General features: G+C 70.7%; 16 protein-coding genes across 16 annotated transcripts in view; 8 read left to right on the top strand and 8 right to left on the bottom strand.

The window, feature by feature from the left end:
- Nucleotides 1–3,777: 3,777 nt before the first annotated feature.
- On the top strand, nt 3,778–4,477 carry AURANDRAFT_22479 (hypothetical protein; the record flags this gene model as incomplete). Its single annotated transcript, XM_009036443.1, has 2 exons — nt 3,778–3,911; nt 3,979–4,477. Coding segments are annotated over 2 exons (633 nt in total), but the record flags the coding sequence as incomplete, so codon positions are not given.
- Nucleotides 4,478–7,333: 2,856 nt separating this feature from the next.
- AURANDRAFT_5421 (hypothetical protein) lies at nt 7,334–8,202 on the top strand (the record flags this gene model as incomplete). Its single annotated transcript, XM_009035898.1, has 2 exons — nt 7,334–7,759; nt 7,942–8,202. Coding segments are annotated over 2 exons (687 nt in total), but the record flags the coding sequence as incomplete, so codon positions are not given.
- Nucleotides 8,203–8,482: 280 nt separating this feature from the next.
- Nucleotides 8,483–9,166, bottom strand: AURANDRAFT_59901 (hypothetical protein; the record flags this gene model as incomplete). Its single annotated transcript, XM_009035982.1, has 1 exon — nt 8,483–9,166. A coding segment is annotated over one exon (660 nt), but the record flags the coding sequence as incomplete, so codon positions are not given.
- Nucleotides 9,167–12,226: 3,060 nt separating this feature from the next.
- AURANDRAFT_62015 (hypothetical protein) lies at nt 12,227–13,900 on the top strand (the record flags this gene model as incomplete). The annotated part of the gene is made up of 1 exon (XM_009036444.1): nt 12,227–13,900. One exon carries the CDS (start codon nt 12,227–12,229, stop codon nt 13,898–13,900), a length of 1,674 nt encoding a protein of 557 aa, XP_009034692.1.
- Nucleotides 13,901–15,174: 1,274 nt separating this feature from the next.
- AURANDRAFT_62014 (hypothetical protein) lies at nt 15,175–18,000 on the bottom strand (the record flags this gene model as incomplete). Its single annotated transcript, XM_009035981.1, has 4 exons — nt 15,175–15,300; nt 15,339–15,956; nt 15,998–17,032; nt 17,161–18,000. The coding sequence occupies 4 exons, from the start codon at nt 17,998–18,000 to the stop codon at nt 15,175–15,177; spliced, it is 2,619 nt and encodes an 872-aa protein (XP_009034229.1).
- Nucleotides 18,001–18,153: 153 nt separating this feature from the next.
- Nucleotides 18,154–19,311, top strand: AURANDRAFT_22633 (hypothetical protein; the record flags this gene model as incomplete). The annotated part of the gene is made up of 2 exons (XM_009036445.1): nt 18,154–18,201; nt 18,289–19,311. 2 exons carry the CDS (start codon nt 18,154–18,156, stop codon nt 19,309–19,311), a joined length of 1,071 nt encoding a protein of 356 aa, XP_009034693.1.
- A 1,769-nt stretch (nt 19,312–21,080) lies between these two features.
- AURANDRAFT_21872 (hypothetical protein) lies at nt 21,081–21,875 on the top strand (the record flags this gene model as incomplete). The annotated part of the gene is made up of 1 exon (XM_009036446.1): nt 21,081–21,875. The coding sequence occupies one exon, from the start codon at nt 21,081–21,083 to the stop codon at nt 21,873–21,875; it is 795 nt and encodes a 264-aa protein (XP_009034694.1).
- A 1,332-nt stretch (nt 21,876–23,207) lies between these two features.
- AURANDRAFT_22354 (hypothetical protein) lies at nt 23,208–24,714 on the bottom strand (the record flags this gene model as incomplete). The annotated part of the gene is made up of 2 exons (XM_009035980.1): nt 23,208–24,291; nt 24,491–24,714. Coding segments are annotated over 2 exons (1,308 nt in total), but the record flags the coding sequence as incomplete, so codon positions are not given.
- A 4,109-nt stretch (nt 24,715–28,823) lies between these two features.
- Nucleotides 28,824–31,821, top strand: SDH1 (hypothetical protein; the record flags this gene model as incomplete). The annotated part of the gene is made up of 2 exons (XM_009036447.1): nt 28,824–29,936; nt 30,136–31,821. The coding sequence occupies 2 exons, from the start codon at nt 28,824–28,826 to the stop codon at nt 31,819–31,821; spliced, it is 2,799 nt and encodes a 932-aa protein (XP_009034695.1).
- A 90-nt stretch (nt 31,822–31,911) lies between these two features.
- On the bottom strand, nt 31,912–32,265 carry MsrB1 (selenoprotein; the record flags this gene model as incomplete). Its single annotated transcript, XM_009035979.1, has 1 exon — nt 31,912–32,265. A coding segment is annotated over one exon (354 nt), but the record flags the coding sequence as incomplete, so codon positions are not given.
- Nucleotides 32,266–39,578: 7,313 nt separating this feature from the next.
- On the bottom strand, nt 39,579–40,824 carry AURANDRAFT_69683 (hypothetical protein; the record flags this gene model as incomplete). Its single annotated transcript, XM_009035978.1, has 1 exon — nt 39,579–40,824. One exon carries the CDS (start codon nt 40,743–40,745, stop codon nt 39,657–39,659), a length of 1,089 nt encoding a protein of 362 aa, XP_009034226.1.
- Nucleotides 40,825–44,890: 4,066 nt separating this feature from the next.
- Nucleotides 44,891–47,122, bottom strand: AURANDRAFT_22166 (hypothetical protein; the record flags this gene model as incomplete). Its single annotated transcript, XM_009035977.1, has 2 exons — nt 44,891–45,814; nt 45,941–47,122. 2 exons carry the CDS (start codon nt 47,120–47,122, stop codon nt 44,891–44,893), a joined length of 2,106 nt encoding a protein of 701 aa, XP_009034225.1.
- Nucleotides 47,123–47,644: 522 nt separating this feature from the next.
- Nucleotides 47,645–49,964, top strand: AURANDRAFT_70989 (hypothetical protein; the record flags this gene model as incomplete). The annotated part of the gene is made up of 4 exons (XM_009036448.1): nt 47,645–48,387; nt 48,448–48,619; nt 48,777–48,869; nt 49,005–49,964. 4 exons carry the CDS (start codon nt 47,681–47,683, stop codon nt 49,911–49,913), a joined length of 1,881 nt encoding a protein of 626 aa, XP_009034696.1.
- A 1,213-nt stretch (nt 49,965–51,177) lies between these two features.
- AURANDRAFT_62006 (hypothetical protein) lies at nt 51,178–53,981 on the bottom strand (the record flags this gene model as incomplete). Its single annotated transcript, XM_009035976.1, has 4 exons — nt 51,178–51,188; nt 51,367–53,206; nt 53,263–53,477; nt 53,576–53,981. The coding sequence occupies 4 exons, from the start codon at nt 53,979–53,981 to the stop codon at nt 51,178–51,180; spliced, it is 2,472 nt and encodes an 823-aa protein (XP_009034224.1).
- Nucleotides 53,982–54,201: 220 nt separating this feature from the next.
- AURANDRAFT_62005 (hypothetical protein) lies at nt 54,202–57,932 on the bottom strand (the record flags this gene model as incomplete). The annotated part of the gene is made up of 2 exons (XM_009035975.1): nt 54,202–55,173; nt 55,320–57,932. The coding sequence occupies 2 exons, from the start codon at nt 57,930–57,932 to the stop codon at nt 54,202–54,204; spliced, it is 3,585 nt and encodes a 1,194-aa protein (XP_009034223.1).
- A 178-nt stretch (nt 57,933–58,110) lies between these two features.
- Nucleotides 58,111–61,342, top strand: part of AURANDRAFT_62004 (hypothetical protein) — a gene marked incomplete at both ends in the record, with an annotated part of 4,823 nt that continues 1,591 nt past the window's right edge. Inside the window, one exon of the mRNA XM_009036449.1 lies at nt 58,111–61,342. This exon is cut by the window's right edge and continues 1,066 nt beyond it. Coding sequence (XP_009034697.1) covers nt 58,111–61,342 — 3,232 coding nt within the window.

The following is a 61,342-nucleotide window of genomic DNA, read 5'->3' as shown; positions in this document are numbered from 1 at the left end:
TCAAAGTGGCCTCAAATAGCCCGAAAACGAATGATTTCGGCGCCAAACGCAGCGTTTCACGTCGACCGATCACCGTCGCTGTGTTCCGTCGGGCGGTTCGACATCATAGAGCTCCTGCACGGCGATCTACACCGTCTCCGACGCCCACAAGGTGCCCGACACTCGCCGAAAGCGTCTCGGCCGAGAAGCGGCGAGTGGTCTCCGCGGCCATCTACGGCCGCGTCCGGGCCTCGGTCGAGGTTTGTGCGGCCTGCCCGTCCATCGACGGTCCCGACCGCCGCCGCGGGCGGCTGGACCGCGGCAGAGAGCGCCCCGGAGCGCCCCCAGGGGCTCAAATCAGCTCATTTTCACCTAAATTTACTCTTATATTGCTCTCGAGAGCCGCTTCGCGGCGCGCCTTGCTTTACAGTTCATGGCCTCGACGCGGGTGGGTCTCAGGCGAGTTCGGATGGTCCGCAGCGGCTGGATACACAGCGTGCAAGAGTAAATTTAGGTGAGAATGAGCTATTTTGAGCCCCTGGAGGCGCTCCAGGGCGCTCTCTGCCGCGGTCCAGCCGCCCGCGGCGGCGGTCGGGACCGTCGATGGACGGACAGGTCGCACAAACCTCGACCGAGGCCCGGACGCGGCCGTAGATGGCCGCGGAGACCACTCGCCGCTTCTCGGCCGAGACGCTTTCGGCGAGTGTCGGGCACCTTGTGGGCGTCGGAGACGGTGTAGATCGCCGTGCAGGAGCTCTATGATGTCGAACCGCCCGACGGAACACAGCGACGGTGATCGGTCGACGTGAAACGCTGCGTTTGGCGCCGAAATCATTCGTTTTCGGGCTATTTGAGGCCACTTTTGACCAGAACAACCTCTCGCACGCCGATTTCGCAACCCGGGGCGACTCCGACGCCTTCGCCCGCTCGTCACATATAGTCTACGCCTTCGACGACAGCCAGCCCGCCGCCAGCGCCCACAGGCGCACCGCGGCTCGCGTTTTCGGTCGAAGCGTTTCGGCGCCCGGCGGACATTCGCGAGCGGCCGGAATTTCGACGAAACATCAAAAACTGCGCAGCACCATCGTATAGCATCATGATAGGAAGCTCTGAGTGGTGGTTTCTTCCCATAGGTCCTCGATGCGCCGGAGCACGGCTGGATCGCCCAATTCCGGCACTTTTTCGACCGCCGTGCGCGCGCGCGCAGTCGGCTCTACGAGCGCCGGAAGGTCGCGCGCGGCCCTCCCATACGACCTAGACCGCGGGAACAATCGCTGCGCGGCCCGTGGGCACGCGCGCGTGGGCGCACTGGTCGCTGCCGAGGCCAAGTGGCCAGGCGATTCAGCGGTGCACATCGGGGTCCCGCCTCCACGGGCTTTTATTGCCACTAGCTCCTCGACTCGCGAGGTGGACGCAGGAGCAGCGCGCCAGCCGCCCGGAACCTCCCGCTCCGCGTCCAGGTCCGCCCTCCGCGCGTCGTCGCCGCCATGGGCCAGAAGAAGGGCGGCCGGGGCCGGGGCTCCGGGCGGCGCCACTTCGTCACGTCCGAGGAGGACCTCAAGAAGCGCAACGAGAACCAGGAGCGCTACAAGGCGACGCGCGCCGCGCGGCGCCAGGACGGCGAGGAGGTGAGCGACGACGACGACGAGAACGCGCGGAGCGACGACGACCTCGCGGAGCAGATGGACGCCATGCGCGCGGGGCTCAAGAGCGCGGAGGAGGACGACGCGTCGAAGAAGAAGAAGAAGCCCGTCATCGAGACGGCGAACCCGAACGCCGCCAAGGCGCACCAGAAGCACCAGAAGGCGTCGGCCGTCTCCGGCGACGGCCCGGCGCCCGAGCTCACGCGCCGCGAGCGCGAGGAGATCGAGAAGCAGCGCGCCGCCGCGGCCTACGCGAAGCGCCACGCCGAGGGCAAGACGGAAGAGGCGCAGCGCGACATGGAGCGGCTCCGCGAGGCCAAGAAGCGGCGCGAGGAGGCCGCGGCCAAGGTGAAGAAGGACTCCGCCGACGCCGAGAAGCAGAAGGCCCTCGCGGCCATGGAGGCGGAGGCGTCGAAGGCGTCGTCGTTCTTCGAGGTCGCGGACGGAGGCGCGCCCGAGGACGCGCCCAAGCTCGAGTCGCGCAAGGTCAAGGCCATGAAGCCCACGCAGCTCAAGGAGGAGCTCAAGCTCCGGGGGCTCTCGACCCAGGGCAACGCCAAGGAGCTCCAGAAGCGCCTCATCGACGCCGCGTGCTAGGGCGCGCGCCGTCGCCCTCTCTAACCACCACACGTTCGTCTTAGCGCCCCCGGTCGACGACGGGCGGCGGCCCCTCGCCGCTGCAGGTCGCGAGGCTCGCGTTGAAGCCGGGGACGCCGTGCGCGTCGTAGCCGAGGAGGCACAGGTCCGCGGCGTACGCGCACCGGACGTCGCGCGCGAGCCAGGGGTCCACGTCGCCGACGGCGACGCCCGTCTTCTCCGCCGCCCGGAGGCGCCGGTCCGCCCGCGCGAGGCGCCGCGGCAGGGCCGTCGTCCGGTTGTAGGCCCGCATGAGCGCCGCGAAGTCGTCCTTGAGGTTCTCGTGGCGGAGCGCGTGGTCGCACGTGCGCCGGCCGCGCGCGTCCCAGACGAACTCGTGCTGGGGCAGCAGGTGGCAGTCGAGGTCGCAGGAGTCGAGCTTCGGGAGCGTATCGCGGAGCCAGGCGTTCGCTTTCGCGGCGTCGAAGCGGTCGTCGAAGCGGCGGAACCTGGGCAGCAAAAGAGAGATTCAACGTCGCTTCAACGTGAGTGTTCCGCGCGCGCGCGTTCCGGAAAAAGCATCCGCGCTTCGAGACCGTTCCGAGAGATGATCGCTCGTCCAAAAATCAGCCGAAACGAGTGGAAAACGACCGAGATCGGAGCCTTTGAAGTTGGGAATTTCGCCCTCTTTTCCTGCCCTGGGCGGAACCGGAATTCCGAGAGGAGCCGCGCGAGGGGGTCGCGGACGACGCAGAAGGAGCGCTCGCCGCCGCCGAAGACGGTCGCCGCCCAGGGCCGGTGCCGCGGCGGCACGTGCCACGACGAGCACCGGCAGGACGCGCCGTCGCGCGAGAACGACACCTTCTTCTTCCTCTCGCGGTCCTCGAAGTGGGCGTCCGCGACGCCGATGCCCGTGCCCCCCGTCTTGGGCACGTGGATGAACCGGAGACCGAGGGCCGGGTCGGGCGCCGCGTCGCGGGCCGGGTTCGCCAGCTTGAGCACCGCGCAGCGCCAATCCGCGTCGACGCAGACCGTCGGATCCGCGGCGCTCCGCGCGGCGCACGGCACGCCGGGGTCGACAAGCGGCGCCATGAGCTGCATCTTCTGCACGCCGACGGCCAAGATGAAGAGCGGCACGAGCAGCGACGCCGCGAAGACGCGCGCGTGCTCGTTCGTCCAGCCCGTGGGCACCGGGTGGGGGTCCAGCGGGTCCCGCGCGAACTCGCGCGGCGGCAGCGGGCGGCTCATCGGTGTGCGGTTTGCGGCGCGGCGGCTCGTGGAGGGTTTGCGGGATGGCTAGAAGGTTTGCAGAAGCGCGCGCGCGTCTCTACTAGGGGCACGCAAAAGCGACGCCCATGCCTGGTGTGGCAAACTCGGCTTCACCGTCGCATCAACCAGCAAGCCGGCGACTTTTGAGCTAGATCGATCCCCTGGTCCGCCCCTGCGCCTTCTCGCCGGCGCCGCGAGACCCCGGTGCGCCGCGCCACGCGCGCCTAAGCGCTCTCGACTGCGCCTCCGTCGCCGGCGCGCACCCGCGAGACCCCGGCGCGCCGAAGCGAAAAGACACGAAACTCAAAGCATGGCCTGCATCGAGAAGCTCGCCATCCGCGGCATCCGGGCCTTCAGCCCCGAGCGCGAGGAGGCCATCGAGTTCCAGACGCCGCTGACGATGATCGTCGGCGCCAACGGCTGCGGCAAGACCACGGTCATCGAGTGCCTGAAGCGCGCGCCCGCGCCCCCGGAACCGCGCGACCGCGGAGACCCCGAAAACGCCCCGCAGGTACGGCACGACGGGCTGCGCGCCGCCCGGGTCGAACAGCGGCCGCGCCTTCGTCCACGACCCCAAGGTCTCCGGCGTCACGGAAGTCAAGGCGCAGCTGAAGCTGCGGTTCAAGAACTACGCGGGCCAGCGCATGGTCGTCGTGCGGTCCATGCAGCTCACGCAGCGCAAGACGACGGCGACCTTCAAGCAGATGGACGGCGTCATCCGCGCCAACGACGCCTCCGGCGAGCGCACGTCCTACACGCACAAGTGCGGCGAGCTCGACAAGACGGTGCCGATGCTCATCGGCGTGAGCAAGGCCGTGCTCGAGAGCGTCATCTTCTGCCACCAGGAGGAGAGCTCCTGGCCGTTGCAGGAGGGCGCCGTGCTCAAGAAGAAGTTCGATGACATCTTCGAGTCCGCGCGCTACTCGAAGGCGCTCGACGAGCTCCGGAAGCAGCGTTTGGCGAAGAACGCGCAGGTCAAGGAGCTCGTCGGCGACCTCAAGGGCCTCCAGGCCGACAAGGTCGCGGCGTCGGACCACCGCAAGCGCCTCGAGGCCGCCGAGGCTGCCGTCGCGGAGTGCGACGGGTTGATCGCGGAGTGCGACGAGAAGAGCGCCGCCGCGCACGCTGAGCTCGCGCAGATCAAAACTGAGAGACAGGCCATGGAGGCGCGCGAGGCCAAGATCGCCGCGGCCCAGAAGCTCGTCGACGACGCCGAGGCGAAGATCGCGTTCATGGTCGAGGGTCTAGGCGCCATGGGCGAGATGGACGAGACCGACGACGAGCTGGCCGCGGCGCAGCGGGAGCACGCGGCCGAGGAGGAGCGCTCCGACGCGGCGCTGGACGCGTTGAAGGAGTCGCTCGAGACCTGCGAGGCCGCGGCGGCGTCCCTGCGCGACGACGCGTCGAAGCTGGATGTGGCGGTAGGAGAGCAGGAGACGGAGAAGCGGCACGCGCTCGCGGCCGTCGGCGAGCTGCGCGACGCGCTCGAGGGCGCCCGGGCCGACCTCTCGGACCGCGACGCCATCCGGTCCCTCGACGCCGCGCTGAAGAGCGATGAGGCAATCCCGCTCGACGTCGCGGCGAAGGTCCGCGACGACTTAAAAGCGGCGGGCGACGCCGCGGCCGACGCGGAGCGCGCGTGCGAGGCCGACGCCGACGCCGCCGTCAAGGCCGCCCACGCCGCGGTCAACGAGAAGCAGGCGGCGCTCGACGCCGCGCGCCACGAGGTCGAGGCCCTCGGCCCGAAGAAGAAGGGCCTGGAGAAGCGCGTCGCCGCGAGCGACGACGCGCTGAAGGGCCTGCGGTCCGCGACGGAGGACGCCGTGGCCGCGGCGCGGGCGAAGCACGACGCCGCCAAGGAGAAGATCGCGAGCCACAAGGCGGCCATGGACGCCAAGGACTTCAAGGCCCAGATCCGCGCGTTGGACGAAAAAGAAACGAGCCTCGGGCGCGACATCGAGGAGGAGAACGAGGCCATGCGCGTCAACGAGGCGTCCGAGGACGAGGAGAAGGAGCTGCGCGTCCAGGAGCAGCTCGTCAAGTCGTCCGAGGAGCGCCTCGCGGAAAAGTGGGCCGCCGTCGAGGAGCTGCGGGCCGCGGCGGAGACGGCGCTCGAGCGGAGCGGCGACGACGACGTCGTGCCCGCGGCGCCGGACCGCTCTTCCGCGTCCCCCGCGGACGTCCACGCCTTCTCGAAGAAGGTGCGGCGCCTCCTCGAGGGCGCCCGGGACCGCGCGGAGAAGGCCGCGAAGGAGCAGGCGTCCGAGGCCGCGTCGACGGCGGCGGACGCGCGCGCGGCCGCGGACGCCAAGGCCAAGGCCGAGACGGCCCTGGAGGCCTGCGGCGCGGCCCTCGACACGCTCGTCGCCGACGCCGGCAGCTCCGCGCGCGACCGCCTCGCGAAGCTCCGCGACAAGGCCGAGGCGTTCCGCCTGTCGACGGTCCGCGACTACCCGGACGCGGACGAGTTCGAGGCCTACGGCGCCGCCGCGGCCCGCGCGGCCGTCGACGGCGCCGCCGTGCTCGCGGGCGACGACGACGCGGCGGCCCAGGCATTGGCCGTAGGCCCGCGCGACGCCGGCGACGACGACGCGCTGGCCGCGACGCAGAAATGGGTCGCGGCGCACGTCGCCAAGCTCACGGCCAAGAAGTACGAGGAGACGAGCCTCAACAGTTTCAGCGGCAAGCTACTGGAGAAGATGCGCAAGGTCAAGGCGGGCAAGTGCCCCAAGTGCGTCATCTGCCGGCGCGAGTTCGACGGCCCCGACGACGCGACGTACAAGGAGACGATCGCGCGCCTCGAGGACCAGGCCAGCGACCTGAAAGAGAAGGAGTTCGACCTGAAGATCGACGCGGCCAAGGATTTGGGGTCCCAGCTCGCGGACCTCGACACGCCCTGGCGCCGCTGGGTGTCCGCGGTGGGCGACCGCGTCGCCGCCAAGGCCGCGGACGACGACGCCAAGGCCGCGGCCGCGGACGCCCAGACCGCCGCGGACGCCGCCAAGTCCGCGTCCGACGACGCGGCCGAGGCCTTCGCCGCCGTCAAGAGCGCCTTCCTCGACGCCGACGATTTAGCGGAAGCCGCGGGCGACCTCAAGGCGCAAACCGAAACGCTCGACGCGAAGCGGTCCAACTACGAGGCGATGAGCGGCGGTCAAAGCGGCCGGTCGACGCGCGACATCCTCGAGCAGCTCCAGCGGCTCAACGACGAGAAGAACGCCGCGGTGACCGCCAAGGCGAAGCTCGAGAAGGAGAACGCGACGAGTTTGAAGGAGGAGACCGCGCTCGTGACGCGGCTGGGCAACGTCCGCGAGGAGCTCGCGAACTTGGAGCGCGACGTCGAGGCGCGCACGCGCCACGAGGGCGACCGCGCCGACGCCGCCAAGGAGCTCAAGGACCTCGAGGCGGCCTGCAAGGAGCTGCAGAAGGGCGACGCGAAGCGGAAAGAAGCTTTGGACGACGCCGCCGAGGCCGCGGCGGACGCGGAGGCCGACGCGGCCCGGAAGAAGAAGGCCGCGCGGTCCCTCACCAACGGCAAGAAGGCGAGCTTCCAGGAGGTCCAGGCCGCCGTCGACGCCGGGGCCCGGGGCGCCGAGCGCGCCGCGGGCGCGGACGAGACGCTCGCCGCGCTCGCGGCCGACCGCGAAACCCTCGAGACGCGCGTCGCCGACGCCGACGCGGAGGCGAAGCGCGCCGCGGCGGCCATCGGCGACCACGCGTCGGGCAACGCGAGCCGCCAGGCCATGAAGAAGGCCATCGACGACAACGTGAATTTGCGGTCCGCGCGGTCCGCGCGCGCGGCCGCGGCGTCCGACGTCGCGGACCTCGAGGACGACCGGTCCGGCGACGCCGCGCGGCGCAAGGAGCTCGCGGCGCGCCACGACAAGCTCGCGCGCGACCTCAACCGCCTCGTGAGCCGCCGCGGCGAGTACGTCGGCCGCCGGTCGTCGGAGGCGTCCGTCGCCAAGGAGCACGCGGGCGACCTCAAGGGCGCGCGCTACAAGGGCGTCGAGGAGAAGCACCGCAAGGCCCTCATCAACAAGGAGACGACGGAGATGGCCGCCAAGGACCTCGAGCACTACTGGGGCGCGCTCGACAAGGCGCTCAGCAACTACCACTCGCTCAAGATCGAGGAGATCAACCGCATCGTCCGCGAGCTCTGGCAGATCACCTACATGGGCGAGGACATCGACTCCATCGAGATCGTCTCCGGCGAGGACGCGGGCAGCAACCGCGCCGCGCGGTCCTACAACTACCACGTGCAGATGCGCAAGGCCCAGGGCAGGAAAAGGGTGATTCAACTTCGCTTCAACGTGAGTGTTCCGCGCGCGCGCGTTTCGGAAACAGCACCCACGCTTCGAGAGCGCTCCGAGAGATGATCGCTCGTCCAAAAATCAGCCGAAAGGAGTGGAAAACGGCCGAGATAGGAGCCTTTGAAGTTGGGAATTTCGCACCCTTTTCCTGCCCAGGCAAGGCCGGCGCCGCGCTCGACATGAAGGGCCGCTGCTCCGCGGGCCAGCGCGTCCTGGCGTCCATCGTCATCCGCCTGGCCCTGGCCCAGACCTTCTGCATCAAGTGCGGCATCCTCGCGCTCGACGAGCCGACGACGAACCTGGACGAGGCGAACCGGCGGAGCCTCGCGCACGGGCTGAGCCGCATCATCGCGGAGCGCGCGGCGCAGCACAACTTCCAGCTCGTCGTCATCACCCACGACGAGGAGTTCATCGGCACGCTCCGCAACGAGCTCGCGGCCCAGGCGGGCGTCAACATGCCCGAGCACTACTGGCGCATCTCGCGCGAGGACGTCCACGGCCGCCACTTCTCCCACATCTCCAAGGTCGACATGGCGAGCCTCAACTAGTGTGTCGGCTCCTCCCCTGTGCTGTTGTGCCCCTCCCCCTCGACTTAAGCGCCCTAGTCGCTCCGGGGGTACGCGGCCGCCTCGAGGAGCCCGTCGACGTCCGTCGTCGGCGGCCCGACGAGCTTCGCGCAGAGGTCGAAGCGCAGCTTCGCGTCGCCGCGGACGACGGCGCGCAGCATGACGCGCGCGACGTCGGCCCGGGGCATGACGGGCACCTTGAGCTCCGTCAGCAGCGCGTCGTCGCGGCCCGCGACGAGCGCCTTCTCGCCGCCCGCGCCCATGGACAGGCCGCAGGGCTTGACGACGACGCCCTTGAGATCGGCGGCGAGCACGTGCGCCTCGGCGTTGAGCTTCCAGAAGAGGATGCTGCCGCCCTCCTGCGGCGACGGGTCGGGCTGCGTAGTGCCCATGGACGAGCAGAGCACGACCTGGCGCGCGACGGGGGGCGTCGGGCCCGGCGCGGCGTAGAGCGCCGCGACCGTGTTCTCGACGCCGGCGAACTCCACGGCCTTCTGCTGGTCCGCGGAGTCGCCGGGAGACGCGCCGACGGCGACGAGGACGGCGTCGACGCCGGCCATGGCCGCGTCGAGCGACGCGCGGTCGGTGACGTTGCCGACAAAAATGCCCTCGGAGGCGTCGCACTTCGTGCAGTTCAGGTACTGTTTCGCCTTGGTGACGTTGGTCACGAAGGCCTTGACGGCGCCGATGGCCGGGTCGGCCTTGGCCTGGGCGTACAAGAGCTCTCCCAGGCGGCCCGTCGCACCCGTGATCAACACGTTCATGGCAGTGGTTGACGTCGCGAGCAGCGCGAGCATTGTTACGAGGCGGAACATGGCTGTTCCAACAGGTTGGCGGCGGCCGAGGCGCTGACGCTGATGGCTGTGCTCCTCCACCGCACCACACCCAAACCTCTCGGACGATTAGCCTCAATATGGCCTTCGCGCCGCGCCACAGGCCGTATGAGGCCGCCTGTGACCCCCGCGCCGCTTCCGTCCGCGTCTACTAGTCCCTGCGCGGTCGCGTGCCACTTTTGAGCGCTGGAAACGGCGTGCGCGCGACGGCGCACACGGCCTCGGAAACCGCCTGCGGGAGCGGCCGAGCAGCGGGCGGCGCTGGACGCGTCCGGAGGTCGCCGCGGGTCCGTAAACCGTCGCGGCGGTCCGTCCATGTTGCGCATAGATGCGGCGCGCGCTCAACTGCGTCGGCCGAGGCCGTGGTCGTGGTGCGGCGCGCGGCCGAAGACGGGTCCCGACGACACGTTCGAGGCGCGGACCGCGGCTAGATCTGCGCGAGTTCCCGTCGGCGAAGTGGCTCGTGCAGCTCGTCTATCACTACGGGTGAGCCGTGGCCCGACAGATCACGTCAAATCCGCCACATCGCCGTTCATGACCCCAGAACCCGTTTCGGCGGCGGTTTCGGGCGCCGCTCTGCGGCGGCCGGCGCGCGGGGGCCGCGGTCCGTGCCCCCGGACTTGATCGATTTCGCGGCCAAATATCTCCACGAAGCGATCGGGAATGACTCCTAGCGGGCGCGGACGACCTGCAACGCTCGGCGGACGCGAACGTCGTGCTCGGCGCAAACTCGCGCAACCGCTCGGCGACGGCTACGCGGCGCCCATGGGGGCGGCGGTGCGAAGATATGGGCTCCGAGCTCATCCTATCGATGGGCGAGGGCCGTGGAGCACTCATTAGCGCTGGACCCGACGTGCTTCTATGCGGCGTCGAAGTCGTACGTCGACGGAGACGGTCCTAAACCGACACGTTCGCGCACGGTGCGCGGTCGCCGTTCGCGTCTGTACCCCCGGACTTTTTCGTTATCGACGCTCCAAGTACATGGCTTTGCGACGCCGCGGGCTTTCCGGCGGTGGCCCGGTCACCTGCGACGCAGGCGTGGCGTANATAATTTTTTCAAAACACCGTCTGGCACTCTACGGTGTCTTCGCGACCCGAATCCCGAGCCCGCACCGCGTCTCTTCGTCCCTAGAGGCGCCAGAGTACCGGCGTCGAAGCTCGACCGAGAGGCGCCCACTAGAAGCTCGGATTAAGAGGTAGGTGCTCCGCCCGAGATGAGGCTGTATGCGCTCGAGCACCAGATTCGCGAACGGGTCAAAAATGTCGTTGTCGCTGGAAATTTCTAGCCGGAGGCCACGTAGATCTCATACGACGACGATGGTGTGCTCGGGCTCGTCGCCGTGGACGTTGGTGACGAGAATCGCAGCGGCAGAGATCATTCGGTAGGGCTGCAGTGTATGGGGTCCGCGATCCACGACTTCAACACGTTTTCCGAGGTCACACGACGCTTCCGGACCGAGTATATGACCCACCGGAGGGATGTGGCCAGCGCCTCGCACGTGTGGCGCTCCGGATGCCCGCGGTCAACGCGTCGGGAATGTCGTCGGCGCCGAGCTTCGGCCGCGCGCGCAGTCACGTTTTGGGCCCGCACGCATCGAACCAAGCACGCGGAATCTCTTATACCATCACTAAGGACCCGCACACGCCCCAAACGAGCCAGAAGCAGCGTTTCCGACGAGTCCGCACTCGGGCCTCTGAGAGCGTGGGCCGCCTACCGCTGTCACGCGACCGTTTTGAGCCGCGAAGTCGCCATCACGAACGGTTGGAACGGCTCCGCGCCCTCGTGGGGTACATGCGCCGCGGCCGGGGCCGTTTTTCCTTCGGCTACCGCGGCCTACGCGCCGCTTTGAGGCCCATCGAGGGCTAATCGGGTGTTCACCACCCAAAGGTTTGGGTGCGCGCACGAACCCGAAAGCCGCGCGCGCGCCGCCGGGCATCCCGCCACCTCGAGCGCTAGCGCGCGTTCGACGCGATGGCGTAGGGGAAGTGCCCCGCCTTCCTCGCGAGGCGCGCGAGGATTTCCGCCTCGAGGGGGCAGTTGCGGAGGCCGTGGCGCTCGTGGGCGTTGTTGCGGACGTGCTGGACGAGGCTCGCGGAGAAGAGGGAGATGGGGATGACCTTGACGAGGTCGAACTTCCAGTAGACGTCGACGACGGCGTGCTCCCGGGGCAGGCTCTCGGGCGGCGCCGCGGGGATCTCCCAGAAGTCGGGCGGCGCCTTCGCCGCGAGCGCGGCGAGGTGGGCCGGCGCGAGGGCGTAGGACGCCGCGTAGTGGCGCGGGAGCACGAGGCACGGCTCGCCGCCGAGGTCCCGGACGTCGTGGTCCCAGAGCCGCGCGGAGTCGCAGACGACGCGCGGCGCGTCCGACACGACGCGGCGCGGGCCCTGGGACGACGCGTGCGTCGCGAGGCCCTCGTCGTGGTCGCCGCCGTGGGGCAGGTGCTCGTAGCGCGCGAAGCCCGGCACGTATTTCTCGGGCAGCCGCGCGGCGGCGGCCAGAAACGCGACGACGTTCGCCGCGCGGACGATCACGTCGTCCTCCGCGACGAGGTACACGTCCGCGGCGCCGCGCGCCGCGAGCAGCGCGGGCCGGTGCGCGTAGGCGAGGCCGGCGCCGACGGACCGGGGGAAGCGGACGACGTCGACGGCGAGCGCGCCGCGCGCGCCGCCGTAGGAGCAGTCGACGGACCGGTCGCAGTCGCCCGCGGCGAAGACCGTCGCGTTGACCGTCCAGCCCATGTCCCGCCGCATCTCGCAGAGCGCCCCGAGGCTCGCGCGCAGGCTCGGGTTCGTGCCCTCGAAGGCGTGGAGGAACGCGCGCACGCGCAGCGGCGGCTCCTCGGCGGCCGCCGCCAGCGCCAGCAGCAGCGCGCGTCTCATATGATGAGCTCTCTCAAAGGCTGCCCCATTGCGAAGCGGCTCTATCAGGCTTGGCCAAATCAGCGCACACGACGAGCGCTCTCAAAGGCTGCCCCATTGCAAAAGCGCGCTCAAGCATCAAGCACGCAACACCGCATGCACGTTCGACCCGCATCGCGAGAAGCCGAATGGCCGCCATGAGATTGCTCGTGCTCGCGGCCCTCGGCGCCGTCGGCGCCGTGGAGCTGGGCAAGACGACCTACAATTTGAACCTCATCGTCGAGCGCGGCGAGTTCGAGAAAACACTCGCGGACGCGCAGGCGCTCCTCGAGGAGACGAAGCGCAAGAAGATGGGCGTCGCCGTGCAGCTCCTGCTGCGCTCCGCCGCCGACAAGATCACCAAGTCCTTCGAGGAGCTCGAGAAGCGGCGCGCCGACGAGGCCAAGGCGGAGGCCAAGGCCAGCGCGGCGGAGGCCGCGCGGCCCTACGAGGCGCCGACGACGCTCACGAACGCGTCCGTGGGCGTGAAGCCCCTCAAGGCCTTCAAGGCCACGGCGAAGAAATCGAACACGATCCGCCGCGTGACCCTCGCCGAGTGGGGCGACCTCGAGGCGTCGGGCAAGCTCACGGACGCGCTGAAGAAGCCCATGATCCTCGAGGGCGCGCTCGGCAACCGCGACGCGCTCCGGGAGTCGTTCCACGCGGCGCGGCTCATGGAGGACCCGGCCTTTTCCGACGTGCGCATCGAGTACGTGACGCCGGCCGTCGCGCGGTCGAAGCGCACCTTCGAGGAGCAGGACGCGAGCGCGCCGCAGGAGTACGAGCACACGGCGATCAGCCTCGAGCGCTACTTCGTCAACTGCTTCAACCTGCGGGCGAAGCCCGACTTCCGCAAGCGCGGCGGCGGCCAGACGGAGCACTGCGAGCAGGATTTGGCCTTCGGGAGCGTCGCGGGCGCGAACGCGAGCGGCATCCTCGACGGGTCGCCGCTCGCGGAGCTCGCGGGCGCGGGCCTGGACTACGACCGGGGCCGCGCGGCGTTCCTCGTCGACGCCGCGACCCGGGGCGTCGCGGGCGCGGCGCGCGCGCTCGGCGGCGGCACGACGCGCCTCGTGCTCGGCCCCGCGGGCTCGGGCGAGCACCTGAGGAACCAGCGAACGCCGTTCCTCGACGGCCTCGTCCACGGCAAGCGGCGCTGGTTCGCCATGTCGCCGGCGGCCTTCGGCAAGCTGCGCGCCGTCGCCGAGGCCGCGGAGACGCTCGAGCCGTCGAGCGCGTTCGTCTTCTTCGAGTCGCAGCTCGAGGAGCTCGTCGAGGACCTGGGGCTCGGCGGGTCGAAGATGCGCTACGCCGAGGGCACGCAGGAGCCGGGCGACGTGCTCTTCATGCCGCCGGACACGGTCTTCACGAGCCTGACCTACGCGGACGCGGTGTCGGTCCGGGGCCTCGCCGCGGGCGCGCACGAGGCGGCCTACACGACGGACGCGAAGCTCTGGATGCCCGCGGGCGGCCACATCCCGGAGAACGTCGCCGCGGCGGCGTGCTACGGCAATTCGGAGTTTCTCTTCGACGCGGCCGCGGCCGCCGCGGCGACGCCGGGCGACGCGCACCCCGCGGCCGCGCAGATCGTGGGCATCGCGGACCAGATCCTGCCCCAGATCTACGGCACGGCCGAGGCGCGCGACGGCCTCGCCCTCGGCGCTCTCGCGGACTGCGCGGGCTACGCGGCCGTCGCGGGCTCCATCAAGGGCTCCCAGTGCGAGGTCCACGCGGCCGCGTGCGCGCGCGTCCTCGGCCTCGACGGCGCGCCCTGGCTCGCGGACCTCCTCTCGGGCATGTTCGTCAAGAAGCGCGACTGGTAGGTCTCGTCGGGGTGTATAACAGCGATCCGAGTCTCTTCTTGCCGCAGGGCTTTCTTGGCGAGCGAGCAAGTGGCGAGACTCTCGCCGAGAGGCGCGGCATACTGACGTTTCCGCTGAAGCGGTGGTAATCACAAAATGCGACGCCCCTCTCGCAGGCGGCTCGATGCCCCGATCTCACCATAACATCGGCTCGCACGTCCTCCGGGGGACCATGAAGTCACCAGCCCCTCGCATGCCGCGCGCGGCTCGCGGAGCCGACGCGGTGTCCTGGAGCTCTCAAACCAGCAAACCAACAACAGAACTAGCTACCAAAACCCCAACGCAAACAAAGAATTTAACACAGCATCGTCCGCCCGCGCAGGAACCGCCGCGCGGCCGCGGCGTCGTCCTCGTCGAGCTCGCCCAGCGCCTCCGCCATTGCCGCGGCGACGGGCCGCACGGCGCAGGGCCCCGACGCGCGCTCGCACCGGTGGCCGCAGGCGCGCTCCGGCCCCGTCCAGAACTCGACGACCAACACGCTCCGCTCCCCGCGCGTCACCGGCCGCACGTTGTGCCGCTTGTGCGACGGAAAGACGACGACGTCGCCCAGATCGTCGAACGCGCGTCCCTCCAATCCCTCCGCCACGAAGTCGCCGCCGGAAAAGTCCGCGTCGGGCCGCGCGAGCATGCAGTCGACGGTGTAGCAGGAGCCGGAGTCGACGTGGTGCTCGTGCCGCAATTCGCCGCCGCGCCGCACGCGGTGGTACTCGACGACGCGCGGCCGTAGCACCGCCCCGCGCCCAAAGTCGCCGAACGTCGCCGCGTCCGCGGCGCGCGCGGCGCCGAGGAGCTTCGCCAACAGCTCCGGGAAGCGGCGGTTGAAGCGCAGGTCCGTCGACAGGTACAGCGTGTCCCACGCGGGCGCGCCGGTCGCCGCGTCGGCGCACTTGCGCTGCGCGCCGCAGAGGTCGCCGACCTCGTCGGCGAAGGCGTGGATCGCCGCGACCTCCGCAACGCTGAGGAACCGCGGCAGCTTGACGACGGGGCAGCGGTTCGCCGCGTCGTCGCTCAGGAGCGGCGCCGGCAGCAGCGACAGGGAGGCGTCGTCGTCGGCGATCGATGCGTCGTCGATCGATGCGTCGTCGGCGATCGATGGCGATGCGATCGATGCGTCGTCGACGAGTGATGGCGTCGACGCAGGCGCGTGTGGCGCGCACGGCGCGGCGAGGACGGATCGCCCGAGCATGGCAGCCATGAGGCTCTCCGACTGCAAGATGAACTACAACGAAGGAAATTTACGCCCGCGCGAGGGCCTCGTTGACGATGCCGAGGAGCTTCCCCCGCGCTTTGAGGTGGATCGAGAGGACGTGGTCGTCGAAGTCGTGGGCGACGGCCGACACGCTGGCCGGCAGGCGCGCGACCTGGGCGACGTCTCCGCGCAGGCCGACCCGTAGTGCACCTCCACGGGCCCCTTCGCCCGCCCGAGAGCCGCCGCGATCGCCGCGGGCAGCGCCGCGCGCCGCGCCGGCGTGAGGTCGTGGCGCGCAACGGCCGGGTAGGCCGCGACGTCGACCTGGGGCGTGAACGCGAGCGTCGCCGTGGCCAGGTCGCAGTGGGCCAGCGCGCCCGAGCCGCCCATGGAGTCGCCGAGGAACAGCACCGCGCCGTAGCCCGCCACGAAACCCTCTAACTTTTCGCGGTAGAAGGCCGGCCCGCGCCAGGAGCCGTCGTCCGCCGAGAGGTACCAGGAGAAGGCCGGGTCGAGCACGTGGAGCACGTCGAGGCGGTTCGCGCCGCCGGGCAGCTCCAGCTTCCTCGCGGTGCCCATCCACTCGGGCCGCGCGAGCCCGCTGCCGAGCGACGAGAACGCGACGAGGAGCGCGGGGTCGCCGGCGGTCTCGGGCCGCTCGAGGACGCCTCGCGCGAGCCGGAAGCGACCTTCGCCGCCGTGCCACCACGCGGAGACCGCGGCCTCGAGGGCTGGGGCTTGTTTCGACGCCGCGCGCTTCGCGAGGGCGAGGAAGAGCACGACGCCGTCCATGGTCTTCGGGAGGCCAAAGTCCGCGACCTTCGCGAGCTCCGCGGCGGCCGCGTACAAGCGGTCGCAGTCTCGCCGACGTCGTCCTCCATCGACGTGAAGAGCGCGCCGTCCGCCGCTTTCGCGACGAGCGCGGCGCCCTTGAAGGAGCGCTCGCCGCCGGCGTAGGCCTTCGCGTCGTCGAGGAACGCCGCCGTCAGGCGCTCCGCGACGCGCGCCTTCCCGTCGGACGCGAGGAACCGGAGCGCCGCGTCGAGCGAGCCCGGGCTCTCGGCGACGAGCGCCTCGAAGTTGCGCGTGTAGTGCGGGTGGCCCGCGCCGTCGTCGCCGTCGTCGATGGGGAAGCATCTCCCGAGGGCCGCGAGGGCCGAAACGCCCGCGGGCGCCGCGTGGAACATGCGCTCGTCGCGCCACCACGGCGCGGCCACGGTCACGTAGGCGATCACGCGGTCCTCGCTCGAGTCGTTGACGCCGCCGCGGTGCAGGAGCCGGCAGTCGAAGAGCGCCGCGTCGCCGGGGCCCAGGAGCGGCGCCACGGCGCGCGGCGGCTCGCGGCCCGCGACGACGTCTTCGAGCGCGGCCGCGCACGCCGCGTCGAGGTGCGTCGCGGGCGCGAACGCCGTCGGTCCGTTGGAAGGGCGGAGCTGGGTGAGAGGAAAGAAGACGTTGACGACGTGCGCGCCGCAGGGCGCGGAGTCGCAGGCCTCGAGCGTCGACGCGTAGAGCGACGGCGCGTCGCGGTGCCAGGGCTGGGGCGACCGGGGGGCGTCGTCCTTTCGTCCGAACGCGCGCACGAAGCCGAAGTAGAGCACGCGCGGCGCGTCGCAGCGGAGCGCTCTCTGCAGGAGCGGCCGGACCTTGTCCAGGAGCACCGACGCCACGGGGAGGAGCTCCGCGTCGGCGCCGTCGGCCGCGACGTACGCGGCGTCCGGGGGAAGGGGCGCGCGCGCCGCGACGGCCGCGGCGGCCTTGTAGCGCACGTCGACGCGGTCGCCGGGCCGGTGCGTCGCGCAGGGCAGGTCGTAGGCGTCGCCGACGCGTAGGTTTTGCGGCGCGAGCTCCTCGGCCTCGAGGCGCGCGAGGCTCTCGTCCGCGGCCCCGCGCAGCGCCGCGACCTGGGCAGCAAAAGAGATATTCAACGTCGCTTCAACGTGAGTGTTCCGCGCGCGCGCGTTCCGGAAAAAGCATCCACGCTTCGAGACCGTTTCGAGAGATGATCGCTCGTCCAAAAATCAGCCGAAACGAGTGGAAAACGGCCGAGATAGGAGCCTTTGAAGTTGGGAATTTCGCTCTCTTTTGCTGCCCTGGCCGCGACCAGCGACTCCGGCAGCACGTGCTCCGCCGTCACGACGCCCTGCTTCTCGAAGATGGCAAAGGCGCCGTCGACGTCGCTCAGGTCCACGGCGAGGGAGCCCCGGGCCCGGGCGAGCGCCCGCTTCCACGCGTCGACGACGCCGCCCGCGCGCGCCGCGAGGGGCCCGCCGCCCCTGGCGACCTTCGCGAGCGCGCGGCCGGCCGACGTCTTCTTCAGCGCCCGCGCCGTCGGCGCCGGCGCCGCCTCGAGCACCCGCACCGCTTCGAGCGCGCGATCGTCGTCGCCGGCCTCGACCGCGGCGCGCAGGTCGCCCGCGGCGCCCGAGAGGTGCGCGGCCTCCGCCCCGTCGACGAAGTCCAGAGCGTCGTAGCAGCCCTCGCGGCACCGCGCGACCTCGATCATGATGAACTGGGCCCGCGGCACGACGAGCAGATCCGCGCGCTGCGCCTCGTAGCTCTCGTCGCACCGCGGACGCAGCAGTGTCATGAAGCTGAAGTCGTCGACGCGGCCGTTCATGCACGTGAGCAGGTCGCGCCAGAGGGGGCTGTTGAGCTTGCCCGCGACGTCGCGGACCTCGTGGGAGATGGACGCGCGGAACGTGCGGTAGAGGAGGTCGTCGCCGGCGCGGTCCCTCGTGAGCACGACGTCCTTCGGGGCGCCGGCCTCGACGGCGCGGCGCAGCGCCTTCCAGTGCCATTCCGCGTACTCGGCGGCGGCCGACGCGCCGTTCCGCTCGATCTCGGGGTCGTTCGTGATGCCGTCGGCCATACTGCGCTTTCGGATAAAGAGGGTATATGGCGAGAAGGCAGCCCGGGCTGGGTAAACAAGGTCAATGTCGCACTCTGTTGAACCAGTCCAAGGAGAGCTGCCAACAACTCGCTCTCTGAGGCGCCGGTCCTGCCGGCAGCCGCGCCGCCAATCATGGGCGTGCCGGCGTTCTTCCGCTGGCTCGCGGCGCGCTACCCGCCCGTGATGATGGACCTGCTCGAGGGCGAGGAGCGCGGGCCCTACGACGCCGGCACGGAGGCGTCCCTGGTCCGCGACACGACGGGCCAGCTCGAGGCGCGCTGGGTGCAGGTCGAGAATTTGTACGTGGACTGCAACGGCGTCGTGCACCCCTGCTGCCACCCCGAGGGCCCCGGCGCCGTGCAGCCGGCGACGGAGGAGGAGATGCTCGACAACGTCGGCGCGTACCTCGACCGCCTCGTCGCGGCCGCGCGCCCTACGAAGCTCGTCTACCTCGCGCTCGACGGCGTCGCGCCGCGCGCGAAGATGAACCAGCAGCGCACGCGGCGCTTCTGCAGCGCCCGCGAGGCCGACGAGGCCGCGGCCGCGACGCGCGAGCTCCTCGCGCGGCGGGGGCACCGGCCCGCGGCGAAGGCGCGCTGGGACCACAACGCGATCACGCCCGGCACGGAGTTCATGGCGAAGCTCGCCGCCTTCTGCCGGCGCTGGGCCGAGAGCCTCGTGGCCCGCTGCCCGCAGCTCAGCGTCATCGTGTCCGACGCGGCCACTCCCGGCGAGGGCGAGCACAAGATCATGGATTGGATCCGCCGGTCGCAGGCGGACCCGGACCGCCGCGGCGAGCGCCACGCGGTCTGCGGCCAGGACGCGGACCTGATGTTCTTGTCGCTGGCGCTCCACGCGCCGCGCGTCTACGTATTGCGGGAGCGCGTCGAGACGCGGCGGAAGCCGCGCGGCGGAGGCAAGGGCGGCCCGCCGCCGGAGCCCCGGAAGGCCTTCGGCCCGCCGCGCCTGCAGTATCTCTCGTGCCAGCGCCTGCGCCGCTGCTTAATCGGGGACGCGTCGCTCAACGCCGCCGCGGACGGCGCTCTGCCGTTCCCGCGCGACGACGAGCGCTTCCTGGACGACTTCGTGTTGCTCTGCTTCTTCGTGGGCAACGACTTCCTGCCGCAGCTGCCGTCGCTGTCCATCCCCGACGGCGGGTTGGACCTGCTCCTCCTCCTCTACCGCCGCGCGCTGCCGCGGCACCTGGGCGGCTATTTGACGGACGAGGCGACCCGGTCGCCGTCGCCCGCGGGCAAGGTCGACGTGAAGCGCGGAGCAGGAAAAGAGTGATTCAAGTTCTCTTCAACACGAGTGTTTCGCGCGCGCGCGTTCCGGAAAAAGCATCCACGCGTCGAGAGCGCTCCGAGAGATGATCGCTCGTCCAAAAATTAGCCGAAACGAGTGGAAAACGACCGAGATATGAGCCTCCAAAGTTGGAAATTTCGCACTCTTTTCCTGCCCAGGTGAAGCGCGTCGCCGTGCTCCTGAGCGTGCTCGGCGAGCTCGAGCCGGAGATCCTGCGGCGGCGCGCGAAGCGCGACACGGGCAAGCCGGACACGGGGAAGCCCGACGCGAAGACGGACGCGCTCGTCGGGCTCGCCGCGTCCGCGGCGGCGGACTACGCGAACTCGTTCGCGGCGCTCTCGCTGGACGACGAGGCCTCCCGCCGGGACCCGACGGCCGCGGAGGCGGCGGAGACGAAGGCGCTCGTGGAGCGCGCGCTCGCGGCGCACGCGGCGACCATCGAGAAGGCCTTCGCGGCGGGCGGGAAGCCGCTCGACCTCGGCGCCAAGGGCTACCGCGAGCGCTACTACAAGAAGGTCCTGGCCCACGGCCCGCCGGCGTCGGGCAACCTGGAAACGGACGTGACGGCCATGGTCGCCGAGTACTGGCGCGGCGTCCGCTTCGTCGCGGAGTACTACCACCGGGGCTGCGCGAGCTGGTCCTGGTACTACCCCTGGCACTACGCGCCGCTCGCCGCGGACATGGCCAAGTGCGTGCTCAAGAGCCCCGAGGGCCTGAAGCTGGCCTACTCGAAGCTCGTGCGCGACCGGCCCATCCAGCCCCTCCAGCAGCTCATGGCCGTGCTGCCGCCGCAGTCCGCGCACTGCTGCCCGAAGGCGGCCGCGGAGCTCATGACGTCCGAGAAGTCGGAGCTCGCGAGCCAGTACCCCAAGAGCTTTCCGTTGGACCCCAACGGCAAGCCCGCGGGCCTGCGGTGGCTCTGGGTCGCGCTGCTGCCCTTCTGCGACATCGACCGGCTCGTCCGCGTCTTCGGGAAGCGCGTCGCGCCGGCGCTCACGGAGGGCGAGCGGAAGCGGAACCGCAACGGCCCCGCGGAGCTCGTCACGGCGCGGCGCCTGGAAGATCTCGCTGAGGACGCCTGGCACGACCTGCCGCGGGACTCGCCGATCCCCGGCTCCGTCAAGACGTCCGCGGGCGGCGGCGCGTCGCTCGCCTGCAGCCGCGTCGCCTACTCGCCGCCGGAGCTCCCGCCGAACGCGCCGCCGCGCCGCGCGGGCCACGACGCCCCCGAGGACGCCCTCGCCGACGTCCGCGACTACGCGAACGCGTCGGCGCGCGCGCCGCGGCTGCCCGCGGGGCCCGAGTCCATCGACCGCGCGCTCAGGGCCATGGCCGGCCTCGACAAGCCCCGGGGGCCGCCCCGCGTGCCCTGCCGCTACTTCGCCAAGGGCACCTGCGACAAGGGCGAGAACTGCACCTTCGTCCACGCGCTCCCGAAGCCGCCGCCGCCGGCCAAGTGCCACAAGGCGCCGAAGATCCTCACGAAGCCCAAGAAGCCCCTCGAGGCGGGCGCCAAGGTCTTCGTCCCCGTCAAGCTCAAGACCAAGCCCCCCAAGGCCGCGTCGTGATCCGTTCGTTTAAACATAGAGTCCGCCTCTGCTCTGGTCTTACTCTGGTCTGTCCTCTGTGGACGGCAACTTCGGCTCACTCGACTTTTTAAGTGGTGCTGCCACGACATGAGAGCACTGCTCGACATGATGAGCTCCAAAAGCGCGAGAGAACTCGAGTTGTTTGAGCTGCGTTGAGCGTGCGCTATGCGCTCCAAGCTCGTCTTCGAGCTCCAGTACCTGGGTGACGCATTCGCTGGCTGGCAGCCGCAGCCGAACGAGCGCAGCGTCCACGACGTGTTCGCCGCCGCGCTGTCGAACGCAGGCATCACCGACTGCGGCGCCGTCGCCGCCGGGCGCACGGATCGCGGCGTCAACGCCGCGCACCAGGTCGTGTCCGTGCGCTCGGACGCGGACCGCGGCGACGAGGACCTCTCGGCGGTGCTGCGCGACGTGTCCGCGGCGCTGCCCGGCGACGTGCGCGTCCTAAGCTGCCGCCAGGCGCCGGCGAGCTTCCACGCGATCACCTCGGCGCGGTCGAAGCGCTACGCCTACTATCTGGGCTTCTCCGAGGACGCGGCGCGGTACTCCTGGCAGGCGCCGCCGGGCCTCGACGTCGGCCGTGTCCGCCGCGGCGCCGCGCTCCTCGTGGGCGAGCGCGACTTCCGCGCGTTCTGCGCGCCGGGCGGTCGGAAGTGCGGGAGCACGGTTCGTTCCTTGAGGTCGGTGGAAATCGACGACCTCGAGACCGCCGAGCTGCCCTTCGTCGGCCGCGTCCGCGGCCTCCTGCGGATCGCGTTCGACGGCGACGGCTTCCTGAAGCATCAGTGCCGGAAAATTGTGGGCGCCCTCGTGCGCCTCGGCACGGGCGCGCTCTCCGAGGCGCAGGTCGAGGCCGCGCTCGCGGACCCGCGCGGCGCGCACCCGGCCGTGTCCTCGCGGCGCTTCGCGGCGCCAGCGCGCGGACTCTGGCTGGAGCGCGTGGACTACGCGTGGGAGTAAGGTGGATTAGCGGAGTGGGGACTCGCCTGCGTGCCATTCAGCGGCGATGCCAAGAGGCCAGCGATGCCAGCGGAAGGCATTTTCGCCACAAAATACGCCTTGAGCCGAGTCGCCCAAGAAACTTGGTTTTGACGAGCAGGTGACGACAATCGTCGATTCGCTCACCCTCGCCACGACGTTAGCGTCGCAAAACATGTCCGGCGCGCCCGTAAACCTACATGTATCCGACCGCCTACAGCAGCTGCTCCAGGACGTCGTGAATCAACTCGGGGAAGACGGCCGCAAGGAGTTACGCGAGTTCGTCCAGGACCTCAAGGCGAAGCGAGAAACGGGCGAAATCCCGTCGCTGAGCGAGGCGCTGCTGCGAGGTGGCGAGGCCGTCGTCGGCGCGGAGGTCTGGCGGCGCGCCTGCGAGCGACAGGGCGGCGCCGAGGTCTGGCACCGCGCCCGCTCGCAGGCGGGGCGCACCGCGCGCGACGCCGCGTTCGTCCGACGCACGGACCTCTCGACCGTCGCGTCGTCCGACGTCTGGCGCGCCGTGTTCTCCTTCACGGATGTCAAGGGCTACTGCGGGGTGGCGTCCACTTCGAAAATATGGTCCGCGCTCGCGCGCGACGGGTCGACGACATTCTTCACGAACGCGCTCGCGAAGGCTTCGCCAGCCGCGATGATGCAGCTTTCGGCGTATCCGGTGCCCGCGACTGCAAAGACCTACATCGATCTCTACCAGCGCTTCGAGCGGCTCAACGTCGGTAATCTACCAGCCGTGCCAGCATACAATACTACTCGCCAGGCTTCAGACTATTTGTTCACGGTCGAAGTCATCGATTCCCGGAGACGCGAGGTGCTTCACGCGTGCACCGCGACCCTCTGCCTTCGACCCCGGTGGCACGATATTCCAGATGATGAGGGTCGAGCTACCCTTGAGACAGAACGAGTCGACGACACTATATTCGAACTCTTCGATACGACGTGGAGAAACGAAGACCGCCATTTTGCTGTCCGATTGCTCTGTCTCGATAAGATCACTCGGCGCACGTGCGCACTGGTCCCCGACGCGGACCCGGTCGAAGTGGACGCGCAGAACGAAATTTTCTTCAGTGATTCATATTTGACACTCAGAGATCACAACCGCCGTGAAGAGCACAGTGATTACGTGTTACCCTGGGTGCATACACACACCAGCTTGCATCGCACTGAGCAACGTTTCCAGTTCTATTGTGAAAATTGTGGCGACTCATTGCAGCTCGATGACTTCCTCAAGCTCCTCGAACACCACGCGCTCTTCTTCTAGACGCGATCGATAGTCTCTTATGTACACACACTCTATGTTCAGGCGGCGGGGCGCGCGAGGTCGTCGGCGGCGACGAAGTCCGGGTCCGCGGGCGGGACGACGGCGTTGTTGCCCGTGAGCGAGTCGGCGACCATGTTCTGGTAGCGGTGGATCGTCTCCTCGAAGCGGAAGGAGAAGCGGCCGCCCTCGTAGGACGGCACGGAGACGCCCTCCTGGACGGCCTGGCAGATGTCCATGTCCTCGTTGTTCACGCGGACGTGCCACGCGAAGAAGTCGTCGATGGTCTCGTCCGCGCGGTCGCCGAGGTCGTCGTAGATCTTCGGGTGGACGAGGACGTGGAAGTGCTCGTGCGACACGCCCGCGGACACGGGCTCGATGACGCAGAGCATGACGTGGTTCGGGTACCAGGACATGAAGACGTTGGGGTAGACGAGCACGTGGCGCGCCGCCGTCGCGTCCGGCGTGTCCTCCAGGCCCGGCATGGGCGGCGCCACCGACGGGTCGACGCACGTGCCGCCGTCCGTCAAAGGCGCCGTCGCGAAGGCGACGCACTTGCCCCGGCCCTGCGTGCGCAGGTGCTCGTCGACGCCGGACACCGTGCACAGGAGCGGGTGCACCGCCGGCAAATGGTAGTACTCCATGAAGTTCTCCGCGAGGATCTTCCAGTTGCAGGGGATGTCGCGCACCGTCGCGCGCCGGCCCACGACGAGCTCGTCGACCGGATAGTGGCGCAGCTGCTCCCGGAGGTCGCCGAGGTGGTCGTCGAACGACGGGCCCGCGTCCGCGTCGCGCTTCGTGAAGAGCAGCGGGCCGAAGGTCTCGACGCCGGCGACGGGGAACAAACCGTACTGCGACTTGTCGAAGCCCTCGACGTGGTCCGTCGTGAACTTGTCCCGCAGGGCCTTGGGGACCTGCTTGTCGTCGGACCCGCAGGACGTCGCGCCGTCGTCCCAGCACGGCGTGCCCACGAGGCGCCCGTCCAACGCGTAGCCCCACTTGTGGTAGGGGCACGTCACGACGTTCTTCTTCGAGGCGGGCTCGCGGACGAGCTTCGCGCCCCGGTGGCGGCAGACGTTGTAGTACGCGCGGACGCGGCCCTTGTGGTTCGCCGCGAAGACGGGCCTGTGTGGATTCCAAACCTTCAACCCGACTTCAATGTGCGCGTAATCGAACGGTTTGGACCAGACTCTTTCGCTGTGCTTCGAGATCTCGACGAGAGCAATCGATTCGTCCAAAAATCAGCCGAATCGACTTCGATGTGACCGAGATAGAGAGTTCTGAAGTTTGGTGGGGACCCCCCAAACCAGTGGGTGGAATCCACACTGAGACGGGCGCGCCCGGCGCCCAGAGCGGCGCGACCATGCCGTGCTTCGCGACGTCGGGCGCCACGCCGGAGCAGACCCACTCCCGGTCGAAGAGGAGCTTGGCCTCCGAGGCGAAGATGGCCTCGGAGACGTACATGTCGCGGCCGAACGTGTGCGCGGCCTCGACGGGGAGACGCGTGAGCGCGAAATACTCGTCCGTCTCCCAGGGTTTCCCGCTCTTGGCCACGATCTCGAGCGCCGGCGCGGACTCGTCGTCGAGGGGGCGGAGGTGGTTGCCCGCCCGGCTCGACTGCGCGCGGACGCCGCCGAGCGCGTACTCGGGCGTTTTTTGGACGCTCGGCGCCGCGAAGGCCACGGGCGGCGCGTCGCGGCCGCGCACGGGCGCCGGCGGCGCCGCGAGCACCGCCGCGGGGAACGTCTCGCCGTAGCACTCGACGAAGAGCGGGGCGCCGCGCGCCGCCTCGTCGAAGAGGAAGCCGCTCGCGAGCGTCGCGCGCGCCTCGGTGCCGTAGGCCGACGTCGTCGTGACGCCCACGACGTTCCCCGCGCCGTCGACGACGGGCGCGTCGCCGGGCACGCTCCACTCGTAGCCCGGCGCCGTTTCCACGGCGAAGAGCGCCGCGGACCGCGTCCGGAGCGGCGACCCGGGCGCGTCGAACGCGAACGCCGCGGCGCCGCGGCCGACGTACGCGCCCTTGGCCGACGTCCGGCAGAACGCGTCGATGCCCGCCTCGCCGCCCAGGGCGTAATCTAAATCGCCCTTGACCTTGAAGCCCTTCTCCAAGCGCAGCGAGTTCGTCGCGTGGGATCCGAAGGGCGCGAGGCCGAGCCGTTTCGACGCGTCCGCGTCCAGCAACGCGTCGTACAACGCCGCGGCGTCGTCCGCGGCGCAGTGGAGCTCGTAGCCCGCCTCGCCCGTAAAAGAAACGCGCGCGACGGTGCAGGGGACGCTGGCCACCCGGATCGGCGCCGTGGAAAACTTCAAAAAGCCCAGGTCCTCGACGGCTTTCGCGTCGTCGACGGCGGCGAGCAGGACGTCCTTGGACCGCGGGCCCGCGAGCAGCAGGATCTCCAGCGCGTCGCTCGCGTCCGCGACGGTGACGGCCGTCTGGTCCTCGCCGAGCAGCGCGCGGGCCCGGCCCCGGAGCCACTCCGCGTCGTGCTTCGCGGCGTCGCGGCTTCCGACGACGTAAAAGTCGCCCGAGTCGCCGCCGCCGCCGCCGAGCCCCGTGCCAAACGCGTTGACGACCGTGAACTCGGCGACGACGCGGCCGGACTTGGGGGCCAGGGCGTAGGTCAGGCGGCACTGGCCCGGCGTCTTGGGCGCGACGTTCGTGAGCGCGGACCGCAACACCTCGATCGCGGAGTCGTCGGCCGACGTCACGCGGAGCTTGGAGAAGCCGACGGCGCAGGAGATGCCCGCGCTCTGGCGGACGTGGGTCGCCTCCGCGGCGGCGTGGGGCGCCCAGGAGAAGTCGGCGAAGCGGCGCTCTTTTCGCTCCGAGGCCTCGCCGACGAACGCGAGCGCGAGTTTGACGCCCGTCTTGTCCGACGACGTCATGAGCGCGCCGCGCCGCGCCTGGGCCGCCGCCAACGCCTCCGCGGCGCCCGACCGCGCCACGTCGCCCCGGCCCGCGTCGCGGTTCTCGAAGGGCCAGCCGACGGCGTTGTTCGCGCTGTAGGTCTCGACGACCTTCGCTTTGGCGTAGCCGTCCGTCGCCCAGGGCCCGTAGCGCAGGGGGTCGCACTCGTTGCTCAAATCGTAGGGCTGCTCGCCGTCGAGCATGACGGCCTTGAGGTACTCGGCCAGGGGCATGGAGTGCGCGATGCCGTACGTGAGCGTGTTGAAGTCGAAGTAGCCCGGGACCTCCGTGCGGCCGCAGCGCGGCAGCGCGTCCGGCGCCCAGATCGTCGGGCCGTTGACGACGCTCGAGAAGCCGACGTCGCCCAGCGCCGGCACCGTGTCGATGGCCGAGATCAGCACGTCCTCGAGGCGGTCGACGTCGTCCGGGAAGAGGTCCCAGGCCCACGACTTCGGCGGGCCGCCGCGGCCCCACTCGTCGTGGACGGCGCCCGCGGGCAGGTGCTCGTAGGGCCCGACGAGGATGCCGTCCTGCTCCTGGCGCAGGTAGCAGGAGCTCTTGAGGTCCCGGAGCACCGGCGCGCGGCTCCCGGCCGCGCGGAGCTCCCTCAGCGCGGCGATGGGCTCCGTGACCTGCGAGACATCGGGTGACGGGTGGCGTTCATAGAAAGGGGCGCGGCCCGCGCGCGGCGTAGTGGTGCTCGATCACAAAGGCCGGGTGCGTCTGCTCCAGGCCGAGCTCCGCGCTCAACGTCTGCGCCCAGAGCCCGCAGCAGTTGACGACGGCGTCGGCCTCGTAGCGCGCGCCGTCTTTGGTCGCGACGTCGAAGGCGCGGGGCGCCACCCGCGTGAGCGACGCCACCTCGGCCTCGAAGACGATTCGAGCGCCCGCGGCCTTCGCTTCCTTCGCCAAGGCGTACGTGAGGAGGTTCGGGCAGATGTCGCCGTCGTGGGGCGTGTAGAGCCCGAGCTCGAGCGTCGACGCGTCGAGCAGGGGGTGCAGGGCGCCGCACTCGTCGGGGGCCAGGAGCCGCGTCGGGTGCTCCTCGACGTCGTAGAGTTTCGCGAGCTCCAAGTGGCGCCGCGCCTCGAGCGCGCGCGCGTCGTCGCCCTTGGCCACGAGGCGGATGGACCCCGTGAGGTGGAGGCCGACGTCGTGCGTCTCGTGCATGTCCTCGAGCAGCTCCATGGACCGCACGTGGAGCTTCTTGAGCTTCGACGACCCCCCGAACCGCGTCACGAGGCCCGCGGCGTGCCACGTCGCGCCGGAGCAGAGCTGGCTCGACCGCTCGAGGAGCGTCACCTCGCAGCCGGCCTTGGCGAGCTCGCGCGTGATCGACGCGCCGGCGACGCCGCCGCCGACGACGACGACGCGCCGCGCGGCCATCGTCGGGAGAAGGTTTTCTTCGCGGAAAACTTGGGAGTCACGCGCTCGCTCGGCGCGCGGAGTCGACGGAGCTGGCGACGCGCGTCGACGGGCTCGAGAGCTGGTCCTCCGAGACCCGCAGGCGGCGCCTCAGATCGAATCCCGTGACGGGCGCACTGGCTGGCCTCGACCCGCTAGCACTGCTGTGATTGTTCGCGAAATTTATGTTTGCTGTGTCTCACAACATGCACTTTTTACCCTGCCCACCCGGTCGACCTTGCCCTTTGGGAGCTGAGGCGCTCGGCTCGGAGAGCGGCCGCCGCGACAGCGCGTGCGCGGCGCCCCCGGGGAGTGGGGCCGCGCGCTCCCGCATGTGCCTCGGGACCGTCCGTGGCCAGACCACTGCGAAGACGCCGCGCGCGAGACGGTCCGGGCGTCGTCGAAAACGCAACGGCCTCGTCGGAGCGTTCTCTCGCGACGGCTGGCGCGTGTTGGACGTGTTCCGGACCTCGCATGCCGGGTTTCTCCGGAGGAAGTGCGGAGAGGGTTGCTACGAAGAACATGTCTCGCGAAACCCGGCATTCGCCACCGTCGGACCACCCTACGGCCTCGGTTCCTCGATTCTCATCGATTGGCGGCGGTCAAAACGAGCCAGTGTGCGGCGCCGCGACGCCCCTGGACGTCCAGAGCGGTTCCGATGCCCTCTCACGACCGATCACTGGGGCTCCGCTGGCCCGCGCGTCAGGTGAACGCGGCACTCGACAGCTACAGCTTGGGCGCCTCCTGCCAGCGCCTCGAAAACGACACCAACACGGTCTACAGCGACGACGCGCCCACGAACGCGGACTGGCGCTGGCGTTGCGTCGAGACATCTTGTCTCGACTCCAGAAGACGCTCGGCCATCGAAACGGTGCTCTGCGCGCCTGTTTTCCTGCCGTTGGTGCCTCGCCAGTACACCCTAGCCGTACTAAACCAGTACAAACGCGTCGTATACGGCCGTATATACTCGCTTCGGCGCCCCGCGCGACCGCCTGGGGACCGGGCGGACTCCCTGGGCTAGCGTGGACGTGCGTGGCACCCGCCGCCGTCGGGTGGACACGCGTACGTGGCGCTCGCGCACGCCGGAAATCTCCAAAAACCGACATTTTCGGCCATAACTTGTGCCAATCGATGACCTAGCATGATCGGCTGCGGTTCCGGAGCCCCAGATAAACGTCCATCACGATGAGACAAGCAGGGGGTCCGCGGTCGAGGTGCCCAAAATCGTCGATTTTCCAGTGGCGTGGGCAGGCTAAACTTTCTTGTGGCAATTCCTTCGAAGGTGGCTGGACCGCGGCGGCGGCGTCGAGCCCGCGGTTGGCCACCGAGAAAGCAAACCACCATGCTCGCCGCCCGCATCGCTCCGCTCATAAGAGGCCAACACCGCTGCTTTGCGTCGAAACCGCTCCCGGACCGCGCCGACGCCGTCATCATCGGCGGCGGGTCCGTCGGCGCGTCCTGCGCCTACCACCTCGCGGCGCAGGGCTTCCGGACCGTGCTCCTGGAGCAGAACGCGCTGACGGCGGGCACGACGTGGCACACGGCGGGCATGCTCTGGCGGCTGCGGCCGAACTACGTCGACGTCGAGCTGCAGGACGTCACGCGGACGCGGTGCAAGGCGCTCGAGGTCGCCGTCGCGGAGCTCGAGGGCGAGCCCGCGGGGGCGCGCGCCGGCAGCATCTGGACGGAGAACGGCGGCCTCTTCATCGCGACGAACGCGGAGCGCGTCGCCGAGTACGAGCGGCTCGTCGAGCTCGGGACCTTTTACGGGATCGACGCGCGCATGCTCGACGGGGGCGAGGCGCGGCGCGCGCACCCGCTGCTGAGGGTCGACGACGTCGCCGGCGCGCTCTACTCGCCGGGCGACGGCACCATCGACGCCTTCAACGTCGTCGACGGCTACCGGCGCGTCGCGACGGCGAGGCACGGCGCGGTCTTCTCCGAAGGCGCGCGCGTCGCGCGCGTCGCGTGCGACGGCGACGCGGTCGCCGGCGTCGTGCTCGACGACGGCCGGCGCGTCGACGCGCCCGTCGTCGTGAACTGCGGCGGCGCCTGGGCGCCCGCGGTGCAGAACCTCGTCGACCGGCCGTCGGACCCGCTGCCGTTATTGGCCATGAAGCACGCGTACGTCGTCACGGAGGCGGTGCCGGGCATGCACGGCGGCCTGCCGAACGTGCGGGACCACGACCTGTCCATCTATTTCAAGGCGCAGGGCGACGCCCTCGCGTTGGGCGGCTACGAGACGAACCCGGAGTTCTGGCGCATGTCGGCGGACGACGAGAAGCACTTCTCGTTCGGTCTGTTCGACCTCGACTGGGAGACGTTCGACGAGAACATCCAGAACCACATGCGCCGCTGCCCGAGCGTCGAGGACGCGGGGATCAAGTCGACGGTCTGCGGGCCCGAGTCGTTCACGCCGGACCACAAGCCGCTCGTCGGCCCCGCGCCGGGCTGTGTGGAAATCAAATCTTCAAACCGACTTCAATGAGCGCGTAATCGAACGATTTGGACCAGACTCTTTCGCTGTGCTTCGAGAACTGGACCAGAGCAATCGATCCGTCCAAAAATCAGCCGAATCGACTTCGATTTGATTGAGATAGAGAGTTCTGAAGTTTGGTGGGGACCCCCCAAACCAGTGGTTGATTTCCACACAGGCGCCGGGCGGGCCCCGGGGCCTCTGGCTCTGCTGCGGCTTCAACTCCATGGGCATCATGCTCGCCGGCGGCATGGGCGAGGAGCTGGCCCACTGGGTCGCGACGGGCGCGGCGACGCGCGACCTCTTCGGGGCCGACGCGCGCCGGTTCCACGGCGACTGCTCCTCGGACGGCGCCTGGGTGAAGCGGAGCACGCACGAGTCCTACGCGAAGACCTATGCGGTCGTCTTCCCCCACGACGAGCACCTCGCGGGCCGGGGCCTCCGGCCGTCGCCCTTCGAGCAGGGCCTGTTGGCCGCGGGCTGCGTCTTCCAGTCGCGCCACGGCATGGAGCGGCCCGGGTGGTTCGAGCCCGACGCCAAGCCCGGCGCGCCGCGGGCCTACGACTACTACGGCGCCTACGACGACGAAGGCTCGGCCTGGCGTCTGGACTGGGTCGGCGGCGGGCCCGAGGCGGACGGCCGGGTACCGAGCCGCGCGGACGACGCGTACCGCGACGCCGTCGACGGCGAGCTCACGTTCGGCTGGGGCGCGTCGTTCCCGCGCGTCGCCGCGGAGTGCCGCGCGGCGCGCGAGGGCGCGGCGCTCTTCGACCAGTCCTACTTTGGCAAGTTCCTGCTCGAGGGGCCCGGCGCGGCGGCCGCGGCCAAGTTTATGAGCGCGGGCGACCCGGACAAGGCCGCCGGCGACGTCACCTACACGGTGCTCTGCGACGCCAACGGCGGCGTCGAGGCGGACCTGACCATGACCAAGCTGTCGGACACCGCCTTCTACGTCGTCTCGGGCGGCGCGACGCAGACGAAGGATTTGGCGTGGATCGAGGCGCGCGCGGCGGCCTTCGACGTCCGCGTCGACGACGTCTCCGACGACTTTGGCGTCCTCTCGGTCCAGGGCCCGCGGTCCCGCCAAGTGCTGGCGCCTTTGGTCGGCGGGCTTTTGGACGACCTGGCGACGTTCCCCTTTTCGACGGCGAAAACGGACGCGACGATCGCCGGCGTCGCGGGCTGCAAGCTCCTGCGCCTCACGTTCGTCGGCGAGCTCGGCTTCGAGCTCCACGTGCCCCGGGCGGGCTGCGACGCCGTGTACGCCGCCGTGAAGCGCCGCGGGTCGGAGGTCGCGGCGGCGTCGGGCGCGCCCGTTTTAGACGCCGGGTACCGCGCGATGGACAGCCTCTCGGCGGACAAGGGCTACCGCCACTGGCACGCGGACCTGAGCAACGCGGAGACGCCCTTCGAGGCGGGCATCGGCTTCACGGTCGCGCGGCGCCTCAAGTCGGACGGCGACTTTCTGGGGCGTCCCGCGCTCGAGGCCGCGAAGCGGCGCGGCGCCTTCGCCCGCAAGCGCATCGTCTGCCTGAGCGTCGACGCCGACGACGCGGCGCCGCCCTACGACGCCGCGCCGCCGGCGGACGCGCCGCTCCACGGGTCCGAGACCATCTGGCGCGGCGACGAGTGCGTCGGTTTAGTGAGGTCCGTCGCCTACAGCCACGCGCTCCGCCGCACGCTCGCCTACGGCTACGTCCACGCGGCCGCGTCCCGGGAGCTCGGCGGCGGCGCCGTGAGCCTGGACTTCCTCAAGGCGGGCGCCTGGTCCGTCGGCGACCGCGGGCGCCGACGGCCGGCGACGTTCCACGCGAAGGCGCCCTACGACCCGACGAACGCGGCGATCAAAACCGCGGCGTATTAAGAAGGCGGCCGTCTTCTCGGGGCCCCGGGTGTTCTCGAGAGAGAAACCCACGGGGCCCGTCATCATGGTGAAACGGCGCGTCGCGGCTCAGCGCCCCTCGGGGACGAACTCGAGGGACAGCGAGAGGAGTCAGTGCCTCCAGCGCGCGTCCGGGTGCGCGTCGCCCTTGTCCCGCGCGTCCGCGAAGGCGTGGCCCAGGAACAGGTCGCAGCCGCCGCAGTAGAGCTCGTGGACGTCGACGACGTACCCGTTGTAGCCCTCGACCGGCGCGTGGCGCGCCGCGCCGGGCAAATCCCGCCGCCACGACGGCCAGAGGCAGGGCCCGCTCCACTTGTCGTCCGACGCGTAGAGCGGCCGCTCGCAGCGCGCGCAGGCGTACACGCCTCGATCCCAGAAGTCGAGGAACCGCTCGCCCCACGTGCTCAGGTCGCTGAGCAGCTCCATGTCGTCCTCGGCTTTGACGGTGATGGGACGGCACGACACGTCGAAGTAGGCCTCGCGCCGGCCGAGGCTCACGGTCTCGTAGCGCGCGAGGCGCACGAGGTCGCACTTCTCCGCGAGCGAGTTCTTCTGCGCCGGCGTCGTCGCGACCAGCGCGCGCTTCTTCGGCGGCGGCGGTCGCGCGCGCGCCTTCCAGGACCGGCTCAGCGGGCCGAGGAGACCGCGCCACCGCTTGCAGACGGCCATCAAGGCGGCGGCCTGCCGCCGGTGCGTCGCCGCCGCGAAGAAGCCCGCGTCGTCGCAGGCGGCGAGGTCCGCGGAGACGAGGTCCCAGAGCACGGCGCGCTCGAGGCCCAGGTCGCCGAGGCGCTCGAGGCCCAAACAGCTGCCCATCGATCGCAGCTCCCGCACCGCGTCGAGCCGCGACGGGCTCTCGCAGCCGACCATCGCGACGCGAGGCGTCGACGTGCACTGCGACGGCTCTCCCGGAGTCGACTGCTCTGTGCCGGCAACTTGAACTTCAAGTTGCCACTCTTTTTACGCCCCCACCATCAAGGCGCCGTTCTCGGCGACGATGCGCCGCTTCGTCGGCGCGGAGCCCGTCCGCGGCGGGCGCGCGAGCATGCGGTGGGACGTGCCCGGCGGCCCCGCGTGCGCCAGGTTCGGCGGCTTGGGCCCGCCGTAGCGCGCCGTCACCTCGAGGCGGTCCCGCACGGCGGCCCGGTCGTGCTCGGACTTTGGGTCGAAGACGAGCTCGCTGTTGAAGAGGACGTGGGCCTGGACGCGCGGCGGCGCGGAGCTCGGCTGCCACTTCTGGTGCCACTGGCCCGGCTGCCACGAGCCCTTGCGCTCGCGCGCGGACCGCTTCGACGCCTCGGCGACGGCGGCGATCTGCTTGGCTCGCGGGTCCATGTAGCGCGGTTTCGGCGCCGCGAAGGCGCCGAGGTGCGCCGGGAAGTGGAGGCCGACCTTGCGGAGCGCGCGCGACGGCGACGCCGGCGCGGCGAGCGTGCGCACGGGCCCCGGCGGCCGCGGCCGCGCGGGCGCCGCGGCGCGGCTCTCGGCGTCCTTGCGCGCGATGGCGACGCCCGTGACGGGCTTCGTCGCGAAGCCCGGCGGCGCGACGACGGGCGGCCGCGTCTCCCGGTAGGACGCGGCCGTGTGCACGGGCTCGCCGCACTCGTCCGTCGACGGCTGGAGGGACACGCACACCGACGGCTGCGCGCGCTCGAGGCTCGGCTCGTGGAGCGTCTCGGGCGCCTCGGGCGCTTCCACCTGCCACTTGCGGACGAGGGGCGTCTGCGGCGAGAGCATCGCGGGCGCCGACGGCGGCCGCGGCGGCCGCTTGCCGTCCGCTTTGGGGAGCGCGATGTGGATGTTCGCGGGCGCGCGCGCGCTCAGCGCCCCCGCGGCGGCCGGCGTGCCCGACGTGGGCCGCCGCGTCTTTTCCATGTGGGCCTGCGCGTCGCTGCCCTCGACGTGGCGCTCGGCGACGTAGAACGGCGACTCGCGCGTCCTCGGGCGGGCGAGCTCCGCCTGGTGTTGTTTGCGCGCCTCGGCGATCTGCGCCGGCGTCGACGGTCGCTGTTCGTCGTCGTCGTCGTCGTCGAAGGCCTCGTCGTCGTCGTCCGCGTCCGCCTCCTCCGCCAAATGTTCCTGGTGGTGCTTCCGCGCGTCCGCGCGATGCCGCGCGACGGACTCGCGGCGGTCGCCGCCGTCGTCGACGCCGGCGATGTTCGCGAGCGTCGCCGCGTGGATTTTTGATCCTAAATCGTGGGCCGACGTGCCGCTGTGGAAGCCGTAGTTGAGCTCCGTCTGCTGGCGGATCTTCGAGGCCGCCTTGTGGTAGTCGAAGACGCGCGACCCACGGGAACTCCCGTCGCCCGGCCGCTGGGTTTGGCGCTGGGACGCGTCCGCGTAGCGCGCGGACGCGCGCGACGCGACGGTCTCGCGGCCCTGCGCGTGGATGGCCGCGGAGACGCCGTCGAGCATCGCGTCCTCGATGCCCGCGCTCCGCTTGTTGAAGCCGTCGGCCGCGGCCTGCGACTTGCGCTTGAGGTTCGACGTGAGCAGGGCCGAGTTGCGCGCGTGCTTCGAGAGGGAGCCCCGGCCGTCGAGCGCGCCGCCGACGACGTCCTCGGAGCACGAGAGGCCGTGGTCCCAGAGCACCATGACCAGAGCCTTCACCTCCAGGCTCTCGTGCTGGCGGTCCGCGAGCCAGGGCTGCCAGCGCAGGATCTCCTTCGTCGCGCGCGACACGCCGCTCTTCGTCTTCGTGAGCGCGTGCCCCGCGAGGCCGGAGAAGTGGGCCTGGGCCGTCGCCGCGGCCTCCTGCCGCTTCAGCGTCTCGTGGCTCCGCGTCAGCTTCTGGTTCGTCAGCGCCGCGTGCTTCGCGAGGTAGTCCTGGTAGAGCACGACGAGATCCGCGCCCTCGGGCGCGCGGCGGTCGCTGCCGAGGCCCCGGCGGAGCACGTCGGACAGCGCGGGCACGTCGAGGCGCAGCGAGTAGCCCGACGTCTTCGCGGCCTTCTGGCGCGCCTTGAAGAGCAAGCTCCAGGCGTCGGCGTGGCGCCTCAATCTTCGGTTCCGCTCGAGGTAGGCCTTGGACCGCTTCTGGATCGCGTCCGCCGCGGCCCGCTCCCGCTCCGCGCGCGCCGCGTGGTCCCGCTCGGACGCGACGAGCCTCACGACCTGTGTGCACATCAAATCTTCAACCCGACTTCAATGTGAGCGTATTCGAATGTTTTGACGCAAGCTCTTCGGCTGGGCTCCGAGAACTCGACGAGAGCGATCGATCCGTCCAAAAATCAGCCGAATCGACTTTGATTTGACCGAGCTAGAGAATTCTCAAGTTTGGCCCCGACGTCCCAGCTCACTGGTTGATTTGCACACAGTTCACGACCTCGAGGAGCGCGCGGTCCGCGTCGACCCAGTGGTCGCCGACGGCCGGCGGGTGGAGCCGCGGGCTCCAGCCGCTCCGCGGCGTGCGGATGCGCGGCGACGTCCGCTGCGGCAGGTCCAGGAGCGCCTGCTCGTGGGGCGCGGCGTCGCCGCCGGCGGCCTGGCGCGGCGTCCCCCCCGCCGTCTGGGGCCGGTCGCGGCCCAGCGTCGACCCGCGCCAGACGCTCCGCCGGCACGCCGTCAACAGCGCGTCGACGTGCACGAGGTTCGACGACCGCAGCAACTCCGCGACGACGGACCCGTGGCACGGCTCCGTCACGGTGCCCGGCGCGTCGTCGGCCCGCGGCTTCGGCAGGGACAGCAGCGCGACCTTGGCGCCCGGCGGCCGGTTCTCGCGGCCCGGCGGCCGCGACATCTCCGGGAAGCGCCGCCGCTCCTCGACGAGGTACGCGCGCGTCGCGCCGTCGAGGCACCGGAGGCACGCCGCGCCGTAGGACGGGTAGACGACGCCGTCGCCGCGGTCCAGGCCGTACAATAAGGTAAACAGCTCCGCGCGGTAGCTCAGCACCTCGCTGCGCTTCATGGACTTCTCCATCGTCGCGCGGACCGCGTGCGCGGCGCGCTCGCCGCCTGGGCGGCACAAGAGAGATTCAACGTCGCTTCAACGTGAATGTGCCGCGCGCGCGCGTTCCGTAGTAAAGCATCCGCGCTTCGAGACCGTTCCGAGAGATGACCGCTCGTCCAAAAATCAGCCGAAACGAGGGGAAAACGGCCGAGAAAGGAGCCTTTGAAGTTGGGCATTTCGCTCTCTTGTGCCGCCCCGCTCGCCGCCGTAGTGCACGGCCAGGAACCGCCGGACGACGTCGGCCGGCGCCGCGATCTCCCGCTTCTCGAGGCCCGCCTCGTGGAAGGCGCGCAGCAGCTCCTCGACGCCGCTCAGCACGAGCTCCGCGGGCCCCGCGAGGAAGGGCGAGTCGTCCTCGGCGCGCGCGGAGCCCGGCCGCGGCGCCGCGCGCACCGCGACGGCGCCGTCGGCCGTCGCGGGCCGCCGCGCCGGCGACGGCTGGCGGAAGGCGCCGCCGCTCGGCGGCCGGTTCGCGCGCGGCGTCTTCGGCCGCGGGCCGCTCGACGTCTTCGGCCGCTGCGGCGGGTCGTCGCCGCGGCACGGGAAGTCGGCCGGCTTCTTCTTCAGCCTGCCGCCGCCGGAGGACTTGGGCCGCGGCCGCTCGTCCATGGACCCGGGCCGCCCGCCGCCGGCGAAGGACCACTCGGGCTTGCTCGGGGCCAGCGGGTCGAAGGGCACGGGCGACCCGTGGTCGCAGCGCAGCGCCGCCTCGAGGATCCCCGGCTGGTGGTGGTCCTCCAGGATGAGCACCTCCGGCCGCCCGTCGTCGTCGCGCCCCTCGAGCTCCATGGACTCGGGCGTCTCCGGCACCTCGTCCTCGTACATGGCCGAGCAACCCACCTTCCTTCTCAGAGCTCAGCCATCCTCTCACTTCTTAACAAGGTGCGTTTTATTACGTATCCTCCTCATTTTGTTGAAGTTCAAAGTGATGCTGAACCTTTTACCACAGGCGGCATGCGCCGCTTGGCGCGGCCGCTCGCGCCGCGCCTGAGCAGCTCCCGCAGATCGCGGCGGCTCGCGGCGCTCGAGCCGAGGTGGAGCGGCACCTCTCCGATGCGCCGGCTCGCGCCGCCGCTCGCGCGCTTCCTGAGCAGCTCGCGCAGCGCGCGGCGGCTCGCGGCGCTCGAGCTCCTCGGCTGCGACGCGTCGTCCGGCCGCGACGACGTGCGCGATGCCTTCTACGAGCTCGCGAAGAAGCACCACCCGGACCGCAACCCGGACGGCCTCGAGTACTTCAAGAAGCTCGTCGCGGCCTTCGAGGACGCGAGGAGCGGCGCCGACGCCGCCGCCGCCGCCGACGACGACGAGTTCGAGATGACGGGCGCGGCCGCGGACCCGCTGGCCGTCTTCCTGCGCGTCGAGGCGGAGCGCGCCGCGGAGCTGCGCCGCGAGCTCACGGCGGCGAACGCGTTGAGCGCCGGCGGCCTCGACAAGGGCGGCATGTGGGAGCTCGCGCGGCAGGTCGCGGAGACGCTGCCGCCCGGCGACGACGCCGAGGCGCCGCGCGCGCTGCCGGCCGGGCGGCGGAGGCGCCGGAGGCGGAGATAAGTTCTGCAAATTTTACCACGCGAGCTCGGCCTTCTTCCCCGGCACGTTCGCGTGGCCCCAGCGACGACGATGGTTGGAATCGGTGGTGTGGTTGTTGCTGCTGCCGGCGGCATCGGCTCAGCTGCGGCGCCAGCAGCGACCGACTGAGGAAGCGCCACCATGCCGCAGAGGGTGCAACGAGGTCAACCACGACCTCGAGAAGACGTTGAAGCGAGCAATGGGCGGGCTGCCTCGCGCTTAAGATGCCAGCCTCCCGCTGGCGCGTGCTCCTCGCCGCCGCCGCCGCGCGCGCCGCGTGCAAGAGGAACGCCTGCGACGCCTGCGCCGGCAGGACGAAGCGCGCGCCCAAGTTCTACAGCAAGCTCTGGCCCGACGGCGCCGGGACGACCGTCAAGCACGTGCTCGAGCACGCGCGCTTCGCGTGGTCGCGCGGCTACGCCTACGGCGGCGCCGTGGGCAAACTGCCGCGCGCGCCGGGCCCCCACGGCGTCGTCCAGCGGTCGCTGCTCGAGTTCGCCGTCGGCGCGGACGTTTTGCGCGCGCAGCCGCCGGCGGGCGCTCTGAAGATCGGCGCGGCCCGCGAGTCGCCCGCGGACGCGGCGAGGGACGACGCGGCGCTGCGGCGGTCGCGGAACCGCACGGTCTACTGGACGGCGAAGCAGGTCGTGCTGGAGAAGGGCGGCGACGGGCCGTGGTTCTCCGCGCTTCGGGACGGCTTCGCGTGCCGCCTCCAAAGCTGGCGGCCGCGATTGACCTTCAAGCGCGGCGTCCCGACGGTCGCGGCGCACCTGCGGCGCGGCGACGTGGACGTGGGGACGCAGCCGCGGCTCAGATGGGTCGCGGACGACTGCGTGCTACGAGCGCTCGCGTGGATCCGAAGCGAGCTCGGCCGCGTCGACGCGCACGTCTTCAGCTCCGTCGTGCGATCCGGCCGCGGCAAGGGCACGGACGCCCGCAGCTTCGACGTCTTCCGGAGGAACGGCACGGCGGTGCACCTCGACGACGAACGCGGGGACCGCACGGCGACCGCGCTGCTCGCGTGGGCGCACCTCGCGGCCGCGGACGTCATGCTCGCGGCGCCGACGTCGTCCTTCTCCGCCGTGCCGGCCTACCTCAGCGCGGGCTGCGTCCTCCAGCCGCGGACCCGCGACGCGGACGGCTACCACTGCTACGCCCTCGACGCCGCGGACCGCGCGTGCGTCCGCCGGGCGACGCGGCGGAGATGGGTCTAGAGCTTCGCCTTATGGTTCCGCCGGGGCTTGCGCACGGGCGCGGCCCACTTGGCCTGGCGGCCGCCGGCCGCGGGCTGGGCCGTGACTGCGCCGTTCTGGTGCCGCTTGCCGCGGCCCGCGACGGCGTTGCGGCTGTTCGTCTTCCTGCCGCCGAGGAAGAAGCCCGCGTGCTTGGCGCGGGCGTCGCCGGGCCGCGACGCGTAGGCGTCGACCTTGGTCGCGTCCGCGAGGGCCGACGCGCCGGCGCGCTCGGCCCGGCCGAAGCGGCGCCGGAGGCTCCGGCCCTCGCCGGACCGCCGCGCGAGCGCGCGCGCGGACCGGAGCCGCAGCGCCCGGATCTCGCGCGTCGCCGGCGGCGCGCCCGCGGGGCCGGCGTCGCCGCGGCAGTGCGCGAGGAGCGGCGCCAGCGCGGCGTAGAGGTCGTCATCGTGGTTTGGGTCGAGGCGCTCGAGGAGCCAGGCCCACTCCGCTCTTGTGTTATCTAGCGATGTGGATGTGGTGTCTAGCGATGTCGATGCGGTGTCTAGCGATGTCGATGCGGTGTCTCGCGATGTCGCTGCGGTGTCTAGCGATGTCGATGTGGCGTCTAGCGATGTCGATGCGTTGTCGTCGTCTCTCATTGCGTGCTTCGTGCCTTCGGTGATGCTAACTGGTTGTGCTGCTGCTTTGTGCTTGGTGCTTTTGCCAGCGCTGCCGTCGCGGGCTGCGTAGGAATGCGCTTCGAACACGATGTTCGGTTTCGTGCACTACAACGTCAGCTTCAACTCAATCTCGCGCAGCGGAGTCCTCGGACCAGCGCGCCGTGCTCCACGTCACTCCCCAAGGCTGTCCTGCATGCGGCGAGGACAGTGGCTCGCGGGCCAGGTCGCGGGCGACTCGAGTGCCACGCGCGCAGGACGAGCGACGCGCGTGCTCCAGGACGGCGCTCCTGAAGGCCGGCACGGCATTTGAAGCGGCCGGCGCCGGTGTGGTTGGCACCGCGCGAAAAAGCTGGCACCAAGGAGCAGACTGCAGCAAAAGGGAACTTATGCAGATACGGAGGGGTCTGGGTGCGGGGCGCGCCCGTCGCGGGCGACGGCCGCCGCGGGCTACTTGGCGGCCGCGGCCTCCGCGGACTGGTACCACTCGACGAGCTTGCGGATGCCCTCCGGGAAGGGCGTCTGGGGGTCATAGTCGAGGAGCGTCTTCGCCTTGGAGATGTCGGCGCAGGTGCGGGGCACGTCGCCCGGCTGGTCGGGCTTCTGGCGGATGACGGCGTTTTTGCCCGTGTACTTCTCGACGAGCTTGATGAAGTCGTTGAGGCGCGTCGGCGAGCCGTTGCCCAGGTTGTAGATCTGGTAGCCGAGGGGCCGGTCCAGCGCCTTGAGGACGCCGTCGACGACGTCGTCGACGTACGTGTAGTCGCGGCTGCTACTGCCGTCGCCGAAGCGGTCGATGGGCTCGCCGCGCGAGATCTTGTCGACGAACTTGAGGGGCGCCATGTCCGGGCGGCCGCGGGGGCCGAAGACCGTGAAGAAGCGCAACCCCGCGATGTTCATCTTGTAGAGGTGGTGGTACGTGTACGCGAGGAGCTCGCACGCCTTTTTCGTCGCCGCGTACGGCGACACGGGCAGGTCCACGGCGTCCGTCTCGGAGAAGAGGGCCTTCTTCGAGCCGCCGTAGACGGAGGACGACGACGCGAAGACGAAGGAGTCGCTGCCGTGCTTCGCCGCGAGCTCGAGGAGCCGCGTCGTGCCGTGGACGTTGCTGTGGACGTACACAAAGGGGTCGTCGATGGACGGCCGCACGCCGGCGCGCGCGGCCATGTGGACGACGCGCCGGGGCATGGGGCAGGTCTCGAAGACCTGCTCGAGGAAGGCGACGTCGCAGATGTCGCCGCGGAAGATTCTTACGTTGTCGCCGCCCGCGCGGCGGAGCACGTCCAGATTCGCCTCCTTGCGGCTCACGTCGTAGTAGTCGTTGACCTCGTCGACGACGACGACGCGCTCGCCGCGGGCGAGGAGCGCCTCGGCGACGTGGCTGCCCACGAAGCCCGCGCCGCCGGTCACGAGCACCGACGTCGCCGAGTCCCAGACCTCGTCGTCCTTCGGGTTCGCGCTGCTCGACGACGACGTCGTGGACATGGCGTCGCTGTCGTCGATGGTGCTCGAGGGCGACCGGGTCAGCTGGCTGGCCATCTCGGTGGTGGTGCTTGTGCGGTGGTGCTGTGAGTCGAGGAGCTTGTGCTTTGCTACGAGCTGAGCTCAGTGTCGAAGGCTTGGCCACGCTGATGAGCTCGTGAGCTGGCGCCCGGGCCTGCGGTAAATTTACGTCTTCAAGGCAGGCTTTCGCTCTGACACTGAAGCGAGGAGGTTAATCTGGGGACGCAGCGGAGGCGTGCCGCTACCAGGGGCCGCGACCGCCCGCGAGGACAGGCCGTCCACGGGCTTCTTACTTCGAAGCTGCTGCGGCAAAAACGCTGCGGACGCGCGCGCGAGACGCTCCGAGTCGTCGATCTAGACGCAGACCCCGTCGACGCCACCGGCCAGGACGCCCCTAGCCGGCCCGGCAGCGCCGACGACAGCCCGATTGGTCTCCGCGGCGCGCACGCGCGGCCGCGTCCGTCGGCCGTACTCGACGAGGTTCGACGGCTGGCCGGGGGTGGATCGAGCAGGCACGATGGCAGCGTACTGAGACCCCCACAGTTCCGGCCACAGTTCCAGCGCCATGACGACCCCGGCGGAGCCGGTCGTCGTCGACCTCGTCAGCGACAGTGATGTGGAAGAGATCGAGCTCATCGACCTGACCGCCGAGGACCCGCCGCCGCCGCGGAAGCGCCCCCGCGACGAAGTCGGCAGCGCCGGGACGCCCATCTACGACAACCCCCGGAAGAAAGCCGCGGCGCCCCTCCCGGCCGCCGAGTCCGACGAGGACCTGAAGGTCCGCGCCCAGGACGCCTACAACGCGCAGTACTACGCGCGCGCGTGCGAGGCGTTCGTCGAGCTGAGCCGGCGGCACGAGGCCGCGGGCGACGCCGAGCGGGCGGGCCACGAGCTCGGCAACGCCGCGGCCTGCACGCTCATGCAGGCCTATAAAGGCGGCCGCGAGGAGCAGGACCACGCCCACGCGACGGAGACCTACTGCGTCAAGGCTCTGGCGCTCGCGAAGCAGAATCCGACCATACTACTCCGGCGGGCCAAGGCGCGGCTCATTTTGGGCAAGACCATCCTGGGCCAGGACGACGCGCGCCGCGCGCTCGCGGCCGCCGAGGGCCGCGCCGAGTACCGGAAGAGCTTCCGCGACGACTGCGCCGCGATCCTCCGCGAGCGGTCGGGCGCCCGCGGCGCCGCGCCGCGGCCGCGCGTCGCGCGGCACCGCGCGTCGCGGCCCGCGGGGCCGGCGTGGGACGACGTGCGGCTGCGGCGCGTCAACGGCTCGCGCCACTGCCGAGCGCTGGGCCTCTCCGTCGCCAGCGCGTCGGACCGCGTCGACGGCGCCGCGGCCAAGGCGGAGTACAAGAAGCTCGCGCTCGAGCTCCACCCGGACAAGCTGCGCCAGCGCAACGTCACGGACGCGGGGGCCGTCGAGGCCGCGGCCGCGCGCTTCCGCGCGGCCAAGGACGCCTACGAGGTCTTCGGCGACGCGGACAAGCTCGCGCGCTTCCACTTCTGCTACGACGTCCTCGGCACGACGCTGCCCTTCCCGGACCAGCACGACGAGGTCCTCGACTACGACTCCGACGACGACACGCACAAGGTCCGCGACCGGAGCGCCTGGACCACGTCCAAGCGCCGCGTCGACGGGCCGCGCGGCGCGCGGCGCTAGCGGCCGTTTTGTCGTACTCCGGGCCGCCTAGCGCTAGCGGCTGTTTTGTGTTACTGGGCGCCAGTTCCCGGGGCCCCAGGGACGTTGCTCTGGGGCGAGGCGGGACTCGCGCGCGGATGTGGCGGGGGGCTTGAGCAAGAACTTGCCAAGAAGTGGGTGCTTGAGCGAGAAGTTTTGAGAGAAAGGAGCGTGAGCAAGAAGGGTGGATTTTTGGGAGAAGCGGGGCAAAATGGTCAGCGCGCACGTCGTCGAAGCGGGGCAAAATGGTCACTCGCCCTTGGCGTCGTCGCAGCGGGGCAAAAGGGTCACTTGGCGAGGCGCGACGACGCGCGCGACGGCGCGGTCCGCGGCTTCGGCGCCTTCGGCGCCTTGGGCGGCTTGTAGTCCAGGTCGAACTGGTGGTACACTTCGCGGTAGGCCGAGAGCTGGGCCCCCTTGTGCTGCGAGTGGAGCCCGAAGCGCAGGTTCAGCGACTCGCGCGACTCCGGCGCGGCCGCGGGCCCGCGCGCGCTGCGGCGGCCGTCCGGCGGCAGGCAGAGCACGCCGTGGTCGCAGAAGTTGCGCGCGTCCTCGCTGAGCACGTAGGCGTCGCCGGTCTGGAGCCGCAGGGTCCAGCAGCGCTCGCGCGCCTCGGGGGCGCCGTTGCTTTCGAAGTCCGCGTGCTTGTCGCCGCGGACGAGGGCCACGGCCGCCGGCGGCCCGGCGACCTGGAGCGTGACGATGACGACGCCGAAGCCGTCGTGGAGCGGGAAGTCGAGGTGCGGCGGCAGGTGCGCCGCGCCGTTGTGCAGGTTCGGCTGGATCGCGACCTGGGCAGGACAAGGGTGATTCAACGTCGCTTCAACGTGAGTGTTCCGCGCGCGCGCGTTCCGGAAAAAGCATCCACGCTTCGAGACCGTTCCGAGAGATGATCGCTCGTCCAAAAATCAGCCGAAACGAGTGGAAAACGGCCGAGATATGAGGCTTTGAAGTTGGGAATTTCGCTCTCTTGTCCTGCCCTGATCGCGACCAAATTCTCGAGCGTCACGAACTTGCGGTACTTGGCGTCGACGACGGCCTGCACGAGCGGGACGAGCCGCCGCAGCGCGTCGCGCGCGGCGTCGTCGACGTCGCGCTCCAGGAGCGTGAAGCAGGACTTCCAGTTCGCCCGCTCGTCGTCCGCCGCGTCCGGTCCCGACTTCTCCGCGGCGTGGAAGCTCAGGCCGGCGCGCTCGAGGCGCTCGCGGCCCCACTTGGCGAGGCTCGCCGGCAGGAACGCGAAGCCCCGGCTCCGCACGTCCTTGCCCTTGCCCTCCCAGCTCTGCAGCAGCTTGCCCCGCCGGAGCGCGCCGACGACGGCGCCGTGGAGCCGCTGGAGCGGCTCGAAGACGTCCGGCGCGAGGTCGAGGCGGCCCGCGCCGCGGCAGGGCCGCGACGCCTCGCCGTCGCCGGCCTCGAGCAGCGCGCCGGCGCCGTCGAAGCGCAGGGGGCGCGCGCGTTCGACCAGGGCCTCGAGGTCCGCGCGGTCGCGCCGCTCCGTCTTCGTCGCCTCGGGCCGCTCCTTCGGCTTCTTGGGCGCCGACGCGGCCGCGGCCTCCGCGGGCCGCTTCTTCTGCTTCGGCGCGGCCTTGCAGCCGTCGCAGATGTACTCGCCCCGCGGCAGCCGCGTGAGGCCGACGCAGCCAAAGTGGAACCAGTTGTCGCAGCCGCCGTCGCACGCGACCATCTCGCCGTAGTAGCCGCCGCCGCAGACGCAGCCCGTCCACCCCGCCCACGCCGCGTCCTCGGGCGGCAGCGGCTCCTCCTCCGCCGCCGCCGCCGGCGGCGCGGCCGTCGCCGCGAGGTCCTCGGGCGGCGGCGGCGCCTCCTCCTCCGTCTCCGGCGGCGCGGCGGCGACGGGCGGCGCCTCCTCTTCCGTCGGCGGCAGCGCGGCGGCGACGGCGGGCGCCTCCTCCGTCTCCGGCGCCGCGGCGCCGCTCGCCGCCGCGACGGCCGGCGCCGGCGCCGCGACGGCCGGCGCCGGCGCCGCGATCGGCGGCGCCGCGGCGGCGCTCGTCGCCGCGCGCGCGATCGGTTCCGGCTCGTCGACGAAGGGCACCGGGTTTGGGACGAAGACCGGTGGCGCCCCTGCGATCGACGGCGGGAGCAGGTACCCCAGCATCGGTCGCGGCGGCGCTACCATCGGTCGCGGCGGCGGCGCTACGATCGGTGGCGCCGGCGGCGCCGCGACGACGACCGCTGCCGCCGGCGGCTCCTCGACGAAGAGCGACGCCGGCAGAACATGAGCGGCGATCGGCTCCATTGCAGCCACCCAATTTTAAAATCTTCCTTTTCAACTTGAAGGCAATATGGGCCTACGTCGCCGCGCCGCAGCGTCCTACGATAACATATCCCGCCCGGGGCGGAATATGTAAACGCCGCTTCGACTTGGGCAAGAGTGTACATTGGAATTTTCTTTTATGACACAAGGGGAGGAGGAGCGGACCGGCGACTGAAGACCCGAAGGGCGCGCGGTCCCGCGAGCGAGCGCGAAGAAGATCTACTTCTTCTTGGACGCCTTCTTCTTGTCGGCGGGGGCCTTCTCCTTCTTGTTGAGCTTCTTCTGGGCCTCCTTCTCGGCCTTGGCGGCCTCCTTCTCCTTCTTCATCATCGCGTTGGCCGCGTCGAGCTTCTCCTCGAGCTCGAACATCTCGTCCTCGACGGACGCGTCGCCCTTCTTGAGGCGCTCCTTGAGGCCCTTGAGCTTCTTCGTCATGAGCTTGATCATGTCGCGGTCGACGTCCGCGGCCTTGGTCTCGGTCTCGATCTTGTTGCCGAGGGCGTCGAACTTGTCCTCCTCCTGGGTCGGCGCGGCCTTCTTCTTCATCTTCTGCTCCGCGAGCTCGCGCGCGCGGACGGCCTCCATCCACTCGGCGCCGGAGATGTGGACCTTCTGGTCGCCGGGGATCTCCCAGATCTCGGGCGCGATGTCGCCGAAGAACTCGGCGTTGTGCGAGATCATGAGCACGCCGCCCTCGAAGTCCTTGATCGCGCGCGAGAGCGCGCCGAGCGAGTCGCGGTCGAGGTAGTTCGTCGGCTCGTCGAGGATGACGAGGTGGGGGCAGAACCACATGGACGCGCCGATGACGCACTTGACCTTCTGGCCGCCGGAGAGGTTCTTCATCTTGCCGTAGGTGCCGAACTCCTCCATGAGGCCGAAGTCGTCGAGGTGCTTCTGGATGCAGCCCGTCGTGAGGGGCTTGACGTTGCCGGCCTCGGCGGCGATCTTGTCGTCGATGGCCTTCATGAGCTTGAAGAAGCCGTTGGACTCGAGGACGACCTTGGGTAGGTAGAGGTTCTTGTTGTCCTCCATGGACGTGCCGTCCTGCTTGGCCCACTTGACCTCGTACTCGTAGTCGCCGTGGCGCGAGCGGCGGCCGACGAGCTGCTTGATCTGGCGCACGCAGTCGGGGAAGATGCCGTTCTGGATGTCCGTCGGCGGGGGCTTCTGGCCGGCCTTGAGGGGCTCCATCTTTTCGAAGATGATCTGGCGCTCGCCCGTCGCGTTGCCCGCCTCGTCGAGCTCCGCCGCGAGCTCCTTGAGGTAGACGACGAAGTTCTGCTTGAGCTTGGCCTTCTCCTCGTCGGTCATCTGCGCGGCCTCCATGGCCTGCTGCTCCTTGTCGAGGCCGCCGGAGAAGCGCCACTGGATGTACTCGACGGGCGACATCTCGAGGTGCTGCTCGATGTGGTGGAACGCGTGCTGCGCGACGTAGGCGACGCGGCAGTTCTGGTGGCGGTAGATCTCCGGGGAGCCCGCGTCGGGCTTCGTCTCGCCGACGAGCGCCTTGATGAGCGTGGACTTGCCCGCGCCGTTGGGGCCGATGCACGCGACGCGCGACGCCTGCGAGAGCTGGCACGACACGTCCGAGAGCGTCGGCTTCTTCGCGCCGGGGTACGTGAAGGAGATGTTCTTGGCCTGGATGATGGCCTTCGTCTTCGACTTGACGCCCTCGAGCGGGCCGGGCACGGGGAAGGTGAACTTCATCTCAGTGTCGTGGATGGAGAAGTAGGCCTTGGCCATGGGGCACTTCTCGACGAACTGGTCGAGGTTGCCCGTGTAGCGCTTGAGGCGCATGTTCTCGTAGTGGATGACGTCCGTGAGCACCTTGTTGAGGAACTTGGAGTCGTGCGACACGACGAGCGTCGTGACGTGCGCGCACGCCGGGCCCGTGAGGAAGTCGCAGAGCCACGCCTGCTTCTGCACGTCGAGGTGGTTCGTCGGCTCGTCGAGGAGGAGGAGGTCCGCGTTGAGGAGGACGGCGCGCGCGAGGGCGAGCTTCATCTTCCAGCCGCCCGAGAGGTTGCAGATGGGCTTCTCGATGAGCTCCTCCGTGAACTCCATCTCGAGGAGCTTGGCGTGGATCTTCTCGCGGCCGAGCGGCGCGAGGATGGGCTCCTGGAGGCAGAAGTCGATGGTCGGCGTGTTCGCGTCGGAGCCGTCGATGTCGTGGTCGACGAAGCACGCGCGGAGCTTCATGAGCTCCTCGGCGCCGGGGAAGCCCGCGAGCTGGCCGCTGGAGATCGCGCGCATGAGCGTCGACTTGCCGCAGCCGTTGTGGCCGAGCAGACCGTAGATGCGGCCGCGGCGCACGTGGAAGTGCGTCGTGTTCAGCAAGATCTTGCCGCCGTAGGCGAGCTTGAACTCGACGTTGCAGAGGATCTCGCCCTCGCCCTCGGGGATGTCGAGGACGACGTCGCGCTTCGGCACGCGCTTCTCGGACTCGTCCATGAACTTCTTCGTGACGACCGCCGCCTTCTCGGCGTCCATGATGGGCTCGAGGTAGGCCTGGCAGGTCTTCTCCCACTCGAACATGTGGAAGGTCTCGGCGATGCACTGGTTGCTGGCGAGGTTGGACACGTAGGCGAGGATGGGCTTGTAGGTCTCCGCGACCTCGACGCCCTCGGCCTTGATGTAGTCCGCGAGGACCAGCTCGAGGGAGGCGGGCTGCACGGGCTCGGGGATCGCGTTCATGGACATGGTTGAGGAAGAGGTGCGATGTGGCCGGTGCGAGGGGAGGTGCGGTGTGTTTGGCGTTTTGTTCGAATCTGGTCAGCGGCTGCGTCGCCAAAGAAAGACCCGGGTCGTGATTGGCTGAGAGATGGTGCCGCTGAGCCGACGAACACGTCGGACCGGGTACGTCACTACTGCATCGCCAGATTCAGCGGCCGAGGCTGCCCCGCGCCGAGGATGGTTGAAGACCTTGTTGCCGTTGGGTTTAAGCACAAAAACGAGTGTCGTCAACGAGTCGGGGCCAACAAGGAGCCCGCGAAAAAGCGCCTCGCGACCATGCGCTGCTGGGTCGCGCTGGCCCTCGCCGCCGCCGTCAAGGCCGCGGCGGATTCGCGAGACGTCGAGCTGCTCGGCGACGGATCCATTGCCGTCCCGACCCTCGGCGTCCTCCACGCCGAATGGCTTCGCGAACGTTGCAAGCACGTCACGTCCGTGGACCCGATCACGCGCCAGCGGCTCCTGAACCCGCACGAGTACGCGCCGCCCGTCGTGACGAACGCGACTTTGGCGGGCGCGGCGGGCGCCGAGGTGCTCCGCGTGTCGTTCCGCGACGGCCACGAGTCCGAGTTCTCCGTGCCGCTCCTGCGGACGATGATGGGCGCGTCCGTGAGCGGCTTCGTCCAGTTCGACGAGGCCCTGCGGCCGGCGCAGCTGCTCTGGAACGCGACGCTCGGCGGGCCGCCCCTCTTCGCCTTCGCGGAGGTCGCGGCGGAGGCGTCCGACGCGTACGTCGCCGACGAGCGGCGGCGGCTCTACGGCGTGCTCCAGTCCGCGGGCGTCGCCGTCGTCCGCGGCGCGCCCACGGAGGAGGGCGTCTGCAGCGCCCTCGCCTCCGACCTGAGCACGCTGCGCACGACGGAGTGGGGCGAGCAGTTCAACGTCCGGAGCGAGCCCGACCTGCTGCAGGCGAGCGGCGCCAAGTTCGACCTGGCCTACACGGCCAAGGCCATCGGCCAGCACACGGACAACCCCTACCGCTACCCGTCCCGCGGCCCCGCGTCCCGGGGAGCCGTCTTCTGTCCCGAGACCTTTTTTTTTCGCAGGACGCCCGACTTCCAGCTGCTCCACGCCATCGAGCAGTGCTCCTGCGAGCAGGACCACGGCGTGCCCGCGCCCTGCGACGGGTGCACGGTCATGAACTACTTCGCCGACGGCTTCGCCGTCGCGGAGCGCATGGCGACGGAGACGCCGGAGCTCTTCGACTCGCTCGCGTCCGTCCGCGTGGAAATCAACTAAATCGAAGTCGATTCGGCTGATTTCTGGACGAATCGATTGCTCTCGTCGCGTTCTCGAAGCACGGCAAAACAGCTCGCGTCGAAGCCGTCGCATGTTCTCACATTGAAGTCGAATTGAAGATTTGAAATCCACGCAGGCGTCCGTCGCCGTGCGCTTCGAGAACAACGGCGGCGACGGCTCGTCGGCGGTCTGGCACGACGTGCCCCACCTCGAGATGCTCGAGACGGCCGCGCGGGGCCGCGCGGCACCTTCGCGACGCGCGACGTCGTTCGGGCGTCGTCCGACCGACCTTCGCGACGCGCGACGTTCGAGGGTCGTCTTCGCGGCGCGCGGCGCCGCATCTTTGAGCGCATCTCCGACGTAGGCGCCGGGCTGCCGCGGCGCCAGGTGCCTCCGGGCCGTGCGCTTCTCGGCCAAGTCGGGCGGCTACGCGCCGCCGCTGCCGCCCGCGGAGCTCGAGACGTTCTACGCGGCGAAGCGGCGCTTCTCCCAGCTCATCCACGAGCCGGCCATGACCATCCGCATGCAGCTGCGGCGCGGCGACGTCGTCATCTTCGACAACAAGCGGCTGCTGCACTCGCGGTCCGCGATCGCGCCCGGCGACGGCGCCCGGTTCGTCCAGGGCTGCTACCTCGACCGCGACGGCATCGAGTACAAGTGGGAGCGGCTCCGGCGCGCGGCGGCGACGTTCACGGATTTGGAGACGGCGCCGAAGGCCGACTACGAGCGCATGGGCGAGCGCTACGGCGCGATCGACGTCGGCGAGCGGCTGCTCGGCTTGCTGCTCGCGCAAAAGGGCGCGTACCTCGCCCAGCCCGTGGACCTCCTGGAGCACGGGCTGCAGGTCGCGAGCCGCGCGCTCCGCGCGGGCGAGTCCGACGACCTGGTCGTCGCGGGCCTCTTCCACGACGTCACGGAGTCGTTGTCGCCCAAGGGCCACGGCGAGGCCGCGGCGGCGCTCCTCGCGCCCTACGTCGACCGCGACACGCACTGGCTCCTCTTCCACCACGAGGTCTTCCAGGGCTACTACTACTACCACCACTTTGGGGCGGACAAGCACGCGCGCGACCGGCTCTGGTCCGACGAGAGCGCCGACGCGTGGCGGCTCACGGCGCGCTGGTGCCACGACTACGACCAGAAGGCCTTCGACCCGTCCTACCCGTCGCTGCCCGTCGACGCCTTCCGGGGCGCCGTGGCCCGCGTCCTGAGCCGCGAGCCCTACTGGTGGGACCCGGACCACCCGAAGCGCGCGGCCGTGACGGGGTCCGCCTAGGCGCCTGCGCAAGGCGCGCTCCGCTTGCACACCCTAAGGGCGCCTTCTTTCAAGTTCGTTGTAATTTAGAGTGTGAATTTCAAATTCGCCGTTTTTTTCATGCTCGAACGCGCCGCTTGTACACCCCAAGGGGAGCGCCCGTTCGTCGTTTTTGGTTGTGGTTTGGGGGAATAATTCATCCAAATTTGGTGTCGCCGTCCTTCGAGCACGTGAGGAGTCGGGCGTCGCCCTGTTCCGAGCACGTGAGGACTCGAGTCATGCACTGGAGGTCCGACTCCCCGGCAGTCGGGGCGCAGAAGAGCAGCTCGGACAGCGGCGCCTCGGCGGCCGCCCGCGGCGCTTCGCGGCGGCGGACCGGCTCGACCTCGACGTCGATGGTGTCGGGGTCCGCGTGCGCGCGGGACAGCCTGGCGCCCCCGGGGAAGAAGGACGCGCCGTCGTCGACGAGCGGCGTCTCCACGGGCGTCTCCGCGGCCGGCGCGGCCTTGGCGACGGCGACCCCGGGCTTTTCGCGCGCCCGGCGCTCCCGGGCGCACCAGCACAGGGCGCACGACAGGAGCGCGCAGGCGACGACGGCCAGCGCGACGAGCGCGAGAAAAGAGCGGCCCGGGGCGGAAATGTTTCTTCGACGCGCCGCCGCCGCCGCCGCCGCCGCCGCCGGGGCTATTGGGCGCGGCGCTCGGCGCGGTCGTGAAGGCCGACGCCACGCCCGTGTGGGAGATCGCGGACGCCTCGGCGGCGACGCCCGTCGTCGACGCGGCCGCGAGCGCGTCGGCGCCGGCGGCCGCGGCCGCGGCCTGGAGCGCCGCGTCGAAGTCGTCGTGAGCGAGGGCCTCGACGTCCGCGCGGTAGGCGTCGGCCTCCGCGTAGGTCTCGGCCTCGACGGTGAACGTCGCGGCGACGCCGCCGCCGTCGTCGAGGCGCCGGCCGCCGAGGCGCCGGCGCCGCGCGGCCGCGAAGGTCACGTTGTCCGCGGCGACGCCCGCGGCGGCCTCGAAGGCGTCGAGGAAGACGCCGGCGTACGCCTGCGCCGTCGCCACGTCCAGACCCGCGAGTTCGACCGTCGCGACGACGACGTAGGCCGGCCCGGGCGTCGGCGGGACCGTCGGGCTCGGCGTCGGGAAGTCGCAGAGGGACCGCGACGCGCCCCCGAACAAGAACGCGCGGCCGCCGTCGAAGCCCGCCGTCGCCTTGAGGAAGCACGACTCGCAGGGGATCTCGTAGTGGATCTCGAAGGACGACCGCGGCGCCTCGAACGCGAGGCTCACGGCGCGCCTGCGCGGAGATCACATCTCCCACCCGACTTCAACGTGCGCGTAATCGAATGGTTTGACACTTCCGCGGTGCTTCGAGAACTCGACGAGAGCGGTCGATTCATCCAAAAATCAGCCGAATCGACGTCGATGTGACCGCGCCAGAGAAAAGTTCAAAGTTTGGTCGGGACGTCCCGAACCGGCGGTCGAGTTCCGTGCGGCGGCGCGCGCGGCGGCGTCGATGGGGAAGTAGGCGTCGAGGGCGCCGCCCGAGGCGTTGCACTGGTCGCAGTCGGCGCAGGAGATCTCCTCGAGGACGTGGGGGTCGCTCGGGTTGTCGCAGAGGAAGCCCGCGGCCGTCGCCTCGAAGCTGAGGGACGCGCCGGGCGAGCCGTCGCAGGCTCGGTCGCTGGCGTCCACGGCGAGCTCGCTGTTTTCGCCGAGCACGTAGCCGTCGACGGCGCCGGCGTCGACGCAGAGCTTCTCCGAGTGCTTCGCGAACTTCTTCTGCCGGTCGACGTCGAAGAACGTGACGTAGAACTTCTCGAGTTCCACGGGCTCGGACGTCGCGGCGTCGACGAAGCTGAAGACGAGGGACGCCGTCGAGTTGTCGCGCACGAGCACCTGGCCGAAGGCGCCGTCGCGGCCCTGGTAGAGGGAGAAGAAGGGCTCCTGGGGGACGTCGTAGGCCGTCCCGGCCGATACGGAGAGCACGAGGTCCACGGCGTCGCCGTCCTTGTACGTCACGGACCCGTAGCGGAGCGTCGCCGAGCTGCCGTTGCCCGGCCCGCGGCCGCCGAGGTTGTTCGCCAGGAGGTCGCCGCCGTCGACGGCGACGTCGTAGAGGGGCGCGCCGCACGACGCCGCCCAGCCGAGGCTCGGCGCGGCCGTCGGCGCGGCCGCGGCCGTCGCGAGCGCGAGGCAGAAGCCCGTCTGCGCGATGGCCCCGTCGTCGCCGCCGCCGTCCCCGGCGTCGTCGCCGAACTCGTCCGGCGCGGCCGTGAGGTTCTCGAGGTACGCGAGCGCGTGGCTCGCGTACGCGGCCTCGGCCGCGGCGTCGCCGGACGACGCGGCGTCGTCGTCGGCGTCGTCGTCGCCGCCGAGGGCCGCGCCGGAGGCGCTGACGTCGAGGGAGAAAGACTCCGCGTCCTCGCCCGCGTCGTAGGCGCAGCTCGCGAGGCGCCGCCGGCCGCCGAGGCGCCGACCGTCGACGGCCGAGGGCGCGGCCGTCGTCCAGTTCGCGCCCGTGGCGTTGGCCGACGCGTTGACGACGCCGGCGCAGAGCGCGTCGCCGAATTCCGCGCCGGCGGCGCCGCCGAGGACCTCGTCGAGCGCGGCGCCGTCGACGGTCTGGCCGTTCGCGAACGTGATCGCGTCAGAGCTCCGGTACGCGTCGCAATTCGCGTCCGTGAACATCCACCGCGGCATCTGGAACTCGATGACGTAGGACCGCGCCGCCGTCGGCGCGGCCGACGGCGCCCGCGAGGGCGCGGGAAACGAGGGCGCCGGTGCCGGCGCGGACGCGGGCGCGGCCGTGGGCGCGGACGCGGGCGCGGCCGTGGGCGCCGGCGCGGCCGCGGAGGCGGGCGCGGCCGTGGGCGCCGGCGCGGACGCGACCGGCGCGGCCGTCGGCGCCGGCGTCGGCCTCGGCGCAGGCGCGGCCGTCGGGAGCGCCGTCGCGTTGGTCGGGCAGTTGAGGCCTTCGTTGTCGGGCGTCTCCGTCGACGTCGAGTACAGGACGACGACGGCGACCGCGTCGTCGCACGCGACGTGCGCCGCGTAGTCGGACCCCGAGTTCCAGCAGCCGTCGTCGTCGATGCGCCGGATGGGCGTCGCGACCGTGAAGAGCCCCTCGGCGCCGTTGCCGGCGAAGAAGATGCCGTCGAAGGTGCCGGTGTCCAAATACCACGCGGCGCCGAAGAGCTTGTCGATGGGCTCGAGGTTGACGCCCGTGCCCTGGACGATCGCGTACGCCTCCGGCGCGCCGTCGTCGCCGAGCCGCGCGATGAAGAGCTTGAAGTCGTACATCATGCCGACGATCTGCGCGGGAGCGTGGGACGCGGACGGCGCGCGCGCCAGGACGCGGCTTTGCGGACGTAGGTCGCGCCCGTGACGCCGTCCGCGACGATGTCGTCGGAGCCCGAATCCTCCGTAATGGGCGCAAAGTCGACGACCGTCGAAGAGAAGAGGCCGATGTTCACGGGCAGCGTGAGGTCGTGGAAGGTGGGATCATGGGTGTCGAGGTCCGACGCGTACCAGAGGCCGTCGCCCTCGTTCTCGCCGAGCGCGTTGCTGTAGTAGAAGTAGTCGCCTGGGGAGCGCGACGTTCGCGTTTTGGACGCGGGTTCGCGTCTCGGCGTGCGCTCAGAGCCTCTCCCTCGACGATCGACGCCGCGATCCGCTCGAAACGATGCGCGTCCGTCGGACGCCGGCCGCCGCCGACGATGGCCGCGGCGTTCGCGAGGTCGACGCCCATGGTCCCGTCGTAGCAGTGGACGCTGTACTTATCGAAGCGGCAGAGCTGGCTGTCGAAGACCGCGTAGGGGTAGAAGTTTCCGTCGGCGTCCGTGTACATGGCGGCGGCGTTGATGTCGCTCGCGTCCGTGTAGTCGAGCTCGTAGATGTCGACGTAGACGCCGTTGGCCAACTTCTTCAGGGAGTAGTAGGCATCGCCCGTCGCCTTGAGCAGCTGGAAGGGCTGCGTGCCCGCCCTGGTGCAGTTGAAGGCGTCGACGGTCGCGTCCGCGAGTCTCGGCGCGAGCGCCAGCGCGAGCAGCAAGGCAGCCCGCGGGCGCAGCACAGGTGCTGGCACCATGTGCGCCGCCAAATTCGTGAAGTACAACCTTTAAAGGGAGTTTTCATGTTTATGATGTTTCTGTCCTTGCCTTTCGTATCTCAGAGTGCGCCACTTTGGAGCCAATGGAGGCAACGACCTCCGCGAGGCGAATGAGCAAGATCTCGAAGACGCCAGGCGCTGGTTCGAGCGCCACGGGCTTCGCGCCGTCCGTCGCCCGGCTCGCAGAACGAGGAACCCGCTAATCTAAGAGCGCGTCCCGCGACCCCATCCTCGAGATGACCCCGTCCCTTCGTTCCTCCTCCTCGCCGACCTTGCCCCGCGCGACCGCGGGCTGCTCGAGGTAGATGACAGTCGTCGTCAGGATCGTGCCGCAGCCCGCGAGCACGGCGAGGTCGCGGCTCCGGAGCGCGGGGGCGCCGACGAGCAGCACGGACGACACGTTCGACGCGAGCGTCTTCACGACCGCGTTCGACTGGCGGTACAGAAAGGTCACGACGAGCCCGCAGAGCGCGTTGCTCAGGAGCAGCCCCAGGGCCCAGGGCGAGTCGTAGCCCGCGAACAAGCCCACGGCGCCCGAGGGCCCCCCGCCGCCCGCGAACAAGCACGCGTTCGCCGCGGCGCCCAGCGCGTAGAGCCAGGCGTTCTGGACGTGCACGTTCGCGCCGCGGTGCAGGAGGTGGGCGTTCAGCGACGAGCAGCCCGACGTCAGCGCGCAGGCCGCGACGATGAGCCAGCCGGCGTTTTCGTGGGCGAGCGCGTCGTCGCCCGCGTCGTTCCCCGCGGCCGCGACGGGCCGCGAGAAGATGGCGGCCATGCCGCAGACCTGGAGCACGACGCACTGCCAGTGGAGCCGGCTCAGCCGCTCGCGGAATACGACCGCGGACGTGACGGCGATGAGCAGCGGCGCGCACGACTTTGCGAGCGAGAGCAGCCCCGGGTTCGCGAGCTTCAGGATGACGAACGTGAGCTGGTTGTTCGCCGCGTAGCCCAGGGCCAGGCACGCGTAGCCGACCATGGACGCCGCGGGCAGGCGCAGCGGCGTCGCCTCGCGGTAGGCGAAGCTCAGCGAGATGGCGAGCTTGATGCCCTCGGCCAACACCATGGACCCCGCCGCGTTGATGCGATAGGCGCCGCCGCTCTGCGCGCGCTTGTACAACAGCTGCGACACGGTCTGGATGGCGACGAAGGACACGAAGGCCAGCAGCACGCGCTGGCCGCGCGGGGCCGGTGAGGCGCCCATGCGACGCCTCGCTTGTGGCAAGAGTAGTGCTCTGCACCTTGCCCTACAACTTGGCTGCGCAAACACCGCGAAGATCCACAGCGCAGCACCGAAGTAACCGAGCCACCTTAGTAGACGACGGGCCCGCGCCGGGGCTGGACGACGGTGAGCTTGGAGGCGCCCGGCCGCGGCGCGCCCGGCCGCGGCCGCAGGAGGTCCGAGCCGCCGACGCCGCCGCGGGGCCGGCCCGCGACGCCGTGCTTGCCGCGGACGACGACCGTCGCGTCCGCGGCGGGCAGCTTGCGCCCCGCGGCCGCGGCGCTCCGCGCGTACTCGCGCGCCGCGGCGCGCTTCTCCGGCGAGAGCGGCGCGAGGCGCCGCACCGACCGGTAGATCGGGTTCGCGCGGAGCGGGAGCGGCGGCAGGCCGTAGGCATCCTCGACCCTCGGCGTCATCTTCGGCGTGTTGTGGGTCCGCCGCGACGAGCCGCTGCCCGCGGAGCCCGTCTCCTCGACGATGACCGGGATGCCGCGCGTCGGCGCGGGCTGGACGACGATGGCGACGTGCTGCGGCTCCTCCGGCGCGCCCCGCGCGCGCGCGAGCGACTCGCGCCGCTTCCGCTGCTCCGCGGCCGCGCCCGACGCCGCGCGGTCCAGCGTTTTGGGGTCCTCGAAGCCCTCGCCCTGCTCCGCGCGGCGCACGTGCTCCTCGAGCGCCTCCTCCGCGAGCTCCGCGCCCATGCGCGTCCGCGAGAGCCGCTCCGTGATGTCCGCGTGGATGGGCCGCTCGTCCCAGTTCCGGCGCAGCGTCTTGCCCTTCCAGCGGTAGAACGAGCCCCGGAGCGTCGTCGAGTCCGTGGCGAGGTCCTCGATGATGTCGAGGAACTTGCGGCACAGGTCCTCGGACATGCGCATGCGCAGCTTCAGCGCCGAGTCGCTGATCTGCTTCCGCTGCTGCTTGAGCTCGCGGAGCCGCGCGTAGATGAACCCGAAGTCGTCGCGGAAGTACGGCAGCCAGCCCTCGGGCGGCTTCCGCGGGTAGTGCTGCGCCGCGAAGCGCCGGATGCCGCTGAAGAACTCGGCCTCGAGGCGCGCCGCGCCCTGGAGCCGCTTGCTCCCGAAGGGGTTCAGCGAGCTCGTCAGCCGCCGCGGCGCGTCGTCGGGCGCCTTCTCGGCCGCGGCCGCGAATTCGCCGCCCTCGAAGCCGCCGTCGTTGCGCTCGTCGCGCTGGCCCGCCGTGCGGAAGACGACGACGGACTTCCTAGACTGGCGCCGCTTCGCCTTGGCCAGCGCGGCGCTCAGCGAGCCGCGGAAGGACCGCATGGAGCCCAGGACCGTCGCGTCGCGACCTCGGTTCGCGAGGCGCTTCGTGAGCTCGACCCAGTAGGCCTCGCCGAACTGCTTCTTGCGCAGCATCTCCTGGTAGACGTGGCCGAGCGCCAGAAATATGAAGTTCTCGTTGGAGAACTCGAGGAACTCCTTCTTGCTCACGCCGCCGCTGCCGTCCTCGTCCATGAAGCCCGCGATCTTCAGCGACCGCGTCTTCGCCTTGGCCCGCTCGAAGGTCCGGTCCGGGTCGTTGACCTCCGCGTCGGCGTCGCGGTCGTAGCCGCGGTCCAGGAGAAAGTTCTCCACGTCCTTGACGTCGAGGCACATGTCGTCCTCGGGCGCGTGCGTGTTCGCGCCGAAGCGCGAGATGAGCCGGAAGCTAAAGTCCTCGCAGGCTTTGCGGTCCGTCGTGCAGAGGGCCACCATGCCCTCGACGAACTGGAGGAAGTTCAGCTCCTCGCGCACGGACCCGCGCATGATCTCGAAGACGCGGTCGCCCCAGGGCGCGGGGAGCTCGAAATAGGCCAGGAACTCCGCCCGGTCCACGAGGTCCGAGTGGTCGTCGTCGAGCATGACCCAGGAGTCCTGCCAGCGCACGCGCTCCGACGGGTCGTCGATGCCGAAGCGCCGGAACATGGCGTCGACCTGCTTGCCCTCGAACTTGCCCCGCAGGTAGTCGACGCGGTCGATGGGCTTGGGGATGACGACGCCGCACTTCCAGCAGAGCGCCTGGAGGCACTCGTAGAAGCCGCGGTAGACGGCCTGGCAGAGCGTGAGGTCCTGGCGCGGGCCCAGCTCCGCGTCGCCGAACTTGGCGGCCTCGTCGTCCTTGTTGTCCGGCGGCTTCCGCGAGTAGCAGTGGCGGCGGCACTTGTAGTAGCACCGGTTGCAGCAGCAGAGGCCGATGAGCACGCCGCCGATGAGCGCGAGCGTCGGGCCGCTGAACCCCGCCGCCCCGCCCGACGCGAACCCCGCCGCCCCGCGGAGGCCCAGCGCGCCGTCGCCGCCGCCGTCGTCGACGTAGGCGGCGTCGTCCGTGACGTTGAGCAGCGTCGGCTTCACCGTCGGCGAGCTCGACGGCCGCGGCGTCGGGCGCCGCGTCTGCCAGGGCTGGCACGTGAGGCAGCACTCGACCGCGAGGTCGTACTGGTACATCATGCCGCAGCCGAACTCGTCGACGGATGCCGCGCACTCGAGGATCGTCGACCCGCCCGTGTCGTACCACGTGTGCTCCTCGAGCGTGTCGTCGCAGTAGTCGTCCATGTTCCAGTGGTAGACGTCGTCGTTGTCGTCCAGCGTGCGGCAGGGCCCGCCGTTGGCCACCGTGCCGTCGCACTTCCACTCGGCCCAGGCGTCGTCCGTCGCCGGCCGCCCGTTGAACTGCTCCCAGTCCATGGGGCCCGTGACGTCGTCGACGGACATCGCTTCCGTACGTCTCTCGAGCTAGCACATCGCTTCCATGGCTCCTACTGGGGCAGCGCCGAAGAGCTCACATCGTCGTTGGGGCAGCACCTTGTGTTCATCCGAAAACTTTGAAGCAGTTTTTAGGGGGCGAGATGGCAGAGCGTTTTGGGCCATGGAATGCGTGAGCTAAACTAGCATGGCAGCGGGCAGCCGGCGGTGGCTCCTGGCCCTCGCCCTCATCGCCTCGTGCCGGGCCCAGGATAGCAAGGCGCTGGAGCTGGGGATCAGCGCGATCACGGGCAGCACCGCGGCGACCTGCGAGAACTCGGGCCTCTGCGCGCTCGCGTCCCTCGGGGCTTGCCAGGACGCCATCGACCTGCTGAACATGGCCTACAGCGTCGAGGCCAGCGTCGTCGAGGTCGAATCGTCCTCCCAGCCGTCGGGGTGCTTCGCGACGACCTTCTCGACCGTGACGGGCTACGCGAACGCGCGGTTCAACTCAGACGAGAACGCCAACGCCGCGGGCCTCGCCTACCTCGTCTGCGGCTGCGCGAACGCGGTCACGCCGACGCCGAGCTCGAACGCGGTCACGCCGACGCCGAGCTCGGCGGCCACGCCGATGCCGAGCTCGCCGCCGCCGATGCCGAGCTCGGCGCCGCCCTCGGCCGCGCCGACGTCCCGGCCTTCTGTGTCGCAAGAGCCGACCGCGTCGCCCGCGCCGTCGTTCTCGCCGCCGACGCCGCGGCCGACGGTGCGCTGCGCCGCCGTCGCCTTCGGCGGCGCGCGGGTCATCGACGGCGCCGTGGACGGCGCCATGGCGATCGACGCCGCGGACCTCGACGGCGACGGCGACGCCGACGTCGCCGTCGCCGCGACCGTGTCGAGTTCCCTGGCCTGGTACGAGAGCGACGGCGCGGACTCCTTCGCGGCGCGCTACGTCGCGACGGACGCGGCGGGCGCGCGGTCCGTCGTCGCGCGCGCGGACGTCGACGGCGACGCGTCCCTTGACCTCGTCGCGGGCCTCAAGGACGCGAATCTCGTCGCGTGGTACGCGGGCGCCGACGCCTTCCTCGTCCAGCAAATTGTCGACGACTATGCCAAGGCGGTCCACGGCATCTTCGCGGCGGATCTCGACGGCGACGGCGACGCGGACGTCGTGTCGTGCGCCACGGGCGACAATCGGGTCTCCTGGCACGAGAACGACGGCGCGCAGCACTTCGCGGAGCGTTTGCTGGACGGGGGCCTCCAGGCGCCCATCGCCGTCGCCGTCGCCGACGTCGACGGCGACGGCGATCTGGACGTCGTCGCGTCGGCGATCCTGGACGACGTCGTCGCCTGGTACGAGAACGACGGCGCGCAGTCCTTCGCGAAGCACGTCGTCGCCGCTTCGGCGGAAAAGGTCTACGCGGTCGCGGCCGCGGACGTCGACGGCGACGGCGCGACGGACTTTGTGACCGTCGACGAGGACGCGGACGTCGTGACCTTGTACGCGAACGCGGGCTACGAGGCGGCCCCGGACGCCGTCGTCTTCCGCGTCGACGTCTTGGACGAGTCCGACGGCTACGGCCTCGACGTCGCGGACGTGGACGGCGACGGCGCGCTCGACGTCGTCGTCGCGTCGGCCGACGAGGACGCGATCTACTGGCTGCGCCAGGACGCGCAGCTCCCCTGGGTCCGCTCCGGGGTCGCGAGCGCCGCCGGCGCGCGCGCCGTCGTCGCCGTCGACGTCGACGGCGACGGCGACCTCGACGTCGCCGCGGCGCTCTTCGACGCCGGCGGCGTCGCGTGGTACGAGAACGACTGCGACGCCGCGGCGCCGTCCGCGGCGCCGTCCGCGGCGACGCCCGCGCCGTCCGCGGCGCCGACGGCGTCGCCCGCGCCGACCGCCGCGCCGACGCCGACGCCCGAACCCGCGCCGACGGCGCCGCCGACGCCCGCGCCGACGGCCGCGCCGACGCCGACGCCCGAACCCGCGCCGACGGCGCCGCCGACGCCCGCGCCGACGGCCGCGCCCTCGGCCGCGCCCCGGCCGTCGCCGACGCGCCCGCCGTCGCCCGCGCCGAGCGGCGCGCCGACGTCGGCGCCGAAGCTCACGCTCGTGCCGCCGCTCGTCTTCCTCCACGCGACGAAGGGCGAGGCCCCCGCCGCGGAGTCGTTCTACCTCATCAACGGCTTCAACGAGGCCATCCGCCGCTGCGTCGCCCCGTCGTCCCGCGCGAACCTGACGAACTGGGCCCTGTCGACGGACGACGTCGTCATCGACAGCCTCGCGTCGGGGAACAACATCGCGGAGATCGTGCTCACGGTGGACCCGGCGGGCACGTCGCCGGGCCACTACGACCTCGAGTTCGAGGTCGGCGAGTGCGGCGTCCCCGCCAAGGGCGACCTGGAGTACCTCGCCGTCGGCGTCGACGTGTCGTCGACGGCGACGGCCGCGGACTCGTTCCTGACGGTCAACGCGTCCGCGGCGCCCGTGCTCGGCGACGTCTGGGCGGGCGTCGTCGTCGCGCCGCGCGACGGCGACGGCGACCCGACGGCGGGCGACGCGGTCTTCTCCTGCTACATGTACAAGTGCCCCGCGGGCGACTGCGCGGCCGACGGCGGCGGGTCCGCCGCGGGGTCCTGCTACCTGGACGCGGACCTGCGCTGCGTCTGCGCGCTGCCGGAGAGCGACCTCGCGGGCAACTGGACGGCCCTCGTGTTGCTCGACGGCGACGACGCTGTCGGCGCTGCGGACGTGCGCGTGCACTGCGCCGCAGGATCCTACGAGGACGGCGGCCGGTGCTTCAGGTGCCTCGACGGCGCGGACTGCGGCGACGCGTCGGCGCCGCGGCGCCTCGAGGAGCTCGAGCTGCTGCGGGGCTACTGGCGCGGGTCCGCGGCGTCGACGCGCGTCCGCGCGTGCCTCCGCGAGGACGCGTGCGCGGGCGGTTTCTCGGCGTGCGCCGCGGGCTACGCGGGCGCGCTCTGCGCGTCGTGCGCGCGGGGCTACGCGCCGGGCCGCGGGGCGCGGTCCTGCCGGCGCTGCTCCCTGCGGAGCCGCGCGCGCGCGCTGGCCGTCGTCGCGGGCGTCGCGGGTTCGGCCGTCGCGGCGCTCGCGCTGGTCTGGCGCCGCTGCCGCGCGGACGTCGTCCGGTGGCTCGCGTCGGACCAGCACGAGGGCTACCGGTCCACGGACGTCGCGGCGCTCCGCGTCCAGATCAAGATCTTGTACGTGATGATGTCCGTCGTGAGCGGCCTCGGCGCCGTCATGCCCGCGGTCCGCTTCCCCGCGGGCTTCACGGCCTTCGTCGAGGGCTTCGGCTTTCTACGGTTGGACCTGCCCGCGGCGCTCGCGACGGGCTGCATGGCGCCGACGCCGACGGCCCACGCGAAGCTGGTCTACATGACGCTCGCGCCCATCGTCCTGGGCGGCGCGCTGCTGTCGT

The sequence above is a fragment of the Aureococcus anophagefferens genome (genome assembly GCF_000186865.1).
Source record: "Aureococcus anophagefferens unplaced genomic scaffold AURANscaffold_4, whole genome shotgun sequence".
Classification (NCBI taxonomy): Eukaryota; class Pelagophyceae; order Pelagomonadales; family Pelagomonadaceae; genus Aureococcus; species Aureococcus anophagefferens.
Note: the sequence above shows the minus strand (reverse complement) of the source record. Positions and strands in the feature narration are given on the sequence as shown.